The sequence below is a fragment of the Talpa europaea genome, assembly GCF_964194135.1.
Source record: "Talpa europaea genome assembly, chromosome: 10".
Classification (NCBI taxonomy): Eukaryota; Metazoa; Chordata; class Mammalia; order Eulipotyphla; family Talpidae; genus Talpa; species Talpa europaea.
In genome coordinates this window covers 74,464,538-74,535,299 of record NC_140077.1, presented here as the reverse complement: position 1 = coordinate 74,535,299, position 70,762 = coordinate 74,464,538, and the positions used below count along the sequence as shown (strand labels likewise).

Here is a 70,762-nt window from a genome sequence, read left to right as displayed (position 1 = left end):
AGGCTCGGCTCCCAGTTCTCAGACAATCTTGTCCCCTGGTACTTCTCCCCCTGTCTGGGCTCAGCCTGGTTATTAAGGGAAGAAATGGCTGCTGGACCAGCTCCTCCAAACCTCGTCTATATCTGTTCTCTCTCCCCCAGCCCCCTTCTGCATTTTCAGAAGGGCCCCTCTGGAGGAGGAGGTGGGGAGAAGGGAGCCCTATATTTCTCTCCCAAATCTCTTGTCTGATCCGTATTATCTGGTGAGGGGATGGAGTTGAGCAGAAAGTGATTTTGCTCTGCTGATTCTCTCCGGCCCTGAAGCAGTGAACCCAGAGAGGTCTGGCTTTGGAGAGGAAGGGCAAAGAGGAGATGGGAACAATTAATTTATATTAATCGTTAATGGTTCCTGAAGACTTCCTGCCAGGCTGAAGTCTCTCAGCCTTTTAATACGGCGACCACATGTCCGGTACTTCCTATGACAGCCCCCAATTTAAATCATTGTATTCTTTAAAAAGAGACCCTTTGTTCAGTCTGGAGCTAAATATGTTTTAAATTGCATCCTTCGGCGGGACTTTTCCTATAGCTACATTAATAAGGGCAAGAGGGGAGCGGCTGGGAGACCCCCGAGCCCCGCCTCCATCCACTCATGTTTGTGTGGGCGCCCTGGCAAGTAGGGTGGGGTGGAGCCAGGGAGGGTGCCTGCCGGTCCCTTTGTGCTGACTGGAAGGCCTTTCTCAGAAATCCTTCCGAGAAGGGACGGGCATCCCAAGCACTTCCAGACTTGAGGGATGGTGGATGTGACTGCCAGAGCAACTGTAGAATCCTATCTGCGTTGGGGCCTTTTCCAAACTGATCTCACAAGCCAGATACACCTGACGTGGAGCAGTGGCACCTGTGCCTTCTGTCCCCACCTGCTGTCCTTGCTCTTCTGTTTCCACAGGGTTGCATGCCCTGAGGGTGACTATCTTCTGCTGTGCCCATACCCCTTCTGGGTCATCCCTGCTGCTCTCAGAACTTAGCCTGCAGACCACTCCCTTGGTTTTCCTCATGTGGCATCCCCTGCTCAGTCACGTTTGACAGCAGCTCTCATGTCTGTCTGTGAATGGGCCTGGGTGGGGGTGTCTATGAGCCCCCTGAATTGTGTGCAATAGTATGTGTGTACATGTTTCCTTTCTGCACAGACAGCAGCTTTTTCAGACTGAAGAACAAAATGACCTGCTGAGCTGCAGAAATAGGCCCCTGTCCATGTCTCTGCGTTCCTCTCATGGAAGTCCCTCCCCAACCCCCAAAACCCACGCACTTAACCCTAACAGGGCTCCCCTGGCACTGCTATCATTGAAAGATGCTAGTCCTTCTACCTGAAGGGTGGTGCCTACTGCTTTGCCTAAGCCCTTTTGGCACATGTCTTCTGGGAAGCCTCCCCTGACTGACCCAGGCAGAGCTGAGTAAACCCTGCCTAGTGCTCCACCTCCACCCGGCACCCATCCTGCTGCTGCACAGTCCTTGTACCCTGGGTGTGCCTCAGAATCCCCTACGCACCTATAATAAAATGCAGATGCTGCAGCCCCGCCTCTGCCCCAGTGAATCAAAATTGTGGGAGACGGGTGAGGGGGAGAAGAGGGGAGTTCTAAGACACACTTTGGATAGAACCACAATTGTAGGGCCTTCCCTTGTGCTCCTATTACTTGGATGCCCCAGACTAGGAACTCCCTGCAAGCAGGGGCCTTGTCTCCCAGGCCCAGCAGGGCTGGCGCCAACTCTGACCGGTGCTTTCCACATACTAGAGTGTCCTTGGCAAGTGGGATTCAGGAAACAACACAAGAAGAGCAGCAGGCAGGACCCCGGATCCTACAACCATGACACTCTGTCCCCACTTTTCAAGGCCCTGTTCTTCAGGGTCCACCTCCTCCAGAAGCCTTCCCGGAAAGTGTCCACCGCTTTTCTGCTTAAAGTTTCCTATAACTCTAAGGCATCCACACATGCTCACCAAGACTTCCTCGAGGTGATCCTTCCCTCTTCCAGTCCACTACTCCTGGCTTTCCAAGATGCTGTGAGCCGCCCTCAGCACAGACCTTGGGTGGGACCAGCACCTAACTGCAGCTGAGAGATTTAGGACAGCCTGACTGTTCTACTTACTGAGTTGTCTTAAAAAATATCCCTGTCTCAATAAATACCCCCCAGTTGTCTATGTGCACCCCATGTAGGTTTAGAGTTGTCCCAGCACTCTTTTCTAAAGAAGTGTTATGGCAGGAGTTTGAAAGCATCCTGAACTCTAAACCCAGGTGCCGTGGGTTCAAATCCCAGCTCGGCCACTTATTTAACAGAAGATCATAGGCGAGTTCCTTATGCTTTTGTGCACTGTGCCTCAGTCTTCTTGTCCATACAATGGGGTAATAGTAACACCCCAGGGCTGGTGCATGAGGGGTAGATGAGCCAGGGTTAAAGTGCTTAGAGTAGTCACCCTTAAAGTGACCCTCTCATTGATTAAATGGAGGAAGTGGCTTTTACATGATCTTGTGATTCTCACAGGCTGAGGTAGGTCAAGATATCTCTTTTTCACAGAGGAGGAAACCAGGCTCGGAGAAGTTAAGCAACTTGCCTTGGGCAGCACAACTAATAAATGTTCACATGGTTACTCAGAGCAGGATGCAGAGCCCTACAGACATGGTGCATGGAAACCGAAGTCTCTGGCATCCCTATCGCCCCGCCAGCTCCCCCTCTACTGGCATTCCTGTGGCCTCCCCACACATTCTTGAAACCTCCCAGTTAACGGTTGGTGTTCCCATCCCATGCCGCCCTGGGCCCAGGGAATGATGTCCGCCGCCTCATTTCTGGGCCAGACTGGGCTTGGGGGGCCGTGCTGGGGTGTGCTGGGCTGGGAGGCCTCACAACCCCCTCTAGCTCTCTTGGGGCCCAACCTGCACATAATACCATAGATCATCTCCTGGCCTCACCCTGTCAAGCTTTGCTGGCCCAGCTACCCAGGGCCCGGGACAGAGAAGCATTGTGAGAGGCGGACACCACAGATCTCGGGACTCTGCCAGGGAGACAGCCTGGTAGATCAGATGTGCCAGAATGGGGGCTGGTGAGAGGTCTTTGTTGAGGACCCCTGGAGAGGGGGGCTGAGAATCTTGCTGTGCTGCAGACCACTGCTGTCTGAGAGGCAGAGTGATGATCATAGACTTGGGCGGGACCCCCAGACAGGGCCGGTCTGGACAGAGAGGCAGGACAGCCTTGTGAAGTGTTTCCGTGAATGGCTGCACTGTGACTGCTGGTCCCTTCAGGGTGTTCTCAGCCCCTGCACAGATGGTGGCTCATAACCCACCTCTGAGGTAGGTGTTAGTGAAACTCAGAGGTCCTGACTCAACCCAAGGTCTGGTTACTAACCTCACCCTTAAAAAGACACAAGCCTAAACTAGGAGCCCAGAGGTCCTGGGCAGTACATGCTGAGTGGAGCTAGAGGTGCCGGCTGAGGCCTCAGCCCTCCATGGTGACTGCCGCCGGGTGGGCATGCAACCTCAGGATTTCAAGATGTCAGGATTCTTCCAGAGAAGCTGGAAATTGAGATTTTTAAAATGTGAAATTTCCCGTTTTTGAAGTTGGCAACTAATTTGATTTATTTTAAAATGTCTAGTAAGCTCAGCAAAACACATTCTTGGGCTGGACTTAACTCCCTGCTTCCAATTTGCAGATGTGGGCTTGCCCATGGCCTCCGAGAAGCCAGGAAGACCGCGATGAGCCCCCACCTGCCTCAACTGAATTAGAACATTCAGAAGTCCCTGGGATGTGTCACCCATGACTAAGCCAACACAGAGGAGTGAGCGAGGAATTATTTGTTGGGTACCTAAGTGTCAGTCTTGGTTTGGGAGGCTTAGGCTATAACTTGGCAAAAACAGATAAAGCCCCAATCTCATGAAGCTTATATTCTAATTGGAGAGAGAAACCATAAAGATAAATTGATAAAATTTATAGTGTGTTAACAATGAACTTAGGAAGTTTTGGGAAGGTATTTCAATTTCAGATAGGGTGTCCACAGAGCATCACCGAGAAGGTGAAATGATGTAGAGGGAAACAGTCACACGAAAGCCTGCAGTATAATGTCCGGGAAGAGGAAACAGCAGGAACAGATGCCCTGAGGCCCAAGGATAGTGCTGGAGTGGTTGAGAAACAGGAGAGAGAGCCAGAGTGGCTGGGAGAGAGGTGAGCAGTAGCGTTAGGGGGCAGAGAGATAAGAGAATTGGGGAGAGGAAACCGTGGTGATTCTAGGGCCTTTAGTTTTATTCTGAATGAGATTAGATGCCATTGAGTGACAAGATCATTCTTGCTGCTGTGCTGAGAACAGATGGAAGGGAAGCAGGAAGGAAAATTTCTTTAAGGAGCCACTGCAGTCAACTGGCTGATGGCTGATGAGGTAAGGTGAAGGTAGCGATAAGTGATCAGATTCTGGCGGATTCTGTAGGCAAACCAGTGGTGTGCTGGTAAAGGTTAAACAACAGGCTCTTGGAGGAAGGGGTGTGTGTGTGTGATTGATTTCCATGCTTAAATATTTCTAACGTGACAGATTTCAAAGTACCAACTGGACTGAAAGATGCCTACAAATTTTATAACTGGCTTTTGCAAGCCAGTCAGCTTCAGCACAGCACTGGGCAGACCTGACAGGATGAAATTTGGACAATTGAGCAAATGGAGTTGACATTTATTTAAATGGGGAAGAATATGAAGGGACTAGGTTTGGGGAAATATCAGAGATCTCAGTTTGGGTGTTAGAATTTTGAAAAGCGTGTTATATCTTTTATTATTAAACCTCAGGAGACATTATTATTACAGTTTTCTATAGTCAGTATTCATTTAGATTTACCCATAATATTTGCCACTTTATTTGCTCTTCATTCTTTTTCAACTCTCAGACCTTCCATCTGGGATCATTTCCCTTCTGCCTAAACAGCAGAATTCCCTTTTAGTGAGAATCAGCTGGCAGCAAATTCCCAGTTTTGTTTTTTACTTTATTTTTATCATCTGAAAATATCTATATATTTCATCCTATTCTTGAAATGTATTTTCATTGAGAGAAGAATTTTAGGTGGGAATTGTTTTCTTTCAGAATATTGAAAAAAATTAAGATCTGTTTTTAATATTTCTCTTTATATCTCTCTTTATGATTTGATTTACTATTGTTTCATAATAATGTGTCTGGCTGTGTGTATCTGTTGATTCTGCTTGAGATTAATTTGCCTTGTTAAATTTGTGATGTGTTGTCTTTCATTAGTTCTGGAACATTATCTGTTATTTGTTTACATAATGCCTCTGACACCACCTCTCTCCCTGTGTTTCTGGGACTCCAATTAAACTGTTGTTGTTTCTTCTCACTTTGTCTTCTATGGCTCTTAGCCTTTACAGTTTCTATCTTTTTGTTCCTCTGTGCTAACTTTTGGATAATTTCTTCTATCTTTGAGTTTATGAATTCTTTTCGGTTGTGTCTTTTGAATTTCTATTTTTATTAATTGAATTTATTATGTCTAGAATTTTTGATTTGATCTTTTCCAGATATAAATCAATTATTACATTAATGTCAGATATAAATCAATTATTACATTAATGTCAGATATTTTTAAGCATTTCTTTCATTCTTCTAACTATACTAATTGTTTTGTAACCTGTGCCAGATAAACATGAATCCTGAAGTTTTCAGATTTCATTTCTCTTGCTTGTTATATCTATAGATTCTTACTTATGGTGATGATTTCCTGGTATATTTGGTTATTTTTTTTTTTTGTCGGTTTACCGTTCATCATACTTGAAAAATAACTTGAAACATAGAGAAGGAAAGTAGTTTCCTCCAGAGAAGTGTTTTATTTGTTTGGTTTTGTTTCATTTGTTGTTTTTGTCAAGTACTTATTAACTGTGCTGATGCAGAACCACCTTAAATCATATTCAAACTTCCACAAACCAGAGGGTGATGAGAATTCTGTCAAATTGTCACCAACCTGGTTAAATTTCAGGTCACTTGCCCTCAGGTATACTCCTTTGGTGTCTTAGCTTATACAGGAAGGTATTTCCCTTCCATCTCTATGCCCTGAGCTTCCATTTCAAGGATATCAGGAGATACCTTCTGTGCCCTTGCAGGCAACAAAAAAAGTTCAGATTTACTGGGATCAGCAAGTACCCTCAGGATAAACCTTCAGTTTCTGTGTCTGGTGTTTCTGTTTCCCTTTACTTTGGCCTGGTTGTTTCATTCTTATTAGTTCTCTTGTAAGTTCTTGTTTTGGGGTGGGAAACACATTAATATCCTATCTATCAATTTTACATATTTTCAGAGGTAGAGTTGGTCCAGAAAACCTAGTCCACCACTACTGGAGACTGGGAATTCTACTCATGGTTAGAGGGATGTGAGATAGTGTGGTCAGGTGACAAGACAATACATGACATTTGTCAGGTTGATGGGAATATTTTATATCTGATTGGGATGGTGGTTACCTAAGTCGAAGTTCATCAGATTATATACTTAGGTGACCAAATTTTACTCTATGCCATTGATAACTTAAAAAACATTGATTTAAAAGGAAACACAATCTCTTGTTCCTGGTGAAAAATGGATTATGGAGCGGCAACAGGCCAAACTAACCTTTTGAGAAAGAGATTAAAGACTAGAACTACTCACTGGTCCAGCTACTGGTGGGTCTAGAGTCTGATTGCTGGTGAGAGACAAAAGGCTCCCATTTGTAAACGAAGGACCAATGAACACGGATGGTTGTTAAGATGAATGAACAACACATGGGGTGGAGTTTTTTCATTTGAATAAATTCAGATAAATGGAAATGTGTCTGGAGGAACTGAAGAGCTAGAGATGGTCCAATACCTCCAGATGTGAATCTCTTTGCTTTACAGGAAGAGAAGGACCAGAAAGCCTCGCCCCTACTGCTCTATGGGCAGACGAAAGGGAAAGTGGGTAGAGAAAGAGACGTGCAGATGGTGACAAGGGGCTGGGTGCTGTGGTCTTCCAAGCCCCTGACAGTGCCCCCTCAGGTACAGAGGTGTGGGAGGCTCCAGGGTCAGGAAGGGTGCCACCCCCATTCTGTGAGCCAGCAGGAGCCCCGGGGAAGAGCTACACTTCCAGGCCTCCTTTTCCCCATCAGCTGGCTTCCCCGGTTCCTTTTCTGAGATCTTGTGGGCCCTGCCCATGGGGCTACAAAGAAGTTCAAGAAGGTCATCGATTGGTGCTGCATGGCTTTGATGAGTTATCTCATCCGAGTCTCAATGTCCTTACATTTATAGAGAGGATAAAAATTAAAATGAGGCAATACATTAAGTTCTTAAAATATTTCCTGGTACATAGTAGCTTTTTAATGCACAGAGGTTGTTATTGTTATTAAGGCAAAACTAAAGCAAGGGGAACAAATGTGATACTAATTTAGGACAGGATATAATTAAGGATGTATTTTTCAGTGATATAGACCAGACCAGCCTTCACGCCTGGAAGCAGAGTAGGAGCAAGGAATAGAAAAATCAAACCTGAGTTAAATCTTCATTCATGCATTACTTAAGTGTTAGGGGTCCACTGCTTCCGTCCCCTCCTTCCACAGCATTGCCACCATTTGCGTTGCACTTAGATTTACTCATGTGTGTCTCTGTTTTCTTTTTCCTCCCACTCTATGGAAGCATGATTGACACATAAAAATTGTATGTATGTAGGGCCTTCCTGATGGCGCATGGGTTACAGAGAGCACTATCAAGCTATCGCTAGCGACAGCAACACAAGTTCCTTCCCCGGCTGGCCAGAGAGCAACCCACATGATGCAGCAGACCTCTCCTGTCTAGCCTGCTGCTCCCATCAGCAGTGTATTTCGGTCAGTCTGCCTGTTCTGCTCCCCACTCTTTCTGGTGAATCCTCTCATCCCCCACACCTCTGGCCTACACCCATCCCAGTTCTTGTATGCATAAAAAAATAAATCTTTAAAAAAATTGTATGAATGTAGGTCATGCTGACGTCAGTTTATTTTATGTATCTCCCACCAGACTGAGCTCTCCAGGAGATCAGGGGCCATGTCTGTTTTGTTCATAACTGTATCTTCAGGGCCTTAGTATAGTGCCAGCACATAGTAGGCCCACAGGAAATATTTGTCAAAGAAATGGCAGGCCTATGCAGGGCACTGGAGTGGACTAAAGCTGTCAAGAGCTTTTATTCTACAGGAGCAGTAGGAGTAACTTCAATCATTCCTCTGAGGTCAGTTTAGGTCTCCGAGGGCAGAGATAGCAGACAAGGGCCTAACATGACAAGGCTGTGTGGGGAGCTTACCAGCTGGCACAGTGGCCTGGACACAGTGGGAAGATGGACTTCAGGATCAGGGGTATAGAAAGAGAAAGGGGTGCTGGTCAGGGGGTTCAGGTCCCAACTAGGAGTTTATGGGTTGGGACTGGAACCAGGAGGGTAGGGGTGAAACTCCCAAGAGGGAATGACTTCAAGCCCCTTATCCATATTTGGGATGGGGTCTCAGGGACTAGGTGGACTCTAGTCTGGTAGGCTGGGGGAGCTAGTTGGGGGTGAACTGAGCTGGCCACCCTGCAGGGTGACTCTGAGGGCCTCACTGAGGAGACTATTCTGGAGAGAAGTGACCAGGATGATTTAATCCCGCTGCAATGTGGAGGCTAATGAATTCCCTAGCCCTCTCTGAGCTTAGCCAGGAGAGGAGCCCTCGGCTGGAAGAGAGAGACAGCAGCTGGGAGCAAGGAGGGGAGAATTAAGTGGGCAACCTGAGGGAGAGGGGCAGAAGAGGAGACAGGGACTAGAGCGAAGGGAGGGGAGGACTAGGAGGAAGGGAGAGAGGATGAGGGAGGAGGACAAAAGTCCCCTGTCCACAGGAATCAGAACGACAGGCCCATGAACCAAATCCCCTGCCGTGGGCGGGAGGGGCTGCCGTGTAGCAGGCTCTGGAGGTAGCTGGCTCCATCCCCGTCTTCCCTTCCTCCTACTGCCCACGCCTTCCCACATCTCTCCGCTGCCCCTCTTTCTTCCTCTCTCCAGAACAAACAGGAGGAGGGTGGCTGCCTGCCCAGAGCTACTGCATTCAGAAGGAGCCGACAGATGAGTAATTTAACGCTGTCACGGCGCTGGTGGCTTCGCCGCCCATACCCAGCACCTGTCTCCAAGGAGCCTGGCGTGCTCCTCAAGCCCCGGTTCTCTCAAGAGGGCTGCTCTGTCCTCCAATGAGGATCTGGATTTAAGAAAGGAGCCCCACTTCCAGCAAGAGAGAGGCAAGGGAAGCGAAAGGTAGAACTTCCTGCCCAAGTCACTTCAGCTTGAACAGCTAGGCAGGGGCAGTGATAGCTGGAAGTTGGGTGAGCCTTTATTTCTGGGGCTCTTGATAGAAGTAGAGCCTCCCCTGTCCTGGGCTGCCTTCTCTCTATTTCCCACCCCACTTCTCTAACCCCACGGCCACTCACTGAGCTTGGCCCAGGGAGCAGACAGTTGGGGCTGCCAGCTACCTTCCAAAACATGTTTTGCCTTTTTGCCTTATTCTGTGGCTTGGCTCAAAGGGGCCCGAAAATTCTCCATACCTGGGTTGGCCCAGATGGGACGCTCTGTCACTTGCATCACTCACTGTTTCCAGCCTGAAAGCTCTGCTCTGTCCTCAGACTGACCTTAGGGGAAGGGACCATCAGCCCGAGGCTGTGAGATTAGGGGCAGCTGCCAGGGCTGCCTGGGGGCAAGGGTGGTGGAGGGCCCAGGATTTGTGGCTCAGCCCCGAGTCCCAAGCCCAGAATGCCTCCCAGAGTATCCAGATGGTCTTCCAGCCCATCAGCTCACTGCAGAGATGACCGCATGGAAGAGCATTGCTTGTGCCCAGGACATTATTTCTCAGCTCACAGCCCTCGCCCAGAGCTCCCTTGGCTAAATCCTCTCCTGCCAGCACCAAGGCCAGTGTAAACACTACAAAGGAAACACAGTGTCTCTTGGCAAGGACTCCTTCTAACAATGCTCTGGATGCTTCCACGATGCTGTTTCATGAGCCAAAGCCATAAAAGCATTTAGCCTTGACTATGTGTCCTTGGGGCCCTTGGGGCCAGAGTGGGGGTGGGTCTTGCTCCCTAATTGATGTCTCTGTGTGTGTGGCCCCTTCAGACTATGGGTTTGCCTTTAGAGTAGAAGATGGCCATCGCCTTGCTTGCTCCAACAAGCACTTTGAATAGGCCTGAGGGCCCTGGTTCCTTCCTCAGCACTGATTTGGGGGGAGCAGCAGGTTGAAGCCTAGTTGGTTCCTCTTTCCACACCATCAGCTGGGAGAACCCTTCTTGCACTGCCCTCGGGAAGTGCCAGTCCAACAGCCATGGCCTCTGTCTGGGAGAAGGATCCCTGGTCCTTGATGGCAGGTCTGAGGGCGGAACCAAGCCAGGTGAAGAGCAGAAGCAGGAGCCGAAGAACAAACCAGTGGCAAATGAGGGGGCAGAAGGTGAGTGAGTGTGGGAGCAGCAGGGCTGGAGGGGCCTGCTCAGGGGCCTCCCCTGCAAAGGGCCTGTTCGTTGATAGTTCCTGGGCTGCTGGTAGCTGTTCTGGAGTGGGGAAGGGCCCTCACCTGGCATGGGGCAGGGACAGCTACAAAAGGGCCCAGCCCTCTCCCTGTGCTTCAGCCACCCTAACACCCCCCTCCCACCCCTGGTCCCACCTTGCTGCCCAGGAGGCTGAGGGTGGATGAAACTGGGTGCTGAGAACATCCCTGGTGGCTTGTTTTCGCCTCTGGCAGGATCAATTCTCTCTGGTGGGGGAGACGTTGGAGGGTCAGACTGCAGAAGGGAGAGCGGGGTGGGGTGAATTGGTGGGTGGGTGGGTGCCATGGCTTGGGCCCTGCACCCTATGATCTGGCTCTGAACCTGGCCTGGACTGTTCCTGAGAGGTGCAGGGGCATGGAGGGAGGCTGAGGGAGCTGAGCACCACCCCACAGCTGCTGACCCACTCATCATTTTCCAGCAAAGCAGAATAATTGAGAAATAAGGAGAAAGTAGGCTGAAACAAGGGGGGTGTTGAGAGGAGCAGGCAAGCCTCGTTGTCACCAGCCAGAAAAGAGCTAACAGCTCTGTTATTTCAGCCACAGACCAGGTTTCCAGAGACCAGGTTCCAGCCTGACACCCAGGGCAGTGTGGACAGCAGCTGAGTCATATCATGTTTTATTAACTAGCACCCTCCCCACCACACTCACGCGTATGTACACACACATACTGTGTATTGCCATCCATTCTGTAAGCATTAGCATAGACATCATGAAACCAGGCTGCTGGGGTTCAAATCCTGCACTTGGTGACTGTATATTTTGTAAGATGGAGATGATAATAATAGGACCTACTCCTGGTTTTTATGGGGATCAAGTGAAGTTGCACTGTATACATGCATGGTACAAAGTCTGACCATGCATGACCTAGAGTTTTCAAGGTCATTACGAATCTACCAGGGTCTGGGTTTCTGCCTTGAACATCCTGGATCATGCAGGGGAGGGAGTGGGCAGTGAGCAGCCACTGCATCCCATGGCGAGCGCAGTGACAGCCTGTGGTCTGGGAGGGCAGGCCCAGCAGGTAACATTTGATTAAGGCCTTGCAGGGAAATAGGAGTTCCCCAAATGGAGAATAAGGGAAGAAGGATACCTGAACCCAGACTGGGCAAGGGTCTAGAGATGAGGAAACTCAAAAAAACAAGATTCTCAGGACTTAGAGAAATAAAGGGAGAAGATGAGAAAGGCAGGGGATCAGAACTAGGCTGCTGGGCATCCAATCATACTAAGACATGTGAATTTGTTCTGTAAACAGTGGAGAGATATTGTAGAATTTTTAGCAAAAGAATGACATGATCAGGTTTGTGTTTTGGGAAATAACACACTTGGTGGATCATGAAAATAGATTGGAAAGTGAGAAGGCTGCAGTAAAACACACGCAGGATTTTGCAATCACTTGGGCAAATACAAAAGAGAGGAAACTATTCTAGTGCTTCCAGACTCAGTGCCAAATACACTGGGCCAGGGGGCAGGACACAGAGTGCCTACTGTGTGTCAGCACTGTGCTGGGGCTCGGTGGTCCCTGTAGGAACCAGATTGGGCATCAGGCCCTGGGAACTGGTAAACCAGGCAGACGGAAGAAGAGAAGGGCAGGGAAAGCACAGGCCCCAGGAAGGATGCACACCAGAGGCAGCTAGAACACGTGGGCAGAGTGGTCAGTGCGACCCAGGGGTGGAAGAGCAGGTGCTGTCAAGAGTGTGCCCGGAGCGGTGGCACCTGGGAAAGGAGGCTCCCTAGGCTGGAGGCAGCCCTGCACAGATGTGCAGATGTGAGGGAGCTGGGAGTAATCGGTTGCGTTGAGGTAGTCACATGGTTGGGGCTTAGTGTTTGAGACATAAGCATAAGCGAGGAGGTCAGAGCTGGGGGCTTGGGCTCATCGTAGGCCTGTAACTCTCAGTCGAAGGGATGGATCCCAATCAGGAACGTGACAAGCTTTACAAAGACAGTTCTTGAATCAGCATCTGGGGGCGGGGAGCTCAGGCACTTTTTAGAGCTCTCAGGTGAAGCTGACCTGCACTGCAGGCTGAGACTCACGGTCACTGAAAGGTGACCTGGCCAGGGTAGGGAGAGGAGGTGGAAGGTGGGGATCAGAGGGAGGAGCGAGAGGCAGGGGCGCCCAAAGGAAACCCCAGTGGTGGCCCAGCTCCTCAGCAGGATAGAAGGGAACCACAAAAGCCATTAAGGAAATAAAAATGACAGAAGTTGAGGAGTCCATCTGGGGAGGAAAAAAGAGTGGGGGGTAACTGTTTTAGAATGAGAAGCTGAGGCCTAGATCAGTCATTCTTACTAGTTTTAAATGTGAGAACATTTTTAAACATCAAATATACATATATATATATATATATATAGTGATAATTGAACCTGGATCAATAGAAAACATATGGTGACACCAGCTACATGAGCTGAGAGATGAATTTAAAGCATTTGTATTTTATTCATCACAGCAGCATAGATACACAAACCAGAGCATTGGAGGTGGAAAGATCTGGGCTCAGCTCTCATCCGTGCCATCACTGGATGTGTGACCAGTTAATCTTGATGTTCACTGACCGTGCCTCAGTCTCTTACCTGTAAAATGGGATGCGACAGTACCTCTACCTGCCTCACGGCACTGTGTGAGGACTAAGGAGTGGTACTTGTGGAGAGCTTACAGGAATGACTGGCATATGGTAAGTCCCAGCAAACTAGCTTTTACTGTTAATATTATTCTGTTTAAAGATGGTGCTTGGTGCACATATGCTTGTGAGGAACCCCAGGCCCATGGCGATGCTCCCCAGCCCTGCTGCCTTGCTGCTGGATCTTGCCACTGGGGCATCATTGACTGTGCATGCCCAGGACTGGTCACTGTCACAGGGCTGCAGCATGACTCTGCCAATCATCTTCATAGGGGCAGGCTGGCGTTGGCAGCATATTCAGATTTATACCTGGAACCTGGACGTTAGATGCAGGTGTTGTCACTTGCAAAAGGTGATGTTTACAACAAAATTAAGTTACACTGGAATTTCAGGAGCTGTGATTGAAGAGCCGAAGAGGCGTTCTAGAACCTGGGAGGCTCTCATCTCGGAGGGCACGGTGCCATCATCATTCACCAGAGCCTGGCTTCGCAAGCATGGAGGAAGCCCGGAAACAGTGCTGAAGGAGGGCCCCGGGCACGCCACAGCTCTGGGCCTTCATTTTCCACAAGCCTGGGTCCTTGGGCACGTCTGACCAGAGATACAGTGTCTTGGCCAGAGGACAATGTCTTAGGAAAGGAAACTCCTCCCCCAGGGAAGAAACTGCCCCTGGCTGGGCCAGGTTGGGGGACAGTGTGGGAGTTTCTGGAGCCTGAGTCCTGGCAGAGCGCCAGGCGCCCGGCGTGTCTCCAGAGAGGAAATGGCAGCCCTGCATGTTTCTGTCCCGCCACATGCCTAGACCATGTCAGAGAGCTGCTGGGCAGGAGGGGCCTCCCAGGGTGAGGGGCCTCCCGGTGGAGCACGCCCTGGAAGCATGGCTTGCCCTCTCCACCCACTTGGGCCCTGGGCTTCTGCCCACCCTCTGGGAGGGGTACCCAAGACTGAGACGGGCTTTTCTACCCATGGGAAAGGAGAGCTCCGAGTCAGAAGTTTAGTTAAATTACAGGAGACTAAGGTTACATTTTAGAGTAATGTAAATATCGAGTGTTGGACTGCAATGTTGCCTGCTCCGTACAAATGGGAAAGCTGAGACTCAGGGGGCAAAGAGTAACCCAGGGCCACCTTGTTAGCCTGGAGACAAGCAGAGCCAGGTGGGACCCAACTTTGAGCGCCTCTAAGCCCAGAACTGGAGGAAGGGAGAGGGGGAGGTGGAGATGCACTACTGAGTAACATCAGAAGCGCGTGGCTGCTTGTCCTTGCTGTGTGCATTGACAAAACCTGGCAGAGCACAAGAAACCGGTTGCCTCCTGGAAGAAAGTGGGTGATGGGAGACAGGCAGGGGAACCTCCTGTAACTTTTAGATTTTGAATCCAGAGAATGTATTTACCTATTCACAATAAAAAAAAATAACATTTTTTAAAAGAAAGTGACAGAGAATTCCCTGTTTGACCCTCATAAAAGTGATGAAACAGATTCCTCCTGAGCACCCAGGGGTGCCAAACCCCTGTGGGTGCTGTGGCTTAGTCCATGTGAACAGGACGCTGTCTCTACCTACAAGGGCCACCCACCCCAGGCTCCCCAGCCTGGGCCGTGGGGAAGTAACCACAGGACTGCCACAGTTTCTCTCTGTTCTGAGTTATCCCGTCTCCCCTTCCTCCACAGCTGTGTGCCTCAGTTGCTGAGGGGAAGGGCCAGGTCAGGGCAGCCCGGTGGGCGTGGTGACCTCCATGCAGTCCGGACCAAACTCCTCGGACCCACAGGCTCCTGCTGGCAGTCTCTGGCAGGGCGACGGGAGGGGGAGCCTCAGCTGCCTCCTTTCCGTGTTTCTGTGTGAAAGTATCACACACAGTTGTGTCCTTCCTTCTCTTGCCTCAGACTCGCTGCCGGTACGAGGAGCAGTTTCTGTGTGGGTCCAAGAAGCAGGGAGCCCCCAGATGGGGTTTCTACCTGGGTGGGAATTGTGAGCAGGCCCTGACTGCTGAAATGAGCCTGAGACCCACCCCTGCAGTGTCCCCCTCCACCCCTGCCACTAACCACGCAGGCCAGCCCCAGGCCTCCATGCAGCCCGGCCTCAGCCTGACCATGCGGGAACATGGTGCAAACTACATAGCCTGACATTCCACCACTTTTTTCATCATCCACCTCATGTCATCCTTGACACGAGTGTCCTCTGGTCACACCAGCAAGGGAAAAATACTTCCCTTGGGGTGAAGCTACACCATGAATGTCCCTGAGACTCTAGGAGGGGGAGCCCCTTTCAGAGGAGACATGTACTGTCAGGGTCTGACTGTATAAAGCCAGTGAATAGTAAAATGCTCCCCCAGCCAATGCTTGAAACAATCCTCTGGTTGCCCCAGGCATGCCCTGGCAGAGACGGGACAGGGTTATGGCCTCCCAAGCCCCAACAGGCCCACCAGACACAAGCGTGGCTAAGGGCTGCTCACCTTGTGGCCAGAGAACAACAGAGCTGACATTTTAACCCGGTAGTTCAGACCCCAAAGCTCAGGTTTCTTCATACCACTGCTGGAAGAAAGCACAGAAGTCAGTGCAACACGTTTCTTACAAACCATGAATGAGGCCAGAGAGGGAGAGGGCCTTTCTGAGGTCACGCAGCGTATAAGAGGCAAAGCCCAGTCTCAGGATCCCAGCCCTCCTGCGTCTCCCACTCCAGAGGCTGTTTTGTCCTCTGAGAAGGGCAGGTTGGTTGAGGTGCCTGCAACTTTCGCCTTCTGGTGTCCCTGATTTGTCCCAACTCACTTCCTTTCTCAGTTGTGTCCCTAAACCAGTAGTTGTGACCTCAAATGTCTTCAAAGACAGGCAGGCAGGCAACTGAGCTGTTGGAACAGGAAATTTGTTGCTGCTTTGCAGTGGGAATGTGATGAGGGACACAGCAGTCATGGAACAGGTCTGCAAGGCAAGACTGCTACTTGAGCCGAAGTTCTTGTGCCATTTATTGAAGCAGACAGGCTAGTAAAAGCTAATCATGTGACAATGGTATGAGGAGTAGGGTCTGGAGAGTGGGATAGGAATGGGGGACAAAGTTTTACGAGGGACAGGGAAGGGGACATCGTGACCATGCGTCAAGAGACATTTGCGTCAGCAAAGTATGATGCTGTCACAGGCAGGGTTATCCCAAGACCGCCATGGAGATAGTCACGTAATCAGGTCAACAGCGGCCTAGGCATCCCCATGATACTAGCTATACTCCATAGGTAGTCAAGGAATGTTCTGCTGTGATTTGTAGATAGCAAATAGGTCACAGTTGCCCATGAGTGACCAGCTAGAAGCCAGCTCATAGGAACCCACACTGAGCAAGACATGGTGGCCCCTTTTGCTCGCAGTTTCATCCTGCATGGATGAAGTTACTTGTGATTAACCATGGTGGAAAACCGTCACTGACTATAAGCTATTTGGAGAGAGAGACCACATTCACATCACTTATTGCAGTGAATTGTTATCATAATCTTTTTTATTGTTAGTGATTGTTTTTACCCTCTTACTGTGCCTAGTTTATAAATTAAATTTTATCAGAGGAACAGAGAGTATGGCAATGGCATTATCTGTGGCCCCACACACCTGGGGGGGCTTGGCGCTCACCCCCCTTGGGTCAGGGGAGCTACCCTACTCTAGACCCTTGACTCTCAGACAAGATAGTGTAGTGGGATAGTGTCTGTGTTGGAGTGGGAAGAGCCTTCTCTGTCTAAAGTCTTCAAATTCAATTTATTTTTAAAGACAATACTTCAAGATACATTAATGGGGTCTGAGGGGTTGGGGACACGGATGGAACAAGACCGGCCATGAGCTGGTCAACATGGGGTTGACACTAATCTGCCTGAGTGTGTACATGTTTTAAATTTTCTTTGATCAAAAGAAAATTTTTATTTTTTTTAAATTAACATGCTATTAAAAAGCATATTGGGTGCTTCAAGACATATTAGCTTCACAGGCACCAATTAACAATGTCCAGACACTCCTGAACATTCCCCTGGCCATTTTTATCCTGCCCCACAAGTCTCTTCTGCACAGTTTAGGGTCTGGAAGGTGAGGGCGGGAGGGGGGAAGATGAGCTGGCTTGGGACGGGCTTGGAGTTGGTGGCCAATGGGCATCATCAATGCCCAAGAGTGTAGACTCTGGATGGATCCAGATGCAGGTCATAACCCCAGCCCACTGCCAGCTCCTCCCCAACCCCTGCCCATCCTTCCTGCCCTTCACTGCATCTTGCTCACACGGTCTTGCACTCTGCTTACCACTTACCACACAAGGGAAATAAGCAAATCTAAGGGTAAGGTCTTGCTTTGCAGAAAGGGTCATCTTCCATTCAGGTGAAAAATACACGCATGCATGGCTGGGCACATCCAGGGCTGATATGGATTGAGAGCGCAGCTGTGCAGACTTCCAGCAAGACCCTTCCAGCAGGATGTGGAAGGCACATGTTTGGAGTTGCAAGAGAGTGGGGAAAAAAGATGTGGGTTTGATTTTTCCTTCTTTTCTTAGGCTCACTACCATGCACCATTGTGTCTCTTCTAGACCCAAGCGTCTTCCTAGTTTATAAAGTGCTCGCATGTTTATGTTATTTAGTCTTCCCAACTCCACGAGGGAGCTATTAGTCCCATTCTACAGATGAGAAAAATGAGGCCCCATGTGCTCTACGAATGTCACTGTTTTGAGACACATCCTGCTCCCATGCTGGGAAAGTAACACCATAGCAACATCCGGCATCCGAGATAAGGCGCTGTCAGGAAGAGGAACGAAATAGACAGGGCTGGACCCAGCCATCCAGCTCTGGCTGCACAGAGGTGGCTTTTCATGCCTTTCCTTCTGCTAATTTGGCTCGCTTTCCAAACAAGGGTCAAACAATCTTGCCCCAGAAGCAGCAGCAGCAGCAGAAGGAACTGTTATTACAAACCGGCCCGTTAGTGGGCATGGCGTGTGGATGAAGTCTTCCTGAGTCTTGGCTGCCAAATAAAGACTTTATTGTTGTCATTCCTCCTTTCCCAAGCTCCCTCCCTCTCGTCTCTCCTCCCTCCCTCCTCCCCTCCCTTCCTCCAATCTGCCCCTCCCTCCCCCTAACCTAACCTCCCCACCCCTGTAGGAGCTGGTGGAAGAAAAGTCAGGCGAACACAAGCACCACGGGGCATCCGGACTCCAGCTGACTCTTGCTGCCGGCTCTGCTGAAGGGTGGGGGAGGAAGTGGAGGGAACCTTGCCGGGACTAAACCCAGAGCCCAGAGGAGAGGCAGGTGTGCAGAGGTAAGCAGTGGAGGTGGGCAGGACGAAGCTGCCTGCATCGGCTCTCCTCCTGCCCTGTCCAGCCTGGGTCTTGATCTCGTCTTTCCTCCCTCCCCCCACCTTTCTTCTTCCCTCTCAAAGGAGCGCAAATGCAGTCTTCCCCATTTCTTTCTACACCTCCTCTTCTCATTCTATACCCATGTGCTTGCTTCCCGCACAAAATAAGCTTTCCTGGGACAGATGTGGTGCAGATGTTCGTCGCAGCATGGAGAGTAGTACTGCACACTGTGTTCCTACAGATCAGGTGTTTCCATAGCAACCAGACTCTAGAACCCAGGTCTCATACCTTTCACACCTTGTTGTGACAAGGCACAGGCACACACGCACCACAGAGGCTGCCCCTCACACACACACATAAACACACACAGTGTGGAGACATCTGTTTCCTCCCCTCTGTGCTGCACTGACTGCACAGCTAGATCAGAGGGATGAGGCATCAGCGCGACTCTCACTCGCTCACATGCACACGCTGCGTCTTGTCTCTCACCATTGCACACGCCTCCCCAGCTGTGAGAGCAAAGAGAAAGTGCGTCTCTCACTGAGATGGCAGAGCTGAAAGAGAGTCATGTGTCCTGAGTCGAGGCCGAGCAGGGTGGAGATGAGCGAGGCAGGGGCGGGAAGGATTTCTTCATTTTTTAGAACTTACTTGGGTAGGAGGGACACCCGTGAGGCTTGCCAGCCTGCAGAGTCTTCCCAGCAGCTGAATCTGTCTGTCTCACTGGTATAAACCACTTGACTTTGGAAGAAAAAGAAAGCAACCAGCTTCTGAACCTTAGCGGTCCCGACTCCCAGCTCTAGAGGAGTTCATTTATTTTTTCTGTGGGCAGGCAGTAAAAGATTTCTCTTCACAGCCCTTTGGAAATGACCCCAGGTTAGTGAGGTTCCTGTGGCAGAGGCAGAAGGACCATAGTTCCTTGGTCAGTGAGGGAGGGGAGAACTGAAGTGGGTGATGAATGAGGCTCATTTCCAAACAGGGTGGACCCTCTCCATGCCCCCAACTCAGGGACAGTGATCCCTGAGGCAGCAAAGAGTGGGCTAGATCAGGGTCCCCAAATATGACTGGACTTCAAAATCACCGGGGGTCAAGAGGAAGGGTTGGGGACTTATTAAAAATATAACTGTCTGAACCCCTCACTCCAGACATACTGAATTGAAACCCAGGAACAGGTTGTGATGCACAGGGGAGTCTGATAGCCAGTCAGGACTTGGGGGTCTGGATCAGGGTGATGAGGGGGGCCCTTGCAGGGACTTAGGAAGCCAGGGCTCAGGCAAGTGTCAGGTGGGCAGAGAACAGCGTGACAGGACCACCTGATGGAGGGGCCCCAGAGTGTCCTGAAGAGGTCACCCTTTTGGGGGAGTGGGAGCAAACCCCTGAAGTAATGAGGTGGGCCTCCCTTCTTGCAGATACCAGCGCCATTTCAAAAGAAAGTTTCTGCAAGATAGCTCCAGAGAGCTTCTGTTTCCCCTCACCTGCTAATCTGCCTGCCCTGGGCCCTTCCATGTCCCTTCTAGATCCCTCTCCTCCTGCCCATCAGCTGTGTGTTCTCAGGGGCTCTCACAAGGTGGGCTAAACTGCAGGCTCTGCTCCCTCACCACCCTGCTGGGCAGCCCTGTGGTTGTGGAGGGGAAGTGAGTGAAAGCTGAATGGACAAAACAGTCAGGTGCAGGAGGGGAAGGGAAGCCCTGGGTCCTAGCAGGGCTCCACAGGGGGCCAGGCGCTACCTTCCCCAGCCAGCACCCTTCACCTCTGCAGGGAGGCCTGGGGCAGTTACCGGGTGAGATTTCCCCAGGTGGCTGTGGCTTCAGTGGGTTCTTCAGCTAGTGGGTTCTGAGGCTCATATGTGATCTCACAGGCCCCATGGCGGGGCGGGGCTGCCTGTAATTGCTGAGGAAATCCTTGAGCCAGTAACTGCTGCCAGGATCGCTGGCTCCAGACAGACAGCAGGCTGCCCTCTGACCCAGCTGACAGCAAAGCCATCCCCTTTACTTTGAAGAGACAACACTTACCATCCACTGAGCATCGGCTCATTTAACCCTCAGAGCAACCTGATGAGGGGACGCTGGGAGCCTCTGTGATACGGGGAAGGCCCAGGAGAAGTGACGAGATCAGCCCTGGGGCACCTGCTAGCTGAAGACTTCCAGGGTTGCACCCAGGTCTCCAACCACCCAAAGCACCTTCTAGGCTTTTTCCAGGGAGGCAGTGCTCAGGGAGGGAGGCAGAGAGGACAGGATGGTGGGGACAGGCCGTCGGAGAAGAGCCACCTCCGCTTGTCCCTTCCCTCGGAATGGGAATCTTGCTCTTCTGGACTAGTGGCCCAAGGCCAAAAAAACTTCTTTCTGTTTACACTTTGCCTTGTGGTGGATGCTGGGGAGACAGATGGTCTCTCCATAATAGTGTTATGTTTATTTTTAGCACTTTTTGATCTGCAGAACATTTGAAAGTCTCTTGTTACACTTGCTTCTGACAACAACTGGGTGAGGGATATAGGGCCAGGGCAGATTTTGTTATTCCCATTTATAGATAAGGAGACTGAGGCTGAGAACCTTTGTCCCCTGACCAGAAAGCATCATGGTCCTCCCCCCACCCCGTGTCCTATCAGGCTTATACTTCTTCCCATCTTACCCTCGGGGAGAGGGTCAGTGTGCCGATGGGGATTGAATTCATCATGTCCCATGAACCCCTTCTGGCACCTCAGGACCATGCCACCCTGAAAGGGTCTCAGGTAGCCTGGGTAGCCCTGGCTCATCCTCAGCTAAGGAATGGGCTGAGACCACCAAATTCTCCTGACTTCTGGGCCCCTCTGAGCTACAGGGAGGTATGAAGGAGGCTGAAAGGTGCCTTGCGGTGTCTGAGTTAAGAACAGATAGAAGGGAACAAAGAGATGTCATCCTAATTCTACAGATGGGCTCTGAGCAGTGTATCTGGCTGTGTCCACTCTGGAGGCTCACAGGCAACCAACTAGATAGGAAATCTGGCAAGAAAGGAGAATGCCAGCGAGAATGCCAGGAAATCCTCTAACCTTGAGAGATAGGCCAGACCTCACTCCCAACCCAGCCCCAACGCCACCCCAAGCACCCTCAAACTAGCTCCCAAAGCTTTGACAAACTCATGTGGGCCTCAACCCTGCCTACCCCTCACCTCATGTTGCCCCAGTGCTTGAACCTTCAATGAATAAACTCATTAGGTAAACAGGGCAGAGAGGGCTATTGGACTTTAAAAGAGAAGAATATCTTCAGAGAATCTGCTCTTTTACCAACAAGTGAAAAAATAAATCCCTGCTGTCATGGAGGTTTCATGCCCCGCAGCAGGCCCTCACAGGTGCCATGCTCCTTGCTCTTCATACAGATGAGGAGCCTGCGGCCTGGGGAGGAGGGTCAGGCAGGGATTCGAGCCAGATCAGCCGAACTGAAATTTGAATTTAAAACCCTCTTAGGAGATGTTCTTGAATGAAGAGTAAATCTGGGATCTGGCAAAGCAATGGCTTCCCCCCACAAAGCAGCAGCTATTGGAGAGCTGATGGCAACAGAGCTGACCAGCTGGTGTTGTGGGTGGTCAGCAGCAACCCTGGCTGAAGGGAGAGCGGGAAGTTGGGAGGGGCTGTGCCTGCAAAGGCATGAGAAATTCCAGTCACACACACTTAAGACCCACTTGAAGGAAACCTACAATTGGACAGAAGGTTCTGGAAGGCAAAAGTGTGACTGTGGGCTTTATGAGGTAGGGAGGAGATTACAACTCCTTTTATTCTGAGGGCTCAGAGACCTCCAGTCCCTCACATAGTTTCTGGCCTCGGTTCCCTAGGATGTCACCACGCATCGCCAGAGCGGTGGCCACCCTCTCAATTCTTCCCTCAGAAGAGGAATTCCAGCAGGAAGAGGCATTTCCTCAGGAGGAAAACCTTAGAAATGAACACGGTTTCCTCAAGAGAGAAGCACGGACACATAGTGTCTCAGCCGCTAGGCGAAGAGAAAGGGAGTTGACAGATCCAACTTCCCATGGAATAGGCCCAGGAGCTTCTCTGCAGGAAACTCCTATGGGTTCTGGGAGGAGCTGAGCCAGCCCCTGGCCCTCAGGTTTGGGATATAAAAGGGTCAGAGGACTGGTGGAAGCTAACCCAAGGGGCTGGAGCTGGAGGTGGGGTTGGGTGTGAGATAGGCCTATGTTCATGGTAAATGGAAGGAGCAGGGAGGACCTGTGTTCCTGTCACTCCTGACCATGGAGACCAGGGCTCCCCAGGCCCAAGAACACTCCACACCCCCTCAGCGAAGGCCAGCCCTGCCGGAGGCCCCATTCCCCAAGGAAACCCCAGGCAAGCTTCACATACTTAACTGGGGAGCCAGGTAGATATTTCTGTCGACAAAAGCAGTGAAAGGAAAACCAGTGTTAGAAGCCTCCTTGGACAGAACGTCTCAGGACAGGAGATTTCCTGCTTATCTTTAGGTTTCTGAAGATAAGATCTGGGTGATCAGGAAAAAAATAAATACCAAGAGGAATGCCAATAAAAAAATTCAGGGTCATAAAAATTGGGCCTTCTAAAAATAGTTGTTGGCATCATGGTAATGCTTTAACCACCCCCCCCCAATTTATATGCAATATGATTGTGCTAATTTCTAGAAGAATATGGGACTTATAAAGTATTAATTCATAAATCGCAAATCACAAGTGGTGTGGGATCTGACAGCAGGGCCCATGTTCAGTCTGACAATGAATGCTTTCTCTTTCTAGTTCTTTCTGTGTACCCTCAACAGGAGATAAAGCCAAGACCTCTGTGCTCGGAGCCCTCCTGGACCCCATGGAGAGGCCTGTGGGGTAGATATCTTAGAGGAGAGGAACAGCCAGAGGGGCTACAGGACTAGCTCGCCCCCTTCCTCCTGTCTGCCTTCTTCCCCCACCCCTCCTTCCCACACACTCACACCAAGGACATGTGAGCATGAGTTAGCTTGTGTGTTTGGTGTGAGAGGGTGTGGGGTGTGAGAGGTGTGGGATGGTATCAAAGGTGGCATGTGTGTGTGTGTGTGTGTGTGTGTGTGTGTGAAAGGTGTGGGGAGACGCCCTTCACCCTCTGGGATTGAACTCGCTCCTGTTTTGGGTCACATTCATGTTCCTCCTGAGCATCTGGCTGAGGACCAAGCAGATGGGGAGGGGCTTCTATTGTCTTCCTTTGAGCAAAGCCAGACTGGAGCTGGGCCTGGGTCAAGCAAGGCAGGAGCCCAGGCTGGTGCAGGCAAGGATGAAGGGGAGCAGGAGGTAAGGTCACCAGGGCCAAACCACTCTAGCAGACTTGATCTTAGAGAACCTCAAGAAGCATCCCTAGGGTGTCCCAGACCCCAGCAAGGAGGTCCAGTGGACACAATAGGGAACAGGGGCCCAGAGAGGAGAGTTGAGGGGGTATCACAGGACAATGATGGTCTTGGAGACAGGAAGGTACCAGAAACCCCTTGCTGAACCCATCTCGGCAGGCCAGGGAGGGAAGCTTTGTGCAGCTCCTACTTTCTGTTTAAGCCCTGGGACTATTACTATTCCCCTGGCTTAATTCAACCCAAACCCCAGGGTCCTATCCGAGGGGTTAGCAGGACCTATTCCACCACGTCACTGAGGCCAGCAGGAGTTCTTGGCAACCCACTGCGATACCATCGTCAGTGGACACAGGGAATAGGTGAAAAGAAATGAAAGTGTTTTCCCAACCATTCTCTGTCCCTTCCCAGTTTATTTTCCCAGGAGCCTCTCTATCTGGGGAGAAATTCTTGGTGTGTTTCCTGCTGGCAAAGACCAGTGTTCTCTGAGCTGAGCACAGGGGCCAGGAGAGGGGAGGCCCGGGGCTCTAGCACAGAGCCCTGCTCTGGAAGGCAGCAGACCTGAGGTTTTGTCCTGGGTCAGCTAATAAATAGCTTCTTGGCCTTGGCAAGCCCCTTCTACCTTCTAGAACTCAATTTTTATAAAGCGTGGAATCTGAGCTTGACTGGTGGATTCCAAACCATTTTTAGCAATACAGCTTTTTTTTTTTTTTCCAAATGCTTTTGCAACCTTGTAAAGCTAGGGGATGTCACAGTCCTTGTCTGTGCACTCACAACTATATGACTCCAACACAGAATGCAAAAAAACAACAGGGTTTATTTACAAGTGTGAAATTAGGGGAAAGGAAGGAGATTTGAAGGACACAAATGGCCATCTGTCTGACCCCAGAGAGTGTCCAATAGTCTAAACCGCTAGTCTAAATTGGACCGCTAGTGTCCAATAGTCTAAAAAGCCGCTTGTGAATGATGGCATTTTCCTTCTGACAAGAGCCTGAGAGCCTGGAGCTGGTGGCACACCAGTAAGTGGTGGCAGGACCCAACTCACAGTGGTAGCTGGAGGTGATCACAGGTGGTACCGTAGAGGCAGCAGCCAGGAGCAGCAGTCCGAAGATCAGGTTGGGCAGTGCCAGAGGCAATAGCAACAGGAGACAGCTCTAGAGGTAGTAGAGGCACAGGCCAGTGCCACTGGTCAGTAGGCAGTATCGAGAATCAGGCTGAGGTGGACAGCTCTTAAAGGTGCCAGGCACAGGCCAACAGTCCAGTTAGCAGGTGATGTTGGGGCCCAGCTCTTAGAAGTGCCCTGCACAGATCAATGGCACCAGTCAGGAGGTGGTACCAGCAGATCTGAAATGAAGGTCTTCCAGGTGAGAGTCCCGAGAGTATCTGAATCTATCTGCTGCCCAAGCATTTTCTGGCTTTCGGGGTCCATGGGTTTCAAACCTGACTGGCACATTTTCAAAACTGATGAGAGCTTCAAAAACCCACCCCCACCCCCAACATGTGAAACCCAACCTGTGCTGAGGTTGCTGTCTTATGCAGTAGAGCCAGCTCACTCCACTGCACCCCCAAACTAGGAGCCATGGAGCTCCTCTTACACTTTAAACCTCAGTATATATAATATATATATATAACAGATTAAAAAAAAAAACAGTTGCTCAGCTTGGCACAGGTTTAGGTTGGGGGTTCCCCAGAGCCACCCCCTCTATCCACTTCACTCAGGGGGCCTCCATAGAAATGGGAGCTCAGTTTGAAAGCCACCATGTTATGGGGTCTCTAAGGACCCTCCCAGACATAACCCCAGGACTCTGTAGAGCTCATGTATTCCAACATCCCTCTTATAAGGACAGGGTTGATGTTTTCATGCAGTGGATGGGGAGACTGAGGGACATACAGTGAGCTTAGGGGTCTTGTTCAACAGGCCCTAGACTCCTAATCACTGCCCAACATTCTTTCTTCCAGACAGCTCCCCCTCTCCAGAGCAGCCCTCATTGTGGTAAACATTGAGTGGCCAGGCCTCTGGACAGGGGATCCAGACTCTCAAGCCCTTTTGACTTTCTCGCCTGCTGGCTATAAGCAAACAAGGAGACTTTTCCACAGTCCTATAGCCAGAGCCTGCCCCGGCCAACTCTGGCCACAAAGCCCTGCAGGCATCTGATGTCTGGGGCCCAACAGGCTAATGAGCTCCCATGTTTCCTCCCTGCAGGTGCATTACTTGGATCATGAGGTCATCCCTCTGCTGGCTCCTCCCACTTCTCCTCATCTTGGCCTCAGGGGCCCAAGGCCAGTCAACGAGACGACCAAGACCCAGGCCCAGGCCAAAACCCAGACCCAGGCCCACACCCAGCTTTTCTCAGTCCCCGGAACCATCAGAGCCAACAGACCTGCCCCCTCCACTCCCCCCGGGCCCACCATCTATCTTCCCTGACTGTCCCCGGGAATGCTACTGCCCCTACGACTTCCCGTCTGCCCTCTACTGTGACAGCCGCAACCTCCGAAAGGTCCCCGTCATCCCGTCCCGCATCCATTACCTCTATCTCCAGAACAACTTCATCTCCGAGCTCCCGGTGGAGTCCTTCAAGAATGCCTCAGGCCTGAGGTGGATCAACCTGGACAACAACCGAATTCGCAAGATAGACCAGAGGGTGCTGGAGAAGCTCCCCAGCCTGGTGTTCCTCTACATGGACAAGAACCAGCTGGAGGAGGTGCCTGCGGCCCTGCCCCGGAACCTGGAGCAGCTGAGGCTGAGCCAGAACCAGATCTCCCGGATCCCACCCGGCGTCTTCAGCAAGCTGGAGAATCTGCTGCTCCTCGATCTCCAAAATAACAAGCTGAGTGACGGCGTCTTCAAGCCCGACACCTTCCAGGGCCTCAAGAACCTCATGCAGCTCAATCTGGCCCACAACATCCTGAGAAAGATGCCCCCCAAGGTGCCCCCGGCCATCCACCAACTCTACCTGGACAGCAACAGGATCGAGACCATCCCTAACGGTTACTTCAAGGGCTTCCCCAACCTCGCCTTCATTCGGCTTAACTACAACAAGCTGTCGGACAGAGGGCTCCCCAAGAATTCCTTCAACCTCTCCAACCTGCTCGTGCTCCACCTGGCCCACAACAAGATCAGCAGTGTGCCCGCCATCAACAACCGGCTGGAGCACCTGTACCTCAACAACAACAGTATTGAGAGTGAGTGGGGCCAGGAGCTGCACGGGGTCCTTGGGTGGGTGGTTCCAAAGGGACCCTGTTTGGCATGGGACTTCAAATCTTGGCCTTACTACTTTGCTATCTGTGTGATCTTGGAAAGATCTGGCAAGATCTGGAAAGGTTCCTCCTCTGTAAGATGAGCATGGTAATAGTAGTACCCTCTGTCACAAAGCTGAGGTGGGGATTTAATAGTTTAATAATTTCATAATTTAATAGTATAATAGGGCAGAGGGCCCAGAGTTCCATGCTTGAAGGGGGCTAGGCTTTCCTCCTCATCCCCTCTCATCAACCTCAGTTTTTCTGCTTTCTGGAGAATACAGCCATGCTTGTTCTCCAAAAAGCTTAATAGCGACCTTTCCATGCCCGCTCTAGAATGCCCTGGTCATGTTGGTTGCTGAAACTGGTGCCATGAGAGGAAGCTTCTTCCCAAGTCCGAGCTCAGGTTTTGAAGTGCTGTAAAAAGTACCCACTAAGAGGTGGCTGTCTGCTCAGACTTTTGCAACTGGTCAAAATGCAGAGGCCAGAAAAGAATGCTGTGGGCAGGCTGAGCGGCACAGGGTGCTTTCTGAATCTTCCTGGACTGCTGGAATATTTAGTCATATAAGACAGTACATCTGAGGCCGAATTTGCTTAAACCACATTTAGAGGGTTCTGGGTTTAGGATATCAACTGCAGATCAGAGAAGGGGTCAAAAGTGTCACCTCAGAGCAGAATATCCAGCAGAAAGACGAAAAAAAAAAAAAAAACAAAAGAGAAAAATAGTATCTGGCCCTTGGACAAAAGCAGGCTGTACCCACAAAAGGATGCAGCAGACCTGAAGGGAGAAAGGGCGCCCCTCACAAAACATTAGGAGCCTTTCACTTCCAAGCCAGAGTGAGGAGGAGACTGTTGAATTTCCACAACCTGGAAACCCATGAATGGGAAGACAGGTTGTGCACTCGCCTGGGCCGGGGGGAGGGGGGGTGCACTTTCTTCTTAAAAATGGTGCAAGAAGCAAATTCAGGAAAAAGGAAAACTAATTTTACCCCTTGTGGGTAGTAAACTGGTCCAAATACAGACAGAAAGATACTCTGATTTACAAATAACTGCTCTCTACTGCGCTGAGGAAGCCCAGGCTGGTGGGGGTTACTCAGCCTTCTGAGGCTGAAGACAGAGAAGTCACACCCGGGGCACACATGTCCACCCCCAGCCAGCCTGTCTCCTGTGTCACTGCCAGAATGGCTGGGTGGGCCCAGGGCTAGTGCCATGATTATTTTCCAGCAGCGGTCAGGAGGAGGCCATCTTTAGTGTCCTTTCCGGTTTGCAGCCGCCTCCACCAGTGTTCCTCGCTGATAGGAAGGACAAGCACCACTCTCACCTGTTCACAGATTTGGGAACTGAGCATCAGGTGGTGAGATGCCAGCCCAAAGGCACACAGGCCACAAGAAGGAAATCTGCCTGTTCAGGCTCTGCTGCTCCAGTGATGGAGAGAGGGAAGAGGAGGAGAGGAAAAGAGGATAGAAGGAGGAGGAAGGGGAGAATAAAAAATTCATCTAGAAGATGCTGCTTCCGATGTCTATCTGACGAGAAGCAAAGGAGAGCACAGATTCTCACTTGCTGGCTGAAAACCTCTCACAATTTGGCCAGAACTTACCTTTTCAGATCACTCTTCCTAGAATCAATAATCACATCAGAATCATTATTTGTCGGGGTACCCGGGTCCCCGTGCCCTCCCAGGGCTCCTCTTCCTGTCACCCCATCTTCTGTCCGTCCTCAAGCCTCACACTCAGTTCACGGGGAAACCTCCACAGTAATCTCAGACCCACCTGCCGGCCTCATCTCCCCTCACCCCACAGTTCTTCACTCGGTGACCAGACTCATCGTAGGACCCTTCCAGGTTTAACCAGGGCTCTCGGGTCACCCACCCTGACGTCCCCAACCTGACGTGGGTCCTGCTCAGGGCTGCACCTCAAGCCGCAGGTCCAGGCCCCCATCCTCAGCGGAGCGCCTGAAACTGTTCTGTTTGTGACTCTCAGACTTGCCCTCAGCTCTTGGCCTCCATGAAGTGATTCCAACAGGCCCCTCTACCTGACACCACGCCCACCTGTGGTGGCCTCTAAAGCTCAGCTCAAAGCTTCCTTCCCTCATGACTCTCCAGGGTGAATTTCCAATAACAGTTGTATATCGATTCCCAAATTTTGTTTCGTTTGTTTTTTACAAACGAGTAAACCAAGCCTGGAGGCTAGGGCCTCCAAGCCCCACGTTCCCAGAGTCAGCCGGTCGGAGCAGAGATCTCCAGGGTCCCCTTCCTACCTCATCATTGCCTCCAGCCCTGCTCTGGCTGAGGCCCTTCCCCCTTGGGCCCCTCCCCATGTCTCTTGCTGACTCTCTCCTTCTCTTTCCATAGAAATCAATGGGACGCAGATTTGCCCCAACGATGTCCTTGCCTTCCACGACTTCTCCTCGGATCTGGAGAACGTTCCCCACCTCCGCTACCTGCGGCTGGACGGGAACTACCTGAAGCCGCCCATCCCCCTGGACCTCATGATGTGCTTCCGCCTGCTGCAGTCCGTCGTCATCTAGGCTTCCTCTGCCCCGGGCCTTCTCTAACCACCCCTGAATGCCGGCGGCCAGTGCCCACCATTTGTTTCCTCTGCCTCCCTTTCTTTGCCTTTCCTCCCACCCTGCCCCCCTTCCATAGCCACTGCACCTGCAGCCTCTGGAGCAAATCCTCTAAGGCCTCGCCTTGGCCCCATCCAGCTCAAAGACAACAATGCACACCCAAACTTCTACACCCCCACCCCCAGCACAGATATGTGTCTGAAGATGTCATATCCCCTTCTCTGTCCTCCTCCCACATCACTCCTGGGTAAGTCTGGGACTGGCATCTGGATTGGTCCTAGCCACAGCGAGCAGCGCCACCCAGAGGTGAGGTTTGGAAATTCCTGCTGGAGACTCCACTGTGGGTAGCTCTGGCCTAAAGAGACTGAGAAACCCAGGGCCTGGCCAAGGACCCTGTCTTCCAAAACAGCTTCCCCACCACCCTGTTCCCTGGCACCAGACATCAGTCACCAGACTCTCTGCTTTCCTCTGTTCTCCAGAAGGGAAGTGCAAGGGAATGGGCTGGGGTGAGGGTTGGGGAGAAGGTCGGAGTGCCCACAGGGCCTACATCTGGCCGTCTCTTCACAGGGATGAGCTGGAACTGCCACTTCCTTCTTCTCCAGGGAGCACAGCAAATGCACCTCTGGCTGGGCCTCTCTATTCCAAGAGACTGAGCAGGGAGGGACGGTCAAAGACCGGTTCAAGGAACTGGGAGTCAGCCAGCAGGAGAGGGGTGGGAGTCAGGGCTTGAGGACAAGCCCCCGTGGGTGCAGGGGGGTCCTGCTGCTCCTGTGGCCATTCTGGGCAAGAGGCCTAAGACCCTGGGGAACACAGTGTACTGGACGGAGGGTACAGAGCGCTGTCCCGCCCCACCATCTGTTCTCTGTCAGTGTGGAGAGGCCCACCCTTTCCACCCCTTGAGCAGACCCTGGGAACCCACAAGAAAGGGAGGAGCATGTGGAAATCTCCCAGAAGCCTCTCCGGCATGTGCACATGGGCCTCTCCTAGGAGACAGACACATCAGTGACACCTGGTGGCCAGTACAGGTCACAGCGGACTCCTAGCTTCCTCCTCACCTCTGGGGTGGTTTCCCAAGGTCACAGAGCTGGTCTCAGGTTCCAGCTAAAAGGCCACAGCTTGCACATGGTCTCTCTCTCTTCTGGGGCTTAAAAGGCACTGGGACAGGGCTGATACCCGTGATGAGTTAGCAGAAAGGGGGACCCTGGGGACCCCAGGTGAGGAGGATGCGGTTTACTGTCTACCTTTGCAGGTCCCTTTCGCTCTCAACCCACGCATCTGTAAAACAAGGGGGTGATAAGGTGCTGCTCCCAGGAGCCTCCGTGCTCATGTTCCCGTCTGTGGCCCCACTCTTCAGACCAGACTAACCCAACGCAGTATCCCCTTCCCTTGCAGTAATTTATTCCCTCCCCCAAGATCCCCGCCTCCCCGCCTGGCCAGGGGGATGGCGTGGCAGACCTCCTAGTAGAGCCGGGATGCCATAGCTGACTATCCTTCCCCTTCCCCGTGACTCCCTGCAGGGGAAGTTCTAGAATTAAGCCAGGATGAGAAAAGCTCAAGGGTGGGGGGTGTTTAAAAGTTAGATTAAGCTAGGTCCCTCACTCCAAGAAATTCCCATTATTCTTTCTCAACTTTCCCTTGTGCTGATGAGCAGAAAATGTTTCATCATGGCTGCCTTCCCGTCCCACACAACTGCCTCATTTTCCCGGGCTGCAGCTGCTTTCTCAAGTCTCCTGCTTAAAGTCAGTATATTGCTGTGGCTGGAGCGACCTGGTGCTAGGGCCTGGGTGAGCCCCGCTTCTTCGCCTTCTTCACACCTCCCAATCTCAGCCCTTCTGTTGAGGCCCTCAGGGGAGCCTGGCTCCTGTGGCCAACACCCCCCTCACCCCCATGCTCCCGCAAAGCTGAACTGTCCATGCAGCGGTGACATAATCACCATCACCCCATTGCTGCCTCGTCTCCTCAGTGGCACCCTGCAGCTGGGCGCCAGAGGGGACTTACAGCACCCACTGCCCCCATGTGCTGATTCCCCTTGGGGTCAAGGAAGCCACCTCCTCCACAACAAGTTTACTCCCTCGGCCCTGTGGGCACCTACCCACAGGTGCATAGTAGCTGTGTACATGTTCCCTGTGCATATAGTCATTCTTTCTGCAAGACCATGTTACTCTGTGAAAAGCTCTCACATTACAACATGCTTTGCAGCAGAGGAAATAAAGTAGTAAAAAAGCCTCCCGCTTGAACTTGGTGGTGTGAACAGGGCGAGAATGATGCCTTAAGTCATGCCGCCCCTCCCCCATCATTGCTCTGAGAAGATGGTGGAGAAATGACCCTCTTAAGAAATTCTAAGAACATGATTCCAAAACTTCTTGGCAAATTTCCCCAAAACTCACAGCCCTCATGAAAAATTATTCCCAAAGTCATACCGGAGACCTGACATTTGAAGTCCAAAGCCCAGGCTCTTCGGAACCACAGGTCTCCCCCATACTCACAGATACCCACAGACAGGAAGCAGCACCATGCCTGTCCTGGAGAGTTGCAGACAGCTGGGGAGACACGGTAAGAAGAAGAGTTGCAGACAGCTGGGGAGACACGGTAAGAAGGAGCAGTGGGGTGGGGCTGAATCAAGGGTGGAGAGCCTGGTGAAGAGGCCTCTATCTTGGGGGGGGACCCAGAAAGCAAAAAGTTCGGGAGACCTGGAGTCTGGAGTACGCTGTGGGGTGTTTCTGTGTCTGCGGAGGAGGGAGGGTGGGTTTCAGCGATGTGGCTACCCACCCTGGGCAGGGAATCTCCCCTTGCTGTCCAAACAGTGGGGGTTCCTGAAATCTCCTCCTCCGCCTTGCTCCTGGCTCCTGGAAAGGTCAGCTGGCCAGACTTCAGTCCCCACTGCCTGCCTCCTCTGATCCTCAACATGCCTGTGCTTCTCCTAATGAGGTTCGGATTCAAAGGGCTCCAGGCACTACCTGTCCCCTTTCCAGGCTCTGTGGGGGCTGAGATGCCAGGAACAATAGCTTAATGGTTGGCAACTTCCCCTCAGGCCATGCAGACAGTCCCCATGAACCACCCCCTCTAAAGCCAGGGGCCCTGGAGTGATGGGCAAGCTGGTGAAAGCAAGAGTGGATGTTGGAAGAGGGTCTGGGACCTCCCGCTATTGTCAGAGGCCAGTGAGAGTGCAGCCAGGCAGGGGGAGGCTGGACAGGGCTGGTGAGCAAGTGGAGGGAGGACCAGTTGCAGGGCAGGGGCGAGGAGCTTGGAGAAAAGTGCTGGCGTGTGTTTGTCACCAAGAAAATGGGGTGGGAGAGTGTGGGGGCACAGTGAGTAAATCATGAAACAGTCCCTTTGGCATTTCTTATAGGAAATAAATGGGGAAGAGAAGGGTCTAGTAAGAGGGGAAGCCCTGCCCAGACTGACTGCAGGGGGTAAAGGACAGATCGCCAAGTGTGCCACCTGCTTCCTGGGCACCCTCCCAGCTCTGCGGCTCTCTCTCCCTCCACCCAGCAGAGCGCCTGTCCATGTCATGTGCCAGGGCCACAGGCATATGGCCTGCCCTGCTGCCCAGCTCTCACCTGGGGAAGCCCCTCCCACCAACTGTGCCCAGAAACCAGGCCTGCCCCTGGGTCTTGTGTTCCAGGTCGGGCTGAGTCCTGCCAAAGCCATCTGTTCTCAGGGCACGGGGCACATGGTCTCAGAACTGCCAGGAAGAGGAGAAGAGGGTGGGTGAGGATGACGGGGAAATCGTTGAGAGTCAGGATATCTAGGCCTGCCGGGAGCAAGTCACCTCCCCTCTTTGGGTCTCAGTTTCCCCATCTATACAATAAGGGGTCTGGACTAGATGGTCCTTAGGACACCTCGTAGCTGGGATTCAGTACGTGGTGAGCATGAGGGAGCAGGGACCTGATACCTGCGGGAGGACGTGGGCCACAGGCATGCGGGCAGAGACTGGGGACTGCATCCACACCCCTTACCCCATCTTCAGTAAAGACTTGCTGGCCCAGAGGATGAAGCCCTAAGGAAAGGAGAGTCTTCCTTCATCAATACATCTTTGGGGTGTCCTCTTAGCTCCCTGAGGACCACACAGCGCTTTCTGGTGTCTAAGGTCAGGAAGTCCTTGTTTGGCCCAGTCAAGCAGATTAGAGGCTTCCCGCACCTGCCCCTCCTCATCAGAGGACTTGAAGTAGTAGACGTGACCTTTTAGAGGGTGGGCCTGGAAAAGAGAGAAATGGCAGACCAGAGGAGAGGGGATGCCGGGCTTGGGGGGGTAGGGGAGGTGGTAGGGGAGAAGGAATATATATGCTCGAACCAAGCAAAGGAATGGGAGCTGGTGAAGAGAGAGGCAGGAGGCCCCCCTTGGGCAGAGGGGGACACTGGTTGTCACCAGCTTGCTTAGGGGCGCCAACCTCCTGCCCCAGTGCACTCACCTCAGAGTTCAGGCCTCTCTGGGGCCTGTGAGGCTCCCAGAGAACTTACAGGTAAGGGCCCAGGCCTATTGATTTGCGAATGGGGGAAGTGTGTGGGCCTGGGGTTGGGGCTGGACTGGGAGAATGAAGAAGAGTTTAGGGCTCTGGGCCTGGGAGGTTGGAGCAGGCTTGGGGGTTTGGGGAAGGACAGTGAATTCTATTTTTTCAAAGATTCAGGGGGCATCATTTTGTTTGGAGTGAGGTCTGAGTAGCAAGATGAAGTGCACTTCTCGCTACTGCTGAGGGCTTGCCCAGCTAAAATTAGGAAAAGGGGAGAAACTGCTAGAAACTTGTACCCCTTGATGGGGAGGGCTGCATTGTCAGCAATGCATGGGGTACCTGGCACCCACACCACGCTCACCCCTTGCCCCACCTGTGGGTGAACTCACATGCCGTCCATGCCGTTAGACACATCACAGATGTAATCACCACCTGTGCACGACGGAGACGCACACAGGTATGGAAGGAGCTTTCCAGAGTGAGCACACGCCCACGACCACACACAAAGAACTCTCTCCTGCAATCATTTGTTCCTAAAAAGCTGCCTTTGATAAGTATGTTTTATAAACAACATTCTTTCACATTCTGTTGTCAGGGAGGAGAGGAAATGTCCCCTTACCTCTCTGGGTCCTTTCTTGGGCTGGTGGGATCATCCAATGGGCATCAGAGAGATTAGCAGGTGGCAACAGCAAATGTACTTTCATACATACAGTGGCCCACGCAGACATGCAGGGTCCAAGGAAGGACAAGTCAAATGAGATCTATACCCTGAGCTAAGGAAGGGGATAGGGGCCTGGGGCTAGGAAGGTAGAGGGGAGCTCATGACAAAAAGAGGGTGATTCCCAAGACCAAGAGCAGATGGTCTATAATTAGATGTTTTAGTCTGGTAATAACCTGAAATCTGGGTAAGACCCCAAAGCACTTTCTTCTAGGTAGTTAAGAGAATAGTTAGTTTCTCTTGCTCCCACAGGGCTTTGGCTAAGCTTGGCTCAAAATAATCCTCAGACCAAAGTGACACATCTGGAGGAGGGCTGTCCCCTAAGTGGGTTAGATGGTCCTAGAAGGAAGTGTGCATTCGGTACCCTTAGAGACGGGTCCAGGGCCTGAACATAGTAGACACCCCATAAATGCATGAATGAACAATTACAGGACTTCCTGATGTTGAATTTCTCTAACTCTAGTGTGACCAACGGCCGTCTGCTGGGTGGCCGAGGCAGAGAGAGCATCTGTGTGCAGTTGCCTGGTCAGTGCAGAGATGGGCATGAACACGTCTGCGCTGAGGGGACAGAATCAGCCTGTGCCTGGGGTCTGAGGGACTAGCAGTGTGTGGGGCGGGCCTGCAAAGGCTGCAGTGGCGTACTGTGAGAGTGGGCTGGCAGGAAACCCCCCTAAACTTTGCCCCCGCCAGGATGCTGACACCTGTGATGAAGGCTCTAGGAAGGGGATGTTGGGGTGGAAGTGGATGGAGCTGTGAGCCCACTCCACACAGCTGAGAGGCCCGATGGCTGCCCTTTCTCACACCCACTTCCCAGGACGGGAGGGCTGAGGTGACTTAGCCCCAGCTCATCCGCCCCATCACCCATCCACCAGGTTTCCCATGATGATCCCGGTTGTCCTGGGCCTCCCAGCCCTGGTGCTGTGGGAAGCAAGGACAGCTTCTCTCCCAAAGATGGAGATGAGAGAGAAGAGCAGACATTCGGGGAAGGCAATTCGGACACAATTCTGCATCTCCTGAGCCTGAAGGGCTACGAAGTGGCCACTGACCTCGGCAACTACGAAGTTACTCACTTCAGTAACTACGAGGACCTCACAGACTACAGGGACCCACTTCCTGAGGTGAGGGGTACAGCACCGACCGAGTTCATTCCCTACAAGGAAATGGAGTCAGGAGCTGGTGTCTGACCCTCCACCGCTTTCTCTAGGAGGAGGACAAGGTTGCTTCCATAGGAACCTGTTGCTCAGATGGCAGTAAGAGCAGGACAAGGAAATGTCAGTGGTTCATTTGTGGCAACTTGGTGGGTCTTCCCTTAGATGTCAGACACCCCTCCCCTGCCTCAGGTAAGGCCATGAGGCAAATCTCCCAGGGAGTGTGTGTGTGTGTGTGTGTGGAGGGGGGGTCAGCATATACTCATGTTCTCCCTGGATAAAAAATGCCACATGGTCTCGTTCCATACACTCCCTCTGTCCAAAGTTGTCACTCAGTCCTCTCTGGCCTAACATCTCCAGGGCTCAACTCCTTGCTGAGCTCCTTCCAGATGGGGTGCCCTGCCCCCACCCCCCCGGGAGCCACTCGCTGGCTTCCTCTCCACACAGGGCTAGACCACACGCCCAGACAAGGGCCCCGCTTGCTTGCCAACCTTCTGTTGCTCGTCCCTCCTTCTCCAGTGACTCTGCAGCTTTGAGGTGAGGTCCACTCAGGCAAAAGCTGGCCTACTGTGTGCTGTGTGCTTTGTCTATAGGTAAATATGACCAGCCTGGCTCTTCTAGTAGGGTCCGCTCCACCCAGAGGTCAATGGCCCCACCCACATGCTCGTCGAACCCCCGCAATGACCAGGCCTGTTACTCTGGGCTCCCCACCCACCAGGGTCTGGTTATGGCTACAGGTCACCATTGCCTTAGATCAGAGGCTGTGTAGCCTTGGTGGACACCAAGAGTGGAGGGTGGAGCATGCTCAGGCTAGCAAGTGGAGGTCAGATGACCCCTTAGCAGCAGTGGGAGGAGGACGAACAGCCAGAGTAAGAACAGAAAAGAAAACAATCAGAGGGAGAGGCTGGCTGTCCCCTATGCTTTTGCCTGGGTGCACAAATTGGATAGGAAGCAAAGAAATGCAAGCACCAGCAGCCGCCCAACCTTAATTAACAGTGTCACTGGGGGAGCAGGTTGAGTGGTAATTAGATTAGAGACAATTAAAAGCCTGTAGAGAAGAATAAGTAACTTTGTGGCTGTCACTTGACATGAGGGCAAAGGAAGCAGGCAGGCTGCTTCAGCTTTCCAGGCCCTCGCTGACAGCTCCCTGCCCCTCCTGGTGGCCCTGGGGGGGTCTGGGAGGCCTAGCAGGAGGGTGGTGCTCTGTGTGGGTCCAAACAGCAGACGGGGTTGCTGGGGCTGCCCTGTTCCTACTCCCTCCTGATGTGTTTGCCTGAGACAGAAGAGGGCAGCAGGGGTGAGGAGAGCAAGATTTTGGGCCTGAATCCATCACCTCTCAGAGCGACAGAACCTCAGGGCCCCAGCCACACCTGCCTGCCTTTCAGGGCCCTGGGAGGAGGAACCTGGGTCTTTTCTGCTCCATGGGGCTGTGCCACTGCTGACAGGGTACCCTGAGCTGGGCCAGCTCTGGTCTCTCATCATCTTGTTGCAGAACCACTTAGAGTAGGGAACGGCTTTTTCCCACAGAGGACTGGGGTGCTGATATCCTAAGATGGGGACATAGTGGGCATCGCCCACTGCACGATGACTCCCCTCAGAGCCATCCAGAAAATGTCTAACTCCTTGCCTGCAAGGCAGCTGGCAGACCCAGGCACATTGGCCTCTTAGTTCTGACTTTAGTTCATCTTCACTATACCTTTTTGGACAAGAGAGGAGCTGTAGGGAAAGGAAACCAAGGGGTGTTCTAGAAACACCCACATAGGCTGGGAAAACCTATGTAGCATGAGGCTGTGATAGAAGCACCGAGACTTGGATTGTGTCAATTAGGGGTAGATCTGCTTCTCTTAGGTCAAGGGCTGAGAGGCAGGGTAGGAGCAGCCACAGCACTGCCTGGGCATATGGTGACAGCCGGTTCCAGGTGGCCACCCAAGAGGACACAGATGGCCATGGTCAGACACACCCTGGCACGAGGACCATTGATTCAAGAGACTGGAGGGAGCCTAACCTGGGGCATCTTCCTTTGTCCTATCTCTCACCAAGTCCAGGCCTGCCCACCTGTCTGGTTCCTCTGTTACTGTACGATGCAGACCTGGAGAACATCCCTCCTCTTCTCCAGACAACTGCCTACCTGCACGCTGCTCCAACCATATCAGCCATGTTGGGGTGGGAGGCTGCAGGGCCTGAGGGGTACCATGTTGGCATAAAACAGGCAGAGGGAGGCACTGGGTGCTTCCCTGGCCATCCCTCTACATGAATAGCCACCAAACCCAGAGTTCCACCTGTGCCAGCCTTTCCCATTAGGTTTTAGTCCCTCCAGCTGTCACATGGCCAACCTCCTACTCTCGCTAATGACTTTCCTGGAAGATTTCAGATGGCTGCAGTCACCTGTTCTCATCTGTTCTCCAGGAGCTCTGGGAAGCTGCAAGGGGAAGGTATGGCAGGCAAGTCCAGCTTTCCCCCTTCCTGGCCTCACAGGCTGTCCTGACTCAGGAGGCCTGGGTTCTAATCCAGACTGTGCCACTAACTGCCCACGGCCGGCTTGGCCCTCAGTGTCCTTTTGTGTAAACTAACAGTTGGTAGGGGAGTGGATCCCAGGTTTGTGGGACTCGCCTTGGAAAGCCTCCTTCCATGCCAACGCTAAGAGGACAGCTGCCACACAGGATGGAATCAGGGACAGATATGGCAGAATCTGGGCACTTTCCCAGGAAGTCCTGTCTGGCATTGCTCTTTGTCCTGGCTTGGACTTGGTGCAGGTACATCCCTGTCTGGTGAAGGGACAGGGAGTAGGCAGCTCCGGGGGAGAAAGAAAAGCTGGCATGGCCATGCTCTCTGTGCTCTCCCTGTGCCCCTGAGCAAAGCCAAAGAGGATCCACCTGTCTAGTAATTTCATCTCCACCCATCGGTGCCACCTTCTGCCTGCTGCCTGCTCTGCAGGACCCGGTCCTCCTGACAGCCAGCTGGTAGTTCTGCCCATGCTGCCCAGTGGCATTGTGGTCCTGGATGTCCGCTTGTATCAGCTTCAGAGTTTGGGGATACAGGCTGAAGCCTTCAGGGGGTGACAGGGCCCCCTGCTCCATCCTGTATGAGACTCAAACCCCACTTTTTCCCCATCCTTTTCCATTTGTTCTATTAAAGGTTTGTTTGGTTATAAGACATTGATACTGACTCAAGGAAAGGGTGTTTTACCAATTGCCATCGCAAGAACTGCATCGAAAGAGAAACAGACCTCCTGGTCTACCACATGTTGGGGTGTGGTAGCCTACCCTCCTTTGATGGGTTTGGAAGACTCTTTCCAGGGCGACACCCACAGGCCCAGGAACCCTGGATGCACCCCTTCCACCCGTTAGCCAACAGCAGAAGCCAAAGTTGCAGCTGTCCTCCCCCGACCCTGTGGGGCACACGGTCTCTGGCTCCTTTCTATGAAGCTGCTCCACTCACCTCTCTGCATACTCAAGCTTCTGCTCCCCCAAAACTTCGACTTACACATGACTTGCATTAGTACTGGCTCCAGCCCTGACTGTTCATGTTCTTTATTCCCCAAACCCACCACTAATTGTCTTTCTAGATTGAATTCTGAGACAATCTGATTGGTCTCTGTCCAGCCAGTCCTGCTGGGAGTGTCTAAACCATTCCTGGTGGCCCCTTCCACAGGGCTGGGGAGAGCCCCAGGGGCAGTGCCAGAGGAGAAACAAAGAGGCGTATGGACAAGATCGCCAGCCCAAGTTCTTTTACCCTGGCACACTCAGTGTGCCTGGTGTGTGCCTGGCGTGTGCCTGGCGTGTGCCTGGTGTGTGCTTGTGGTTCTCACTCTGTGGTCTGGACATTTCCTGCATAAGGCCTCCACAGCTGCTCCAGGCTCAGCATTTGGGGAAATCCCTTCTGAATGTAGAAGAGTGGAGGTGGGGGCCAAAATGTCCCCGTGTTCTCCCTGCTGCCTGCCCCCTATGGCCTGCGCTCTGCTCCCTGGCACTGCCCCCATGCCTCACAGCTCAAGGGCAGCAGTTTGCTTCGCATCTAGTGGGGGTGGGAGTCCGGGTGCTCCTGAGATGGGGCAACCCCAGTAGCAGCCAGGACGGCACTAGGCATGTGGCTGAGGCTCAGGACAGCTTGAATGACACAAAAGGCTCACATCCAGCACTCCTGCTGCCAGCACCTGCCAACCCCCCATGCCCTTTGCCTCTCCCAGGACCTAGAGAAGCTGCAATTCCTCTACCTGGTTGTCAGCCTGTGGGAGCCCATGCCCCGAGCCCCTGCCCCAAGCCTGCGCTCACTACCCTGTGTGAGTGCAGCCTCCCCCGGTGCTCAGGCCCCAGCAGACTGGAGGCACCGGCCAGATGGCGGAGCAGAGGACTCTGGAGGCCCCTGGGTGACTCTCTCTGAGAGTTTACTGGAGATATGAATGGGGAGCTCATGTCCAGGTTGTCCATGGCCTCAGTTTCTCCCTTTCTTCTCCTCTGAAACACTTCCTCTCCCCCAGTCCTTGTCCCTTCTCATCACTGGCCCTTCTCTCCTTTCCCTATCCCTCCCCTTCCCTTCATCCTTCTTAATGTCTCCTCCCCCTCCATCCATTCTGCCTGGGGCTCCTCTCTCCACCCCTTGTTGTGTGGCCTTGGCCTCTGTGTGTCTCGGTTTCTCCAGTTGCCAAAGGCTACAGAGCTGATGGGCATTGGTGAGCCTGAGGCCAGACCCCCCCAGGGGCTGGCACTGTGGGTGTGTTCACTCCAGAACAACAGGCTCAAGAGCCTGCAAGAGAGGCCACAGACACACCCGAGGAGACTGGAGGACACCAGCCTGGACCCCGGACCCATCCACTTGGGTCTCTCCCCAGCACCCACTTCTGCCTGCCTCTGCTCCCCACAGACCACTTCTCCTGGTTCATCCCTTCCTCTCTTACAGGTAAGAGCCCTCTGAGGACCACCAAGGGCCTCCCCAGCCACAGGCCCAGCCCCTTTCTGAGCAGCGGTCTTTCCTCGAGACCTTAATCAGCCTCTGATCCAATTGCGAAACTCTCCCCTCCGCACACACATCCTGAGATGCATTTCTCCAGCCTCTTTCCTTAGCACCTTCTGGTTCCTGGCTCAGAGAACAGCAACGTCTGCAGCAAAGCTCCTTCCCATTTTCCCATTGCTCCTACCCACACAAAATGTCAGGAAAGGCGTGGAAGAGGAAGGGGAGAGGAGGAGGAAAGAAGGAAGTGGGGGAAGGAGTGGGGACGGGAGAGGAGGGTGTGCTGGAGCCTGCTCTTACTACCAGACTTGCAAGAACTGATAATTACATTTTCCGGAATTTTGCAAGCCAGTTGTTAAACATAGCCATTATAAACAATTAAATTATATAAACCAGCAATTAAATACATTGTGTTGGAAACAAATGTAATATATACTCAAACTCATCACTCCCCAAGTTCTTTACTGTATTTTCCGTTAGCCACGCACTTGAACTTGTATCACGCTTTGTGGACGTTGGAAATGCTGTGTGATGACGTGTTACTACTGCGCATGTCTCCCCAACTCTTTCAAGGACATTACCGTGACAGTTTGAAGCTGGCCATGGTGGGAATATTTACACCATGGAAATCAGTAAATAATACACACTGGGAGTTTTTTGAGAGGTGGTTGCTAAAAGTTTGCAAGCGCATCACTAAGGAAAACTAAGAGCTACTTAAACTAACTCCCCAATTCCCAGGGTCACTGTTAGAGGTAGGGTGGATTTTTTTTTTTAGAGATATATTTATTCATGCATACAAGAACCAGGGTACAGGCAGTTGTGCAGGAGGGTGAGAGGATTCACCAGAGACAGAGCGGGGAACAGAACAGGCAGACTGACAAAATACACTGCTGAGGGGAGCAGCGGGCAAGACAGGAGAGGTCTGCTGCGCCATGTGGGTATGCCCCCAGCCGGGATTGAACTCACACTGCAGAGGCTGCAGGCAGCTTCACAGCGCTGTGCTCAACCACCTGCACCACCAGGGAGGTCTGAGGTAGGGTGGATTTGTGCGGGGCTTTAATTCCTTCTTCTTCCTGGCCATAGCTTCTGGTAGATTTGGAGGGAGACATTCATAAATATGGAGAAGTGACCTGAATCTTCACCTGGCTGCCATCCTAGTGCTTTCCTCTTCCTGCCTCCCTGGGCAGCCTCAGCTTGGCTCTGCCAGGAGAATCCTGATGGTGGTTTCTGCCCTTCCCATGCGCTCCTCCATGTGTAACCACCAGAGGGCAGCCTTGTGCAAAGAGAAATAAATACAGCCATTACTCACCCGAAACCTTGCATGGAGGGCGGGGGGCCTTCTGGGTTGGGAGCATGGGAAGAAGGGGCACTACGACAAAGGGCAGGGCAATCTCATGTATCTGTTTCTTACAAGGAGATGTTGGGCAAGGAGGACGCAATAGATGGATGCTTAGCATTAGATGTCGACAGAATCGTGAAAGAGGAGTGGGTGTTCAGTACCCTCTATGTCAGGCACTGTCACAGGCCAGAGGTGACACCTTGTGCACAGAGGCACTCCCTTTCCTCACGGACCTCAGAGTCTGGGGTGGGAAACATGTGTCAAACAAATAACTGCAGATACCCGTGCTACTCACCTCGTGCTAAAAGCTATAAAAGGAATAGACAGAACGTGATGAGAGCTTACGGAGGGGAGTCTAGCCTAAGGGTCTGAAAGTCCTTGAAGAATCAGCAACTACGCTGAAGACTGAAGAAGGGGAAGTTCAGCAGGCAATCAGTTGCCAAGGCAACCACCCAAGCCCCTAGGAGGTCGTAGAGTCTGGGGACAGGTGTGTCTGGTGGACAGCGTGGAAGGGAACCCACTCAGCTGCCCCCACTCTGTCTCGCACCTCTCCAAGCACCTTGGAGTTTCAGACAGCTTGTAAGCAGACAAGTCAGGGATTATCTTTCACCTTCTTTGGGTGACGAAATGGAGAGCAAGAGGAGATAAAACGCTTATTCAGCTCACCCACTGACTCCACCAGGACCGAGACCCACGCACAGGCTGTGTCCTGGGAGTGAGAGTCTGGAAGGCAGTGAGAGGTGCCCTTGGGCTGTTACTGCAATGCCCGCTGCTTCCAGAGGTCCAGGAATCTGTCTCGTAGAGACCTTGGCTCCCCTAGCCTGGGAGGATTGGCGAGACAGCACACAGCTAGCCCCTTGCCTCTCACAGCAGTCGACAGGCAAGGTGGGGTGCACTCTCTCATTCTGGCCTCCTCCATGTCTTGTCTTGATGCCCCAAGGTTAACCTGTGCTTAGAACAGAGAGTCGTCTAGCTCCTGCTCTGTCGTGGTAGAACGGGACTCCTAGAATTTGCCAAGCACTGCAATAGAAACTTTTATGCACATCAACTCATTAAATCCCAACACCCGCCCTAGAGAGCTGGGATGTTTGTCTCCCTGCTGCGCACGGGGAGGCAGACTTTTGAAAGGCAAGTGGTTCAAATTCACAGTTGGTCAGTGGCAGAGCCTGGACACAGGCTTCAGTGCGCACTGTTTTCAAGGCAAAAGGAGGCCACGGCTGTTCTGCTGGGGGCTTCCCCAGGAGCTATGCGTCTGCGGCTGTCTCTTAAGGAGTCCCGCAGCTTGGGCTAGGGAAGCTCCTGAGGAAACGCTAAGCTGTGACCTGTCCCTTGATTCCTCTGCTGACCCAGGGGCACTGGGGAGAAGAGAAAGGGAGAGAAATCCCAGGAGGCTTGCTGTGTGGAGGAGCTAGGTGGCACCTGCAGGGTCAGCAGAAGATAAGGTCAACCTGTCCTGCCGGGTGGTAAAGGGTGAGGGTAGAGCCAGTCTGCCCACAGGGAGCCAGCCCTGAGGAAAACACATCAAGCAGCCCAGGCTGGTTCAAACTTGTGCTCCCAGCCTCACTCACCCTGGTCATGAGTGGCCTCGGGTACCTGTGCTTTTCTTCAGAGAACTTGACCTCGCTCTTGGGGGCCTCCCTGCTATCCCTCCAGCTGGTCCTGCATCCCTGCAGTGCCTTTGGCCCCTGGGGCAGTTTAGCTCCAGGCAGGTGCCCTGTCCTGTCCTGTGAGCCTGGTGGGAGAAGGGTTGGAGAGGAGCCGGGGTTTTGCAGTGACTGCGTCCCACCTGCCAGAGCTCAGCAACATGCCAGGCCTGGGGCAGAGAAGGCTGCCGGGGAAGGGAGGGGCAGCTACTGGAGAGACCCCAGCGCTGGAGCTGCCTCCCGCTGGAGCTGCGCAACCCCCCCCCCCCAAGGTTGCCTTCTGCTTCTTTTCCCTCTGATCTCCTCCCTAAGTGATGATCGCTTGTGCTGACGCTAAGTTTGCACTTTACAGCTCTGACACGTGGAGCTAATGCATGTCCAGCAACTCTGCAGGAAGATATTATCATCCCGACTTCACACACAGCGGCTAAGCACTTTGTTCAAGAGAAAGATGACTGAACTTAGAGAAAAACGAGACTGGGGAGGGGAGGGAAGCAAGTATTTCTGAACCATTCCTACAGGACAAATGGGGAGTCCCATTCCCAGCTGCTAGAGCCATGGATTAGGACTCCCCCTCCCCATGCCACCCCCTCATCAGACCTTTGGGAAGCCAAGAGTGGAGAGAGCATCTCTCAGGCTGGCAAGTAGGCCCCCAGCCTGTGCCCAGGGCCTACATCCTTAGGGAGACCATGGCTCACGTGGAGCTCAGCTCAGGAAAACCCCAGGACTCAAGGACACGCTGTCCCCATCTCTGCCCCTACCCTGGCAGGTGTTTGTGTGGCCCGGCTCCCACACACCCATGTCTGTGTCCTTCTTGTTTCTGGCTAGAAGGAGGGAGGGAGGCAGACAGGAGATGAACTCAGCTCTGCCCTGCCCCCACCGCTGTCTGGCTCTTTCTCAGTGTTCTCCTTCCTCCTGGCCGCCTTCCCCTGCCCCTACTAGACACCAGCTTGGCTCTGCCACTCCTCTCCCTCAAGGTCGGCTTCTCAGGCAGGCCAGCTGCACCTCTCACAGGAGGAGTCCTGTGGTTGCTGCCAACTTGAACTAGGGACTCCATGTGGAAGGGGCCTGCTGGCTCCTTTCCCCACTGTCCCAATGTCTTCTCTGCCAGGGGTGACAGAGGAGCCCAGGGGCCACCTCCTTACTGCCTCACTGGAAGAAAATCCCCCAAATTCAGGCCTCCTTCTTGTCTTCAGACCAGTCTATCAGTGCTCCGAGGCGTGGCCAGCCCCAGAACCCCAGCCGTGCATGTACACATGCTCCTGAACAGCACACGCTACATCTGTTAGGGGGAAAGGATGTCCTAAAGCTAATTCCATACAGGCTTTGTGGACTCCACCCCCACCCCAGGCCAAAGCCAAAGACACTGGGAACTCCAAATCCCATCACCACCAAAGGGAAGGTGGCTGGGACCTGAAGGTGGGGTTAAGCAGCCAAGTTGGTATAAAGCCAGACACGTGGGCTTGGGGGGGTCCCCCATTTTGGCTCTCCACCAGCTCGCAGCGTCCGGCCAGCTCTGAGAGTGCCTTTGGGTTTCCAGGTCGGCGGATCGGGTAGGACGCTTTAAAGACTTTATTTCCCTATTTTCTCCCTGAGTTGTACATTTTCCTTATTTCCTTTCCCTTGTAAATAAACCTTTTATTAACCTTTTGTGTGTCTGTAGTGGAGTATTCATAAGTCCCTTTTAAGCGCGCAGGTAAAGACCCACAGCCAGGAACCCATTCAGAATCGGGGCTGCTCTATAACACATCCTCTCCGCTTTCTCCCCTCTGCACACCTCTGGCTCCCCACATCCCCTTCTGCACCCCAGGCACCAGAGCAGCAGCTTTGCCCCTGCTCTTGACACCCTGGTCCCAGCCCAGGCTTCCAGAAGCCCTTTTCTGTGTGTGGGTCTAACAGGGGGCTAGTGTGGGCTGGGGGGTGGGGGCAAGAGCAGCTGGAGGGCTGTGCCCAGGCCCCGGCAGTGACCTGCTGTGTGACATGCAGCAAGCAGCTCCAGTGCCTTCCCTGTCCCTGCCTCCCCCTGGAGCTCCCTCCGCCCAACTCTGTTACGTGAAGTCCATCCAAGCACAAGGCTGTGTGTCTATCCCTCTCCTTGTGGCAGGTCTAGTCTAAGAACAGGCAGGTCCTCCCCGCATTCCCTGTAACCCAGCGTTGACCAAGAGACATCTCAGGGTGAAGGAGAAGAGCCCAGGACACATCTTGTCACTCAAGTCAAGGTTTCTGATCCCAAAGCATTGGCACCCTGACCCTAAACTGTCTTAGCTGCAGGCCTCCCTGTGCCCTGCTCCAGTTCCTACAGGAGAATGACAGATCTGAGCTCTCCCTCCAGGGTGGTTGAGGGCCTCTCCCAAGGCACACCCACCCTGACCCCTCTTGAACTGAAAGGCAACAGCTCTTGAGCCCATACAGCCCATAATCAATCCTCCACCCAAGCATTACCAGCATGCAGTCTCAGGACAGGTGCTTCCTCCCCCAGGGCGCCCCTACATCCAGGCAGGCTCCTAAGCCCAATGTCTGCAGGAGCAGCAGCACCTCTAGGGAGGGGGGAAATCTAAGAAATCACCAAGGAGCCCTATCCTGGGAAACAGGCAGGATGAGCCTTTGAGCCTCTGGTCCCAGGGGAGAAGGGCTGGGGAGGGGTGGGCTCACCAGCAGTGGGTGAGGTCCTTGGCTCTGGGTAATAACAGGCCTGAAAGAGGCCCCCATGCTGGAGACATTCTGCAGAGGGTGTTAAGCGGTTACACAGATGGTTCCAGCTAAAGCATCCTGTGGAGGAAGGGAAAAGGATGCCGTCTTTAGGGATTTGAGACTTCCAGATCATTCTATTCTTGGGTTCAAATCCCCTTGCAATGTAGATGAGCAAGTCAACCTGCAAATAGGGTCCATCTCTCCTAAAGTCAGCATTTCAGGACATCGTCCCTACAGAGACATGGGGCAGAGAAAAATGGGAAGCTGCCCCTCTCCCGGGGGGGCTTCATGGATTCCTTCCTTGGCCTGAGTGCCAAGTCCTCCAGCCCTCTAGGATGGGTGTTGGATGTGCTGGGTCTGGTACACCTGCTGAATCACGTGTCCCCTTATACCTGCACATCGAACATGCACGACGCCCGACGAACACCACACTGGGCAAGCTCTCCACACGTCGGGGAAGCCCCCTCTGGCCAGCAATGGCCTCTTTCCTGCCCTCTCCCTCAACTAGCATCCCCAAATGGTGACATCACACACCTGGATTTCTCCTCCAAACCCCCCCAGTCCAGCTCTGCCTTCCCACACCCCCTCCCTTCCTCTCTATTGTCTCTGAGCCTGGCTTCTTGGCTCCTGGGCTCCTATTCACCAATTTCTTTCCGCTTTTTAGCCCTGAATACAATGGGCTCCTTCCCGCCTGTTGGTAAACAGAATCACAACCAGCCCAAGAGGTTCACCACCCGGGAGACTCTTGCTGGCTCCAGCCTCATCCCATGAGGACAGAAACTCCTGCAGTGTCCCTGCCTCCTGCCACCCCCCATTCCTACATTGCAGCCTGGGGGCTAAACAGGACTAAAGCCAAACAAAGCCTTCCCTGGAGCCCAGGGCTGATCTGATATTTCCTGCCTGAATCCTGAAAAAGGAATTAGGAGCAGAATGTTTGTTTGCTGTTGATTCATTTTGTGGCCATGTCAATCTAGTTCCCACCACCCCACTGCCAGGATGAGGTCTGGTGAGCGGTGTGTGGGGTTTTCCTGGGAAACTCCGGGACAGCCTTCGAAAAAGCAGCCATAAACCAAGTGGAGACGTGAATATACAAAAGAGGACACACCCCACCTGAGAGAGCAGGCTGACACAGTGTCCCCATCATGGAGGCTAATGGGGTCCCCTAATTCTTGACCTTAGAGATCCCAGCCTTGCAAGAATCCTGAGCCTCAGTTTTCTGAGCAAAGCAGAGAAGGAAGCCCTGAGTCTACAGCGGCCCATCTGCAAGGCCTCAGTTGCAACCATCGGTAGGGTCCTCCATCTGTTAGGGGGAAAAGGATGTCATAAAGCTAATTCCATACAGGCTTTGTGGACTCCACCCCCACTCCAGACCAAAGCCAACAAGACATTGGGAAAGACAAATCCCGTCACAGCGCTTTGCCAGCTCTGAGAGTGCCTTTGGGTTTCCAGGTCGGCGTATCAGGTAGGACACATTAAAGACTTTATTTCCCTATTTTCTCCCTGAGTTGTACATTTCCTCATTTCCCTTTCCCTTGTAAATAAACCTTTTATTAAGCTTTTGTGTGTGCCTCTGGTGGAGTATTAATAAGTCCCTTTTAAGCGCGCGTGTGAGAACCCATAGCCAGGCAACCCGTTTTATATAGGGGCTACTCCATAACACATCTAGTCTTTGAGCGACCCTTATTAGAGCCAAGCACCAGGGACATCAAAATAAAGACAGATGAGAGCCCCTTTCCTAGTGATGAGGACAGGCCCTAGTGGAATATACGAGTGAAGAATAACAGATAGACAATGTAATTTAGACAGATGCTAGAAGGCCACAAAATGAAGGTGGTGTGGCTGAGGCTGGTGGTGGAGGCCAGGGACTTTAGAAAATATAGTCAAGGAGGGCTTCTCAGAGGTGGTGATGGCTGAATTGCAACCTTCATGATGGGAGGCAACAGGTGTGCCAAATGTGAAGGAAACATGCTCTAGGAAGAGGAAACAGAGGACTGAAGACCGTGAGCAGAATAAGCAGGCAAGTTGGAGGAGGAGAGAGGAGGCCTTGAGCATGATAGTCTTATAGGATTTTATTATAAATGAGACAGATCCTTCCCTGAGCCCTCACCCCCTCTCAGAGATGTTGAACATGCAAGGAAACTGGAGGGAAAGGAAGCATGATTCACAGACTGGGGGTGACAGTGACCAGGGCAGCATAATCTTTGAGGAAGAAGGATCTGCTGCATGGCTCCCAGACCCAGGTAGGGCATTGGGTGGAAATGGGAGCCTGGGTGGAGAAAGAAGAGGCACATAGTGTGGGAAATGCTGCTGGGTTGGAGCCTGAAGAGGGAGGACAGGCCTCCCCGTAGCCGGAGACCCCGAGGGGTGTGGAGCTGTCTAAGGTCAAGCTGAGCTGCATGTCACCCGCTGCCCCTGGCTGTCCTTTCTGGACTTTGGTTACAGCATTGCTGGGTCTCAAAGTTTCCAGAGTCCCATGTTGGCTCCTTCTGGATGAATCTCTAGCTGGAGCTGTGCCTGTGGGTGGAGCGGGAGGGCCTTGTTTTATTTGGGTGACAGAGAAGCAGAGGCACACCATCTTCATTTTGTGGCCTTCTAGTATCTGTCTAAATTGCAAGATTTACCTGGAACACAGGTAAGAAGGGCCCCTGCTGTGTGGCCTCAGGCAAGCTGCTTCTCTTCTCTGTTCCTCAGATCCAGCGTCAGGGCCTTGGGTGAGAAGATCTCCCAGATGCAAACTGAATGGAACTCCAGGATATCACCTGTTCTTTTGTTTTCTTGATATGAAGAGTCTCAGAAGGTGGAGCTCAGAGACAGAGCAAGCCAACACTGGGGGCTGGCAGTGATCTTCTGGGGCCTTGCCTAACTGCCAAGGAGGCGACCCTGCTTGCCTCAGTGCCAAGGACAATTGTAGGGACACACTTCTCTGCCCGACCACGCCACTCCTCCCAACCTCCACAGACTGCTCAGGCCAAGTCACCCCCTAGAAGTTGCCCCTCCCTCGGAGACAGGGATTTCCAAAAGCTACCATATTTGGATGCTTGGACTGGGTAGGCTGCTGCCCCCAGCAAAGTGGAGAGAGGGACCCAGTGACCATGTCAGCAGCTCCCCAAGGAAGGAATCCATGAAGTACCCCCTGGAGAGGGCCAGGGGTGACCTGTAATTCTGGCAGAGCCAGAATTCCGGGCCCTCTCTTGCTTCTGCTGCCTGGGGCTGCAGAGTCCCCGAGCCCTGGCCAGCCATCTCCCTGGCGCCTTCCCTGGCGCTGGGCACCTTTTCTGGAGCAGGGCCGCGGGAGCCCCAGGCTGGCTGCTTTAACAAGCTGCCTGCTTCCTCATGCGCAATAAATGCCTCCCCACAGAACCCGCTGAGCTTCCACCACATTAGTAATCAGCGCACAGAACAAGAGCTTTCTCTTCCTCTCCTCCCCCACCCCTGGCCTTTCCTCCCTTTTCTCTCTTCTCTTCCTCCCCCTGCCTTTACCTCCTCCTGCCTCCTCCCCACCCAGAGCAGTGCCACCTCCTGGGATGCTGAGAGGGTTAGCATCAAATCAGCCTTTGTCATAAGGAAAACAGGTTTATTTTCTTCACTTTGAGGAGGCGCTGACAGGAGCAGCCAGGGAAAGCGTGTTTTGTATTTTCAAAGCACCCCCTCCGGTGGCTGAATCTGGCACGATTTTCTCATTCCCCCAATGTTTCTCCTCTGACCTGCCCCTCTGGCATCCCACCTCCTCACCCTCACCTGTGAGCCTTTGCCAGCGACTGTCCTGCCCTAATCCTTCCTTCCTTTCATTCATTTTGCTCAGTTAGTTATTTAGAGTCTGCAGTGGGCCCAGGGACCCAGGTGCTGGGGGAGGAGTACCCGGGGTTGCAAGAATCAAACATTAAAATAGAAAGTGCAGCCTCAGGACAGAGGTAAAACCCAGCACCTGGTGGGGCCGCCTCAGTTTATGGTGAGGGCAGAGCACAGAGGTCAAGGACGTGAGCCTCAACGCTGGAGCAGGACCCCGAAGGCTCTTGGGAGGTCATGGTGGCTCGGTGGTATGGGTGGAGTTGAGCAGAGTCAGCAGGGGCAGGAGGGCCTGGGAGAGGTGGGGAAGGCCGCAAGAGGGGGAGTGTTTCAGGATCAGGATCCCGTGAAAGCCAGTTTCCACAGGTCCTTTTTAAAGACAGACAGGCCTGGAGCCTGGAATGGAATGCTGAGCCATTCAGAGTGAGTTCTGAGGGAGCAGTGATAGCAGTTTGGACAGAAAAGTGGAGGGAGGCGTCTAAGGCACTGTTAGAGGGAAGAGGGTGGAAGCAATCGGGCAGTGGGGGATGCTGAATCCAGGGTGGGCGTGAGGAGGACTACTGAGCACCCCTGCTTGTGTGCATGCAGTGAGGTTCAAAGAGGCAGAGGGGACACCTGACCTGCAAGGGCCTGGGAACCCCCTGCCGGCATGCAAGCAGAAGGGACACCAGTGGGGACAGCAGCTCAGGGACTGGCTATCTAAGAGGAAGGACATGGTGCAGCAAAGTAGGGGACAGAGGCGGGTTAGGTTGGGCACTGCCAAGTCAACTGTGGGAGTGCTGTCACCCAGTGCATGCCTCTTGTCAGCAGTCTGGGTGCAGCTTTGGGGGTTCCTGGAGACATGCTCAGTGGGGCATCTCTACCATCTGTCACGGGGACCTCCATAGCGAGCAGAGCTGGCAGTCCAGCCTCTTAACCAAGCTACAGTGATGGAAGGGGACACCCCCCCACCTTGCTCAGGAGCCCCCCACCCAGTGAGAGGATCTGCACAAAGTGCCCACTCATTACAGTAGCAGCCAGCAACTGATAGCAATAAGAAATGCACTCCACGTGATAGTGCCTGAAAGCGGAGGCCAGAGACAGGCGGCTCAGGCGGGGCGGCAGGACGCCTGGCGCACCAGGCCGAATGGGACGCAGCGTCCATTATTCATGGCCCATCGATCCTGGCGGGCCAGGCTCCCTGACCCTTCTGGAGCCCGCTCTGCTCTCTGACAGCTGAGCCCGGCTCCTCAGAGGCCTGGGGCAGCGGGGGCGGGGGAGGGCACTTTCTCTGTGAGGCGCTCTTGGGCCGCCTTGCAGCCAGGATGATGAATGTGAAGGCAGGGCCGCGGGGCAGCGGAAGCCAGGGGTGCTGGGCAGGGAGAGAAATATGGTGACGCCAGAGCAACTCCGAGACAGAGACTCAGAGGCCCAGGGCTCTGGCTCAGCCATTTGCAACCTCCTGTCTGACTCTTCAGCCAGGACCTAAGCTGTGTGACACAAATGACACGGAGAGGACACCTGGAGAGAAGGTGAAAGACTGAGGGCCAAAGTGTCACCTCCCCCGTCTCTTCAAGGCCATGGATTTAGAAAGTTCTCTGGCTGTACCGAAGAGGGGCTCACCAACAGCCAAACCCTGTTTCCTGTCCCAGTGCCCCAGAAACGGGCTTGGCCCAGGCTGCCCTGGCCTAGATACAGGCTCCCTTCAACCTCACTCCTCAGCCACAGGAGATGAGGCCAGCGGTGAGCAGAGGAAGAGACTTCTCCTGGGGCCCAACCAATCAGGATGGCAAGACAGTGGAACCACAGCCAGCTCTTGGGCGATGGCCCTGCCATTTGCGCTGCCAGGCACCGTCTGTGGTTGTGGTTGTGAGGGACAGAGCTCAGGCTCTGCTTCCCCCAGCGCTGTGGTCCACTGGTGCAGGCTCTGGGTCTGGTTCGTGTCCGTGCTGGTGGGCAAGAGGGGACAAAGATACAGAACATCCTGGCAGCCACCCTTGTAAGTGACAACCGTGATGAGATGCCCAGCACATGGTGGTAAAGCCCTGGGATCAGAGGCAGCTGGTGCCATTGGTCTCACTGGACTGACAGCAAGAAAATGACTGTACTGTTGGTTAGAAAAGTGAAATATCTTTCAGGAGGTGAGCAAGGAGTAGTAGAGATGACAGCATCTCTGACCTAAGGGCCTGACTTTTTAGCATGAGGGTTATATTAATGAAGCAAACATCTATCCTGCCCTGCGGAGGTTATACTCTGGAGGTCATAGCTATAGGCATGTTAGTAATGCCAAAAGTATGGAGTTGGCGACAATCAACCCCAAAAACTCGGGAGAGCTTGGGCCGAGGTTGACTAGAAGACTGCATGGAGGAAGCAGCTCATGAACTGCATTGCTCCCTCCTCACTCACTCAGAGATACAGCTCTCCTGGGTCATGGAGGGCAGCACTCACACAGATGGTGAGGACAGGCCTTGCACACAGTCAGAGCACAGCCCATATTTTTAGAAAGAATAGCAGGCTGTCGACCACAAGTGTGCATTCATGCAGGTAAGAAGGAAGGTGTTCCTCCTGGGAGGAGAAACTACTCCCTCTCCTGCTCCTTACTTTGCTAAGCCACCTCCTCCCTGACTCCTCCCCATCTCTACCTGGCTTCCTGACCCATCTCCAGACAGGACATCCTCTGGGCCACCAGGGGAAGAGCAAGGCCACTCCCTGCAACCCTGGAATCCAGGACTTCAGGCGGAAGCTACTGACCTGGACGTGAGCTCAATGGTCCTATCTGCTGGCCCAACGCCCCACCTTCTGGGGTCCTGTAGCATATAAGGAGGCCCGGATTCTCAGAGAGCTCCAGAATCCTCTTCACTTTCCTCACATCACGCTTCACCCTGCCCCACCCTGTCCCTGCAACACTCACATCTAGGTTCCTAAATGTGCCAGTCAGGATTCCAAGACCCCCAGCACCCCAGGCATCAGCGGGTGGAGCCCTGATGAGGGAGGAGTAGGATCATGTGGTCCTTATTCACTTGCTAATTCATCACACCTGCTGGGCCTGTGGCTTAGTAAGGTGCTCCTGCAGGGAGGCCATAGCTCTTGTCAGGGGCTCCCTGGCCAACCCCATAGCTTCCCAGGTTCCAGGCAGAACTTTCTGTCCCTTCTGGGGTCTTCACCATCCTTGCTGCTTTCCCTTGGCCCTGCCTGGTCGTGTGTGCTGGCTTTCCCCTGCCCGTTGGAATCTCAGTTCTGCTGTGAGTTTAGTTACTTTTCTTGGGTTTTGCTTTTTTTCATCTGTAAAATGGGAACATTCCTCCCTCTTGGGGTTGTCATGAGATTTAAAGTAAATCTCATGCACTCATGTCATGGTGACGTTATTTGGTATCTTGAGCTTGACAAAGTGATTGTGCTCAAGTGTGATGTGCCCTAATGCCCTGTTGGGTAGGGAAAAATGTCAGGCTTTTCTGCCCTCCCGCCATCAGGATAGATGATGGATCCTTGCGGTCCTGAATGCATGCCTGATGGCGGGCACCTGGAGTGGGGTGTGGGCAGAGGTAGATGGGATTCACCTGGGCTGAGACTGTGCTTTTAAGGGTGGCATCACGGGGACACCAGCAGAAGCCAAGAAGCAGCAGAACGAACGGAAGAGCAGAGAAGCAGAGAGAAGGCCGGAGAGCCCAGATTGAGTGAAGGCTAGCTGGGGGCTGGGAGGCTGGCAGCCCCCCAGCCCCCCAGCACTCCTGCCTGCTGTGTACCGGGTAAATCCCAATAAAAGACCTGCAAAAACCACTGAGGACTCTGACTACTCCTTTACCTGGTCTGCATGGGATCCTAGAAAACCTGCACTGTGTCCAGTCCTGCCTACACCCCACCCCTCCTTGAGCCCCCTTTCGGGTCTAACCCACAGGGTGTGGGGTTCCTAGAGCCTTCAGGGCGTGGGGTTCCAAGAGGCTTCAGGACAGTACCTGGAGCCTGGGACCCTGACCTCCTCCCCAGGAGCCCATCCCCCTCCCACTGGTGCTACTGGACCAGCCCAGGGGCATGGGGTGAGGAGGGGGGGATCGACTAAACCCCTTTGTTTTTATTTTTATTTTACATCATTGATCATTTCTCTCTCTCTCTCTGTTTACAGTGTTTGCTTTCTTTTCTCAGGTTTAGTCCCCATAGAATTTCCACCATCAGTTCACCCCTGCACCATCACCATAGTGTCCTGTGCTCTTCCAGCCCTCCCCCACCCCCATCTCCATCCTCTCCCTCCCCCTCTCCTGCAGAATATCTGCTTTATAGTTGTCTGTTTATTTTTGTTTTGTTTTGTTGTGTTTTTTTGTTATTATTTTTTTTCCCTGAACCTTTATTTGGTTCCCCTATGTTCCTCCTATAAGTGAAATCATCTGATATTTTTCTTTTTCCTTCTGACTTATTTCACTGAGCATAATCCCTTCTAGCTCCATCCATGTTGCTGCGAATGGTACTAGTTTATCTTTTTTGATTGCTGAGTAGTATTCCATTGTGTATATATACCACATCTTCTTGATCCAGTCACCTATTTTTGGGCATGTGGGTTTTTCCCAGGTTTTTTCCTATTGTAAATATTGCTGCAATAAGCATAGGGGTATAGGTATTCTTTTGAATCAATATGTTTGTGTCCTTTGTGTAGATCCCTAGGAGTGGAATTGCTGGGTCATATGGTAATCCCAGTTTTAATAGACTGAGAAACTTCCACAGAGTTTCCATAGTGGCTGGACCAGTTTGCACTCCCACCAACAGTGCAAGAGAGTTCCTTTTTCTCCACAACCTCGTCAACATTTGTTGTTGCTAGTTTTTAATATGTGTCATTCTCACTGGTGTAAGTTGGTGCCTCATTGTGGTTTAGATCTGCATTTCCCTGATTATGAGGGATGTTGAACATTTTTTTTATGTCTGTTAACTAAGCCCCTTTGTGTCTTTTCCTGGACTCCCACAGGTGTGGGCGCGCCTGCTCTCTGGAACAGTTCCAGGTCCCGTGGGAGCTCAGGACGCTCGCTCTCATTCCAAGATCACATTGCTGGCTCCTTTCACGTCCATGGCATCAACTGGCTGTGACTCAGGGCCAAGTCTCAGGGGCTGTGTGATCCAGAGAGTGGTTTCCTGGGCATGGGAAGCAGGGCCTGAGACCTGAGGTGACACAGGTGAGGCCCAGGGAACAGCAGCCCTGGCCAGCATCTGGCCCCCTAAGGGGACTGACTCAATGGCCTCTCAGGTCCCTGCCTCAGCCAGGTGCTGGAAGGACACAAATCAGCTACAGTGCAGAAGGGAAAATGTGGAGGAAGGACTGATGGACACACCCGTGTGCTAGATGGGGCTGGGCCCCGTATACCTACTGTCCCCTTGACCCTTCAGCAGGTGTGATCTCTATTTTACAGATAAGGAGGCTCAGTGGGTGATGGGCTTTGTAGCCCAGCAGTGGGACCCCAGCCCTACCCCCCACTGGCCCAAGCTATGCCTCTGGCAAGGGAAGACATCTTCACAGGGACATGGGGTGTGCCTCTGGGGGTTTGGGCAGGGGACAGGGAGGCCAATGGACAAGAGGAGAGGGAGTCTTGGTGGGTTGGTCAGGCTGGTGGGTTGGGCCTGGTGCACCAGGTAGGGGCTGGCTGGGGACTTTCATCCCCAGAGGGCCCTGGGCAGAGAGCTGCGTCCAAAACACCTGTACTGGGAAATGTGCATGTGGGGAAGGGGCAGGTAAGCAGAGGAACAAGGTTACAAACAAATTTAAAAACCAGGGTGGCTATAACACCTAAGGAGACCCAGCCTTGGTGTCTGGGGCAGGAAGTTGGCCAGGGCTACCCCGCCCTCACTGGGGCCTGAGCTGCACAGCCGTCCTGGAAGCACTAGTGAGGTTGGACTTGACAGCATCCCCTGAGCTAGGCCCTGAGGTGACTGGGGACACAGGAATGGGGGTAGCAAAGGGAAACCAGGGGGATAGGAGAGCCCAGGGGGCTCCATGAGGAGAAAAGGCACCCCCTCCTCAGGTGCTTACTTGCTCTATTCATTCAGGGCCCATGTTGAGGAGCCGGGGAGCCCGGCTCTGGGCCAGGACAAATCCATGACAGTTAGACACTCAGCCGTGCCCGGGACCCCACCTGTCCTGCCCATGTGGATGCGCCCGAGAAGAGCCCAGAATTCACCAGTGTCAGCCCCAAAGGCCTGCAATTATCTTCAACTATTAACCCCCAACCCACCAAACGCTACCAGCAGAGCTGAAACGCTCACCCTATGCGTCCACTTGCTCGTGGGGCTGGGATCATCTTCATGTTTTATATTTTCGAGTTTTCATCTGACTTGTATTGGCTACTTTGCCCCTGCACTTGCCGCAAGAGCTGCACGTGGCCCTGACTGCATAAACAGCCAGGCAAAGGGTGGCACCCTGGGCTGTGCAAAGGGGCGAGGCAGCAGCAGGGCCATCAGGGGTGGCTGTCCCCTGCGCACCCCAGTAGATGGGGGCACCTGGAGTCCTGACGCGAACCCAGAGCAAGGCTGCCACAGGAACTCTGCCCGGAGCTGGGAGACTGGCACTCCGCAGGCTGCTTGTTCTTGGCTCAAGTACATGGTGAGTGTCAAGTTTATCAGGATCCTCAGTGCCCTCACAGAGCAGGGCTGGCCCCACAGGCTGACAGCCACAAAGATCTAGAATTTCCTGCCCCCGCCATCTATGATGCAGGATTTTTCAAAGTTGTGAGATGCAAGAGCTGAGCCAGATCCCAGCTGGGCCCCTTCCAAGTGGGGTGATCTCAGGCAAACCACTGTGACCCCCCCCCCCAGTGAAATGTCCTCTATGAAATGACTTTAATAATGTACTGGTGTGGAGGCTGTGACAGGATGAATGGAAACTACCCGTTGCAGCTCCCAGTGCCATGCCTGCCCAGCAAGTGACCTCACGCTCACCCTCGCCCAAGCCTGGAGAGGGGCATGGCCGCTGGCTCCTAGGCTCTTCCAAGCACCACTGCCCCTTGCTGGCTCCACAGACACCCCCACATCTCCCAGTTAACCCCTCCACAGCAGCTGGTGGTGTGGAGGCCGGTGGTCCAGGAGGGAAGCAGGCAAGAGAAGGCACTCCTGCGGTCAGTTTGTGTTAGGGAGGTAGCTTGGCTAGGGAGGGGGTTCATTGAGGTGGTTGCTTAGGGAAGGGATTGCTTAGGGAGGGGATTGGTTAGGGAGGAGTCGGTTAGGAAGGGGGTTGGTTAGGGGGTGAGGTTGCTTAGGGAGGAGGTTGCTTAGGGAGGGGGTTGGTTGGAGGGATTGCTTAGGGAGGGGGTTGGTCGTGTATCCAGCCAAGCAGTCTTAGACAAGGCCCAGCTTAAAAACCTGCCCATCAGCCTCACTGGAGGAAAATCCAGGGTGGTGTCACCCCCCTTAAGTCCCCCAAGTCCCTGTCACCAGACTGAGGAAACTTCTTAGGTTAAATACCCCATATGACGCTGAAAACTTGGGGACCTCTCCTGATTGGCTGAAAAGATCCCAGTTTCCAGCTCTGCCCCAATCCTGGGTCCTTGGAGGCTCATGTTACCAACAGCAGCTGATGAAATGCTGCAGCCAGGAGAATCAAGAGCCACTGGCCGCTGAGCCTCTAAAATGTATAATAATCGGTGTTAAGATAAATAGTGGGAGTGAGTGGGCTGTGCCAGCTTTTGGTGGGCCCTCGCTTAGAGCCCATCAGGAGGGCAAGAGGCTGCCAGCCGTAGGAGCAGCTGCTTCACCCCGCTCCTGGCCTCCCGTGGATCCTGCAGCCCCATCACTCCTTGCTTTCATGAATCCCAGTGAAGCTTCTCTGCCCAGGGAAAGAGGAGAGAGGATGAGGGGCACTCTGTGCCTAAGGAGAGGGATAGCATCCCACCTGTCTGCCTGGGGACTTCAGTGTTCAGGCTCCAAGAATACTTGCTCCGTCAGGTTCCACGGGGCCAATACTTTATTGAACCTCAATTAATAGAGATTTGTATGTGCCAAGCAGTCAGTATGCAAATATCTCATTTAGTCCTAATAACCCACAAGGAGGTAGCTGTTACTACCCTCACTTTGCAGATGAGGAGACTGAGTCACAGAGCTGGTGACCAAGCCTCCCAGTGGTAGATCCAGGATGTGAACTTGGGGGTGCTCAACCTCTCCTTTCTGCAGTCTGTGACCCCCTTCCAAACACATGGTACACCCTCACTAAACAGTAACTGGCTGCGAGGAGCCTTAGTCTGAGGTGGAGTCCAGCTTCCTCACACTCTTAGTCCCAGTGCCACCAACTGTGACAAAGAGGAACAAAAATGTCCCCCTTTTCTTGATTTAACCAGACATCCCAGAGTCTGGGGATGTTGCAAATGGTTCTCTTAACATGCACCAGTGAGCACGAATGGGACTTGCATGTGGGAGAGCACCCCTCATTCCTGTTCCCTCACCCCTTTGCTAAGCTGGACGCCCACCATGTCCTCCTCATGGCTATGGGGCCGTGACATCAACCCAGAAGTCCCTACCCCAAGTTTCTCTGATAGCTGACACGCCTGTCATTCCGTGTGTTTCACCCCCTTTCAAAAGCCTAAAACTGTGAGCTGGAAGCCAGCATCATCCAGGAAGAGCAGTGCCACCCATCTTGGGGATGGGGAAGCACAGAGGGTGGCCACGGCTGTGCCCACCTCCCCATGCCCACCTCATCCACCTGGGACTCTCCTCTCTTGTGGAAAGCCCAGCCCCAGTGTGCAACATCAGGGCACATGGGACATCACAGTTTACATTACCTCAGCTTACCCACACCTGCTAGAATGCCCCTCTCCTGGGTCAGATCATGACAGAGGAGGAGACAGGCTGGAGACCAGGCCTGAGTGTCCATGTGGGCTGAGCCCCCCAGCCATTGGTGCGTGTTGGTCTCATGACGCAAATGAGAGAGTGGGTGAAGGGGGTCCTCCTTGCTCCCCTCCTCTGTCCTAGACTCCAGACATTTTCAATTTGAATGCGTTAGATGTCAGAAAAGAGAACTTTTAAGTTTGTAAATGTCTTTTTAGTCTTCTTCAATGCATGCTTTTTAATTGTGTAAAATATGCATAACATGAAATTGCTATTTCAGCTACTTCTAAATAGGCAGCTCAGTGGCAGTAAGCACATTCACACGGTCGCAGAAGCACCTGGGATCTCCAGAACTGTTTCCATCTTCCCAACTGCAGCTCCACACCCATGAAACACTAACTCCCCGCTTCCCTCCCCCGCACAACTCCTAGCAACCGCCACTTGCCGTCTCTATGACCACTATAGGTGCCTCATAATTGCACAAGTTTGGGTAGGTGGCTCCGCCATAAATGAGTTCTTCTCTTAGGACTGATGATTCAGGTGGCTCTAACCTTCCCATCATATCAGCAATGCAGCTAAAATATATTTGTGCAGCAAATTCTGTGTGTGTGTGTTTAGAGTTATTATCCTAATTTTGATTGTCAGTATCAAGAATTACTGTGGAAAGTAGCATGCACACTTTTCTCTTTTTGATGCATATTGTCAGCTCTTCTAAGGGATGTGGGCAGTTTGTAAATGACACGACCACATGACCCTGGTGCTGGAAGCGTGTGCCCACATCTGTGCCTTCTTCCACCATTGCTATACTTGTTTGTTTTTTTTTAAAGATTTATTTATTCATGCATATAAGAACCGGGGTACAGGCCAGATGTGTGGGAGGGGGAGAGGATTCACCAGAGACAGAGTGGGGAACAGAACAGGCAGACTGACAGAAATACACTGCTGAGCCAAGCAGCGGGCAAGACAGGAGAGGTATGCCGCACCATGTGGGTATCTCCCTGGGATTCTGGCCGGCCGGAATCGAACCCGCATTGCAGAAGCTGCAGAGAGCCTCACAACGCTGCGCTCAACCACCTGCACCACCAGGGAGGCCCCTTTGCTATAATTGTCTGATGCGTCATTAATTTATCAGACACAAATCTATACTAAAAAATATGTTCTGACAACTGGAGTTTAGTGGAAAGAGGCTGAACTTAGAGTCAGATCTATTTTTGGAAGGTGAGTATAGAGCACAATGTACCCTGGACTGAAAGGAAAACAAATACCGCCACCGTTGTCAAGTACTTAAGCTCGAAGTGGAGCAGAATGAAAAGACAGGAAAGAAGAGAGACCAACACTGATGTAGTGGGCACCATTTTGGGAGCTTGGGAGAGTCAAAGTCAGGAAGACAGTCCCCCCAGGTGCTCACAAGTGAATACACTTTAAAAATTCCGCTTCACAGACAAGAAGACTGAGGTGAGAGCTTTGTATAACCTTTGCAAGGTCATACGATTCATCAGTAGTGATCAGCCAAAATGCACAGACTGCCATGTGCCTGCCACCTAGATACACAAATGCTTCCACAGAGCCTCTCACTCACCCAGTACCTTCCAGATCCCTACAGAGCTGGCCCCGGGGGTCGCATTTTATGGACTTCCCAAGATCACAGAACCCAGGTACATACTGGGCAGCCTGCCAACATCCAATCCCAGACTTACCTGTCTTCCCCATGACAAGGCACCCCATTCCAGATGGTACATGGTCCCTAAAAGTCTCCCTTCCTTTGCTATATACCCTTTCCTCTTCTTGGAACAAATGTCCTTCCCTATCCCCTACTCTTCTTTGATTTTTTATTTTACCTATTGGTAAAAATATGCTTGAACCAGCCCTGACCCCAGCACCCCACCCAACCTGGCCTTAGGTACCCCTCTCATGTGCTCCAGGGAATATGCCTTTCATCACGCTTATCAAGCACATTATAACTGCTTCTGCGTCTGTTTCCCTGGCGAGGTGTCTAAGATCACAGGCTGGATCTTTTCATATTCCTTTCCTGTGGTTAGCACTCCTGCACACAGTAGGTCTCAACAAGTGTTGAGTGAATGCCACTCAAACCCACAATTCCAGAGTGTAGGGCTGAGGGATTTCCTCAAAGGTGACTGCAGCAGGGCCGGGGAGTCCTGGATGTACTTCCTGGGATGACTTTGAAATCTCCTGGGCCAGTCACGATTTTCCAGTCTCTACACTTTCACCCTGAGACCCACAGATTCCTTCAGAAGCACTCTGAGGTGCTCGAGGGGGAGGCGCTATGGAAATGTAGAACCTGCAGCCTGCTGGGAGGGCAATAATTAAATTTTTCTGCTAACAAGCTCATCCGAGAACAGCCTCTCCTCCAGATGGGTCTTCTGGGAACTGAGACCTGGCTGTTTTCTCTTTCTGCTGCCAGAGCCAGGGCTGACTGGAAGTGCTGGAGGCCAGGAAGCAGCTGGCATGCAGCGGGGCTGGTGGGGGGCTCTCCATGATGCCCAGGACCCACAGGCTCCCCAGGGAGTGGGGGAAGCCCCCAGGACCACAGACCCCCAGGCAAAGTGAGCAAGAGTTGCAGCCTCCCCACAGAAATGGCCTCCTCCCACACTACACTGCTCTTCCAGGAACCCCAGCAAAGCAGACACACCAAGAAAGGTGAAAAGTGACATGCTGCTTGGTATTCCAACCACCATGCTGGGAAAATCAGGGCTCTTTTGGAGCTCCTGACTCTGAATCTACCTTATGTTTCATTTTCTGTGACGAGGTGGATGCAGAGGCAGTTGAGAAGGCACCAACATCTTCTTAAGGCCCAGGACCTCCTAAACAACTTCCTCCAGCCCCGGCAGGCCCAGCACCAAGGAAGGGGACTCTGGTGTTGGGCGGATAGATCATGGACACTGTGAAGAGAGCAGTCCAGGTGAATCCCAGGGAAGCCAAATTCTTGGGAGATATAGCTCTCATCCCTGTGTGACCTGGCCTGATCCTCCTCCTGGCCCCCAGGGCCGGGGGTGGCTGCCCTTTGCCCAGTCACAGCCTGTGGGCTGATGGCACAGTCACATTTTCATGAGCCATGTCTCCCACTTCCCGACATTCCATCTTTGGAAAGGAAAATTACCAGAGGAGGAGGGAGAAGGGCCAGGAGGAGGGTGGGATGAGTGGGGAGGACCTGGCTCTGCTGGTAGGGTTAGTCTCTCAGCACTAGACTGTTTAAAGATCAGAATGAAAAATATGAAAGTGAAAAAGCAAAACCAGCAAGTCAATTATTCTAAAGAAGCTTCCCTGAAAGAAAAGGGAGGAAATCAATATTTAATTCAGGCTTCATTGATTTGCAATTTGGGTGCCACACTCGGCACTCAATATTGTTCCGATTTCTCCATGAGAAATTACGATGGAGTCACTGGTAAGGGATCCTCAGACCCTGAAGGCTTGGGGACCCCCAGGCTGAGTTAGAGGTGACAGCTTCAAAAAGCCATTTGAGGGTGTGATGAGAATGTACATAGCCCCCCACTCCCACCTCTGAGTGGAGTGAAACCTATGTCCTCCCTCACAGAGCTACTTGCACACACACACACACACACACCCCTATACGCACATATACTCCTACACACATGCACACGCACACACACCTATACACACACTCCTACACACACTTGCACATACATACCTATACACATACCCACACATGCTCTCCTACACACACACACACACACACACACACACCCCACCACCACCATCAAGCAACCTCAATATTTCAGAGATGCCATCTAAAGTATCTAGGCTGGAAAATCATGTCCATAATCAACTTTAAAATACTTCAGGAAAAGAGACCAAAATATCTTAGCAATTCCTCCAAATTTCAGGCCCTTCCTTCTCATTCCTCAGGTTTTCTAACTGGTTCAGTCTCTGTAAAGACTAGCCTAGGTCCACATCACTGGGGACGAAGCCCAGCCCATTCTGCCCTAACGTTGCTGGCACAGAAACGACAGCTCAGAGATGGGGAGGTGTCGCCTCATCCCTGCCGCCAAGCTACAGGCCCTCGGCCATCAGCAGACACTGTGGCCCGGCTGCCTGGGTGGGCTGCTGCCGGAGGGGTGGGGGCAGGGTTGTGGGGTGGGACAGGGATGGGGGTGGGAAGTCAAGAACTAGAATTTCAGGCTTTTCTGACAGCCTATGATCTCGATGGGGAAATATGCACAGGGAACCCAGGATCAGAGCGCTCCAAGTCAGTGGCAGATTACTTATGGTTAGATAATGATAAAAATAATAATTAAAATCAACCATACTCAAAAGTCTCTCCGAGGCCTTCAGGATTTGTCACATCTGAGTTCTTTGATCTCTGTTACCTCAGTTGGCTTTTGTCCAGAATACTATGAAGTGGTTAGAGCTGGAATTTTGTCCCCATTTTACAGGTGAAAACACGGAGGCCCAGGAAGTTGTGTAAATGAACAGCACAAATTAGTTAGCCGCAGTGCTGGTGTTAGTGGGCAGGAGGGGTACCCCAAGACCCACAAACCTGCCTGTTCTAAATGGTTCTGCCATCTGCCACATACAGACAAACATACTCTAGTGCATAAGACCTTTAATAGAAAAGAACTTCATTACAATTTGTGTGTGGTGGAGAGATGAGAAGAGAAAGAATATACTTTAAAATAATTTCCAATTAAATACCCAGAGTTACCCATCCCTCGTGGATCAATGCCCTGTCACACAGGGTTGGCCCAAAGCAGGGCCACGAGGCCTGAAAGCTTGCCCCAAGTCATAGGAAAGAGGCAGAAGGGACAAGGCAAGTCTGGAAGGAAAAGAACAAAATCAAAATACAAGTCAAGATAAAGGCTGCCACTGTCAGCCTCCCCACGGGTCTCTCACCCACGTCTCTTTCAAGTGTCTCCTTCCCTGTCCCTCAAGTTCTGGTACCAGTCCGAGGCCGAGAAGCAAAAGTAGCTTCTTCACATGTCTCTGCTCCATGAACCTCCTCCAGGCCTCCTCCTAGTCTTCTTCCTTCTCTTCTTCTTTCTAAGTCTTTTTCTCACTTGTCCTCGCTGCTCAGCTCCACCCTTCCTTGGGTGGGCAGGGACCCTGGAGCTGCCCCTTTCTGTGGCTTTCGCACTGTGACAACAGACCAGGACCCAGGCCACTCCCCACACCGTGGCCCCCTCTAAGGTTTTGCCGCTTGAGAGGGCTTCTGCACACAGAGAATCCTAGTTTTGGAGCTGGGCAACCTCTATGGAGACTGTGCTCTCCAGCTTTCTTCCTTCAGCCCATCAGCAGATCCAGTCCATGTCTGACTATTGCCACCTTCTCAGAACTTCTCTGAAGGCCCTAGAGGTGTTCTGCTCGTGAGCCCTTCCACCATGTAGGTGAGGGATTTGCGTGGAAGGCTGTGGTGTGGGGATGAGTCTGGGTCTGAAGACCTAGCTGTCCAGTCTGGCTGCACAGGCGGGTACCCAGGAGGCCATTCACTGTGAAGCTCCAGGACCTCTTTGGTGCCTACCAGTTCCTGTTTCTTCACGCATCTCCATTTTAGCCTCCAGAAAGTGTCAGCAACTCTGCCTGCTTCCCCTGAAAAGCTGCCACCACACACACATCCCTTGGGGTTCTCCTTTTCTCACTGTCCCCCAAAACATGCAGATAGGTGACTTGTCTTATTGGAATTTTATTGCTCGCCCCTCAAGAGAAAGGACAGAAGACACAATTATCAAGTGTAGGGAGTGGCGAAGTCTGTGTATTTATCAGTCCTGGCCTCTCCTGTCTAAAGCTCTATTTTGAGAGTGAGGAGAGAGCAACCCCACTGGCTTCCCTCCTCTGATTCTATCCCCTGTGGGTGTCACGGCTCCGGCTCCTTCCCCTACCCCCACAGGTTAGCAAGGCCACTCGGTTCCCCTCTTCTCAGCACTTGGGCCTGAAATGGCGGTTATGACAGGACAGTCCCTGCCTCTCTGGGTGACCAGGCTCATCGGCTCTCTGTCCTAACCCAAGACAATTCTCCTTGGGGATTTCCACAGAGCAATGTGGCCTTGGCTAAGGCACCTCTCTGCCCCAGTTTCCTCATGGTAAAATGGAACCTAAATGCTTCCTTTCTGGTGTCAAGATAATGGATCTGGAAGTATCTTATCTGCTACAAAGTACAAGTCTATTGTAAGCTATTTATCATAGCTAAGTAAAAAAAAAAAAAAATCAATGCCTCTCATTAATAACTGTAATTTATTGAGTGCCAACTAGGCACTGTTCTTTGTTTAATCTTTAAATACATTATTTCCAGTACTCAAAAAAACAGTAAGAACACATTGACCCTATTTTATTTACAAAGTTGTCTAAAGCATTCAACTAAGGAAGGCAGCTGAGATTGGAACCTAGATGCGTCTGCCTGCACCTGTGTTTTTGTCTACCCCAAGCCACTCTAAACAAACCCTGTGCCACATACTTGCTTCTACAGCTCTACTTACTGCATCTGTGATTTGCTGTCTGCAGGTTTTTGTCCTAGGAGATCGTCAACTTGTGAAAGACCAAGACTGCATCTTGTTCATGTGGAGCTATGCATCTTGGTCCTGTCGCCTGAATGTCAGCTAGAAAGCCTTCACCGAGTTTCCTGATTGATTCTGTAACTGGCCCTTCACCCAGCCTCACGTCCTCCTCAACATCCTCAGAAGCTGGGGTGGAGGTGGGAGGGTGGGGTTGAGGCATTGGCGTGCAAGCTCTCTGCCATGGTCTGCTTTAGGGGGCTCTAAATCCAGGAGGCATCCCCAGAAGCCTGCTTCTTCCTGAAGTTCTAAGAGCTCATCCATATTCATAATGGGAGAAAATGCTGAGAAGAGATATTTATTTTGTTTATTAAACTGGCGTCTCGGCAAATTTATAGCAGAAAATGAATATGTCTGCTTCCTCCTCTGCTTTTATAGTCTGAGAGCTGAATTGATGGTGCCTCCTAGGCTGGCAGGGGTGGAAGGCGGGGGCAGGGAGTGTGGAGGCGAGGCGATCCGGGCCATCCAGGCCCCAACTGGCGTCACCGTGGGAGAGGGCCACGCAAGGCTCCTGGGCAGCAGCCCACCTGCGCAAAGACAGGCTCTGCAAGGGGAGAGAACCCAGTGGGGCTTGGGAGGCTGAATACAAACCCCTCTCTTTCCTCTACCCTTTGCAATAAAAAACAAACAAAACAGGAGAGAGAGACCCAGGAATTACCAAGATGGTGGAAGCAAAGAAATTATTTAACAAAATGTTCAGATGTGCTTGCTAATGTCCTCCCCCAGTACTGAATTCATCCCTTGTTTACCCAAAACTAACACAAAATTTGAATTAATGAAAGAAAAATGATTCCTTGTTCTCTCGGTATTAGACTGGATGACTATTTAACAGTCCCACCAAGATTTATTTAATTCTTTAAGAGAATTAAGTCTCTTCTAGACTTCTGTTGACATGTGTCTGGGCTCTGATTCATTAACACTACATGTCAATTTGTAGATTTTTGCCTAATAGATATGCTAATCACTTTTTTGTTTGATAGAAAAAAGAACTGCATAGGTTGTTGTTTTTATTGCATGTTAGGATGTTAGCCAGTTTAACATCTAATTTGATAAACATATTTCAGCATTCCTCTCCCGACTAACTATGTAAATCTCATCACAAATGTCCTGAAGAGCCAGCTTTAACATTTCTCAATTAATGAGTTAAATAAATTCAATTTTTAATGTGAATCTTTGACACACATTCATTCTGTATTTACATGGAAGCAGTGTCTTCAACTTTTTTTTTCAATTTTAAATAAAATGTCTGCTTCGTTAATCTGCTATCTCTTTTTTAATAGTTTATTTTATATAATTCTTACATCATTTTTCATTTTTGCACAATGTATGCATTTTCATTTTGGTTATATTCCCCTTACAATTGCACCCCCCCCCCCTTATTTTGACCCTAATCCTTCCTCTCGCTACCCCTCCCCCATTCCCCCCTCCTCCACCACCCCCGCCATAGTGTGTCTCTGGTCCATAGTTGCTTGTAGATTTTGATTTTTCCTTTGTATTAATTAGTCTTTTTTTCCTGGTCCCTTATCTTGAAAATTATACTTTGGCCTCCTTGTTTCTCTACACAGCAGGCCTGTTGGGAGAGTCCAAGTGTGCTCTGATAAGCTCACCAGAGAGCAGGGACCAGCAGAGGGGCCCATGGTGAAGCCCTGATAGGATTCCCCCCGGACCTGCCACTGACAGTGATTCAGCTCCTTCAAATCACTCCCTTGCTCCTCAGGTGGAGAGAGAGGGTTGGGGCAAGAGACCCAGAGCATTAACCCTGGAAAGCCCTTCCTGTGGAACCTGGAGGAATGGAGAATTTGACCCCACATAACAAGGCCCAGCAGGAGGAACAGCCACATTGGCTGGTGGCCAATGGAGGACAGGCCTTTCCTGTGTGGTCATGAGGCCCAGGACTCCAAGGGCATGGCCACTGGCCTCTAAGACTCCATTTGCCCAGAGACTGGGCTTTCTGGAACCCAGATAGAAGCTGGAGAAGGGAAACAAAGGTTTTCCCAGAATGGTCACTGCAGGTAGGCCCTCGCTATGTCCTTCTCCACTATGTTACCTTGTCACCCTCTGGTCTAAGCCCTCTCAGCGTGGCCTGGAATCCTGGGGAATCAACTCAGCCACATCTCAGATGACTGTGGCCTTTCATTAGATCAGGGAGAAGCTGCACTCCAGCATAAATCAGAGAAGGGGAAGAAAATACCATTAATTTAGAAGGTTCCATGGAGATGCCCTTGTGTATTTTATATGTTATAATCCCGCTGACAACACTGTGTTAGAACTTATCATCTGTGGGATAAAATAAAGCTGAGAGGCTAAGGGGCTTATTCGGGGCCACAGAGTCTTGTGTGGGGAATTAACATAGAGTGGGATTGGAATTTAGGTGTGTGCGCCCCCCCCCCCCCCGCCCCCCTGCCACAGCTTATGTTCTTAATACCAGGCGGCCTCATCCAACCAAGTAATTCAACATCTCTGAGGTCAGGGATCCGAGTCCACTGTGATTCGGGGGCAAGTCTCACCTTGTTTCTCTTCCCTAAGTGTCACCACTTCTGACCTTTCCCACCATTTCCATGGAGAACAGAGTCAAAAGTGGTCTCACAAGTTCAGTCCATTTCCACTGCAGTTTCTGTTGGCTTTGACTTTGTTTTTTGCCCTGAGAAGTTCTCCCTGCAACCCCGAGATCAGTAACGATCAGGAGCAGACAGGCTATGCCACCTCTTTAGCAGCTGAGAGGTCTTGGGTGATGATTTCCCATCTCTTCCTGTTCTTGGCTCCAAACCTGATAAAAGGCCTCTTTGGGTAATTCTACCCTCCCCCGTCTAGGAGATGGGACCAGGTCCAGCAGGGAATCCCGTGTTAGCCTTGGAGATGGGTCCACAGAAAAAGTGTTTTTTTTTCCCCTCACTCAACCCCAATCCAGGAGGAGCCAGAAATAGGCAGAAGAGGAGAGAGGAATAGAAGGGGAAGGTGAGCAGGAGGAGAAGCCCATCTCCAGGCCTGGCCCAGCCAGACCCAGTGTTGTAATTTAAGTTGGCAGCTTTGATTAATTTCTAAATTGGGACAGAATTTGACAACTTAGCATGACCCGAAGACTTACTACCTAAGAGTGATCAGAGAGAAATAAGACTTCAAGAGTTTTGTGTGGGAGCAGAGGAGGAAATTTCCCAGCTGAATAAATTTTAAAGGGAAGTGGGAGACAAAATAAAGTCATTTTGTGATTATCGTCCTTGAGTCCTATGTGGACAGCATTCAAGTTCCGCTTCACAGAGGCTGAACGTGATCTGTGTTCACTTCCAGCCTTTGCCCTCACTGTTCCCTGAAAAACACCGCCCACCCCCTCTTCCTATGCCTGTCCTTCTGCCAAAGCCAGCCTTGTCCATAGATGTTTGGCAAAAAGCCGCTGTATCTTTTTCCGCTCAGTCCCCCAAACCCAGAGCACAGTCCCAGGCACAGAATAAGGCTGCATTGTGCCCCCAAAATTCAGGTTAAAGTCCTAACCTACTATACCTCAGAATGTTACTATGTCGGGGATACAATTTTTTTTAAAGCTCTATTTATTTTTATACAAGAACCGGGGTACAGGCCAGATGCGCAGGAGGGTGAGAAGATTCACCAGAGACAGAGTGGGGAACAGAACAGGCAGACTGATGAAAAACACTGCTGAGGAGAGCAGTGGGAGAGACAGGAGAGGTCTGCCGCGCTATGTGGGATTCTTGTCAGCCAGCCGGGATAGAACCCGCGCTTCGGAGGCTGTGGACAGCTTCACAGTGTGGCGTTCAACCAGCTGCGCCACCAGGGAGTCCCCGGGGATACGATTTTTAAAGAGGTCATTAACGCAAAATGAAATCATTAGGTTGGACCCAAATGCAGTATGAGAAAATGGAACACAGACTCACAAGGAAAGATGGTGTGAAGATGTAGGGAGAAGGGGGTCCAGCAACAAGCCACAGAGAGAGGACACGGAAGAAACCACCCCTCCCCACACCATGATCTCAGACTTCCAGCCTCCAGAACAGAGAAAATCGATTTCTGTTGTTTAAGCCATCCAGTGTGTGGTGCTTTGCTAGGCAGCCCTAGCAAACTAACACAGCACCCTCCATCAATATCTACTGAATTAGTTTTGAAGGATGCAAGTTTTAAGTATTATTTTGAACGTCTTCCTTACACTTCATTATAAGGATGTTTCATTTTTTTTTTTTAACCAGCTCCTATTGTTGAACTTTTGATTGCTTCCAAATGTTCTCTCCTCCAAAGAATGCCTCTCTGAAGACTATTGTTCCAAGAGCTTTTGGTGTTCTGTTGAATTATTTCCTCAAGCATACATTTTCATGAGCAGGATTGCTTGTCAAAGACAAAAACATGTTTACGGCTAACAAAGACTATACTAATTTGGAACATCATCAGCACTGAAGGAGCGCCCCCGTTTCCTGCAAACCTTTCCAGACTGGAATTATCAACTTTAGTCCCTGCATTTGGGGCCAGGGATGCCACTCTCTCCCGAGTCTTACCTGTTGATCTGTGCTCAGGGAACCCTCCCATCCCCACTACCAACATGACCGACCTGCTGACATTCTCAACCACATCTAAATCCCGATAAAAATGCTCTTTCTCCAGGAAACTGTTCTGGTTTCTCTGGCATGGTTCTGTTACAGGGCAGGGTGAGGGGCACCCCAGAACCCCAAACCTGCTTGCTCTAAATAGATTCTGCCATCAGCCACATCAAGACAAAACATACTCTAGTGTGTAAACCTTCAATGGAAAGGAACTATAACACAATTAACGTGCAATAAAGAGAAGGGAAAGAATGTAGTTTAAAATAGTATCCAATTAAACACCTGAAGTTACCCACCCCTTCGTGGGTAAATGCCCAACCATACAGGGTTGGCCCAATGCAGGGTCAATGAGGCCCAAAAGTTTGCCACACATCTAGGGCATCTCCTGGTGGGGACCCACAGGAAAGGGGCAGAAGGGGCCCAGAATGTCTGGGACAGAAGGAACTAAATCGAAATCAAGATAAAAGCTGCCATTGTTAGCCTCCCACGGTCTCTCACCCACGTCTGTTTCACCCAGTCCAGGACCAAGAAGCAAGAGCAGCTTCTTCACATGTCTCTGCTCCACGTGCCTCCTCCAGGTCTCCTTCTAGCTCCCCATCCTGCTTCCTCCCTTCCCCAGTCTCCTCTCCAGCTTCTCTTCCTCCCTGTTCAGCCTCGCCCTTCCTTGGGTGGGGGAGGGAAGCTGGAACCTCCCCTT

General features: G+C 52.1%; 2 protein-coding genes across 2 annotated transcripts; both read left to right on the top strand.

The window, feature by feature from the left end:
* Window positions 1–25,928: 25,928 nt before the first annotated feature.
* On the top strand, window positions 25,929–29,472 carry PRELP (proline and arginine rich end leucine rich repeat protein; the record flags this gene model as incomplete). Its single annotated transcript, XM_084245995.1, has 2 exons — window positions 25,929–26,892; window positions 29,297–29,472. 2 exons carry the CDS (start codon window positions 25,929–25,931, stop codon window positions 29,470–29,472), a joined length of 1,140 nt encoding a protein of 379 aa, XP_084102121.1.
* Window positions 29,473–34,360: 4,888 nt separating this feature from the next.
* On the top strand, window positions 34,361–47,219 carry OPTC (opticin; the record flags this gene model as incomplete). The annotated part of the gene is given in 11 exon segments (XM_084245529.1): window positions 34,361–34,365; window positions 35,591–35,798; window positions 35,885–36,020; window positions 37,874–37,966; window positions 37,969–37,991; window positions 38,200–38,260; window positions 38,763–38,883; window position 40,015; window positions 40,018–40,107; window positions 40,467–40,497; window positions 47,113–47,219. Coding segments are annotated over 11 exon segments (876 nt in total).
* Window positions 47,220–70,762: the final 23,543 nt, after the last annotated feature.